The sequence below is a fragment of the Mya arenaria genome, chromosome 9 (assembly GCF_026914265.1).
Source record: "Mya arenaria isolate MELC-2E11 chromosome 9, ASM2691426v1".
NCBI lineage: Eukaryota > Metazoa > Mollusca > Bivalvia > Myida > Myidae > Mya > Mya arenaria.
This window is the reverse complement of record NC_069130.1, coordinates 18,457,037-18,529,125: the sequence shown is the minus strand read 5'-3', so window position 1 is coordinate 18,529,125 and position 72,089 is coordinate 18,457,037. Positions and strand designations below refer to the sequence as shown.

General features: G+C 33.7%; 2 protein-coding genes across 10 annotated transcripts; both read right to left on the bottom strand.

Annotated features, from left to right (window-relative positions):
• Positions 1-32,737: 32,737 nt before the first annotated feature.
• Positions 32,738-39,716, bottom strand: LOC128203166 (eukaryotic translation initiation factor 4 gamma 1-like). Of its 8 annotated transcripts, XM_052904460.1 has the most exons (10): positions 39,258-39,716; positions 38,791-38,910; positions 37,092-37,225; positions 36,565-36,624; positions 35,944-36,090; positions 35,160-35,239; positions 34,609-34,700; positions 34,224-34,328; positions 33,536-33,673; positions 32,738-33,284 (listed from the first exon to the last, which is right to left on the bottom strand). In XM_052904460.1, exons 6-10 carry the CDS (start codon positions 35,197-35,199, stop codon positions 33,252-33,254), a joined length of 408 nt encoding a protein of 135 aa, XP_052760420.1. In that variant the 5' UTR covers positions 35,200-35,239; positions 35,944-36,090; positions 36,565-36,624; positions 37,092-37,225; positions 38,791-38,910; positions 39,258-39,716; the 3' UTR covers positions 32,738-33,251. The 8 variants fall into 8 exon arrangements, 4 of the variants coding, with proteins under 4 accessions (XP_052760420.1, XP_052760419.1, XP_052760422.1 ...); XR_008255882.1 differs by having other exon boundaries at positions 34,609-34,766; positions 38,791-39,716; XR_008255883.1 differs by having other exon boundaries at positions 34,609-34,766; positions 35,952-36,090; positions 38,791-39,716.
• Positions 39,717-48,491: 8,775 nt separating this feature from the next.
• Positions 48,492-61,736, bottom strand: LOC128203678 (uncharacterized). Of its 2 annotated transcripts, XR_008256008.1 has the most exons (8): positions 60,604-61,736; positions 60,243-60,364; positions 59,203-59,330; positions 57,843-57,952; positions 49,864-50,008; positions 49,213-49,402; positions 48,930-49,031; positions 48,492-48,572 (listed from the first exon to the last, which is right to left on the bottom strand). XR_008256008.1 is itself a non-coding variant. In XM_052905199.1 (7 exons), the coding sequence occupies exons 1-7, from the start codon at positions 61,369-61,371 to the stop codon at positions 48,986-48,988; spliced, it is 1,509 nt and encodes a 502-aa protein (XP_052761159.1). In that variant the 5' UTR covers positions 61,372-61,736; the 3' UTR covers positions 48,608-48,985. The 2 variants fall into 2 exon arrangements, 1 of the variants encoding a protein (XP_052761159.1); XM_052905199.1 differs by lacking the exon at positions 48,492-48,572 and having other exon boundaries at positions 48,608-49,031.
• Between the last annotated feature and the right edge of the window lie 10,353 nt (positions 61,737-72,089).

The following is a 72,089-nucleotide window of genomic DNA, read 5'->3' as shown; positions in this document are numbered from 1 at the left end:
AGCAGGTCCCTCAAAATATAAATCAACATTTTAGAAAGTACAAAGTTATTATATTTTAAACGTTTTGTTGCCAAAACTGTTTCAATTTTATGTTTAAAAGCGATTTCAAGTGGTTGATCTTTTCCCGCGTTATTGTGACGTCATTTAAAAAAATGTTTCCGGTAACAGTCGAGTCGTCCTATTTACAAAATGGGTAAGGAAGGAATACTTAAAGGTAATCCGAAATTAAATGAATTATTTTTTAACGTTTCTTGAATAAAATAATGAACTATTGGTGAAAATATAAGGAATGAATTGCGGGTTGATGTCATTATCGGGGATATGAACGCTATTGGGCTGGTCAAAGTACGCGTGGAGTCCTTCGGACTCCACACACTTTGACCAGCCCAATTGCGTTCATACCCCGATAATGTCATCAACCCCGCAATGCATTCCTTAATTTCACCATTTCAAAAGCACGACTGTTTATTATTTATCCGAGGCGGAACAGACGGACATAGCTCCATCACATGTACTATATTTAAAGGAACGCTGAGTTTATAATGCTTCTTTTAATAATTATAAATACAGAATTTAGTCATGTTACGTACATCTATAGCTAGAAGGTGAAAGTGGTCAAGAAGTAAATATTTCAGACCCTCGTCAAAGAGTTAATTGGTTAGAGAACGAATAAGGAAATGTTCTGTATTCTAAAATATGGACACCAGATGTATTTACTTTCGGATTCACACATTAGTTTAAACCAGCCCCTAATGTCACAAAAATGCTTAAGTCAATCTTAATCTAAGACTCATTACCATTACATAATAACTTTATAGGTTAATGCAAATCGTATATGTTTTACTATATTTTAAAGGGCATCCTCTCATAGAATATGCGGAGTTAAATAATGCTGTTAAGAATCCAAAGAAAACTCATTCCACACTAAGAAAAGTAATTGAGTACTAATCTCGGTTTTTTGCTCCAAAATTAGTTTTTCAGTGAAATATCGCCAAAAAAGTGTTTCAACAATTTATATTAGAAAATAAGCTTTATGATGAGTAAAAATATATGCGTTTTTAATTAACATCTGTCGTTAATTGTTAAATGAGTTTAGATTGAGATATGACATAAGTATTTATTATAAGTATGATAGGAAACAAAACAATTTAAGAGTTAATTCATTATTTAATTGTGCTGGGATATTCAATTAATGACGACGATGAATGACATTTTGCAAGAGCGATCAAACATATTACTTTCGTTGCAATGCAATTAAGGGATTTGTAATCCTTTTTTGTGGTTATTATATAATAGTTAATCTTAAAATTAACAACCGCAATAAAACACACTTCATTATTCAATTTTATAGAGTGGAGTTATATCGCTCTTTAATTTTTTACCGTGTGATTGGCAAAAACTACATTGTCTTATAGATTAGGTAATACTATTTGAATACTGTCGACGATTTATTGTCTTTTTTAAATACGTATGTCTATGTGTTACAGTATTCTTCACTTTTGGAAAGCGTACAGAATTATTCCAGTTATTGAAACGGCCGTATTCGAAATTGAACTTCTCATCCCCCTAGTTTCATTAGAGTTATAGTCGCAAAATCAAGCCAAGCTGTTGTTAAGGTGCGTTGTCACAGTACTCAATGAATTCTTTCTTTAGCGATTAGGAATCAAGTTATTTCATTAACTACTCTCCTTGGCACGATAAAACGCAAGCGTTGTGGCTTTGTGTTGACGAGGAATCCTTGGAACCCGTAAAAACACCAATATCCGTTGGTTACTACAAACTAAACCAAACGGACTTTTGCCAAGCCAGGCCTCGAATCCAGGTCGCCTCAGTGAAAAGCGAGTGCACCAATCACTGTGCTAAATTGTCAAGTGACAGCAATCCGCATTTACATAAAGATTTTACACCACTTATGATTTCTCTTTTAATTTCAATGCAAGAAGGTAACACTTCATACATTTCCTTTAAATGCACTCCTACTCCCAAATAAGCATAATCACAAATACGCAATTGTTTAAAACCGAAAAGGATGAATAAATATCGAAAACATGGTTCTTATGAAAAATGCCGTGTTATTTAAAAGAAAAAATTACTGAATACGGTATGGGACAATGGTTGATCACTGCATTTCTTTAATAACCAGCCAGTATATTTTAAATACATGGCTAGAATCTTGTTATCAATCATTAATAATTTTATAAATGCATTATTTAGTGTGTAAAAACGGTAAATCGCTCAAAATTATGTTCGTTTTACATTTATTACACTTTAAATTTCAGTTCAAACCAAGTTTATTTTGATATAAAAGTGTGCTCGTGTTTCTCCTAGGAATGTGCATTCACTTTTAAGACTGAATCCGTTATTTTTTAGAAATCCTCGTTGCAGCAGGCCGGAAGACAGCCAAGTCCATCAAAGAAATAAATAATTGAGATATTATATACCCCTTGCGTTCATTAACTGGACTGAATAACAACTTTAAGGTATGTTTTTTTTTCACTCCGACAAAATATAAATCCTAAATAAAATTATTATCTATAATATAGAGAAGGCATCCTGGACATGTCGTGCTACGTATAAGGTTTTAATGTACCTTAATTTTTAAACGGTCAAGTTTAAACTGGCAACACTAAGACTGATAAATGAAGCATAGACTAGACTACGTAAAATGAATAACTATATCAAATGTGATCTATATGCGTGAAAACATACCTGAGCAAACAGCTAGACCTGCACATACGGCGTACAGAAAAAACAACAACAGCAACTGTGTTCAATGTAGCACTATTTCAGAAGTGATCAACAACTTAAAATTCGTCTTTAGTTGTTTCCATTGGTTGTCAATATCCTTATATTTAATGCGACAGCACCGGATAATTATGCGAAAGAGTTAATTAAACACTATGATAAAACTCAATGATTTTTTTGTCTCGTTAGACATTAAAGTTAAAGAGCTTACTCACATTTGATAGGGATAAGTGTTAAACAATCATCGTGGTAATGGTTCTTTTTCATTAGAAGTTTAAAGGCAATAAATACTTTTTATACATGGTATAATAAGAGCATGAAAATAATCTGATTGCCCCCCCCCCCACGAAAACATACGTTTTTTGCTTTCTATTTTAACTTCAAATATTGATAATTATTTTTTGTTTTTTTGTAAGAGCATTATTTCAATATGCTTTACAATGCTTTATAGAGATTTATCAGTATTTTTTTGTTTGTCACTGTTTGACACAGTGAAAATTTACTATTGATATATTTCACTGATTTGAACTTAAAGCCCGCTCTCAGTTCTAAATCAGACATCAGCATTCACAAGACTGGGACTCAGTTTAATATCGTTATTGTATGCCCCCGTGATTTTTAGTGGTTTTTATTTTGCTTTTTTCCGGACAACCGGAAGGCATATAATAAATATATTGAAATTACAAAAAGCCTTATTAATTACGTATGTGTCCGATGCTGTTAATTCGGGGACATTTATACAAGTACCAAAATCAAGAACTATTTGAAAATTTGGTCGTCGGTACAATACGTATGTGAAAAACTACAGAAACAAGCTCAGGGGCAAAACGTTTAAACATAAACCCGGTTTAATGGCACTTGGTAAACGCCAAAGACATAGATAACAATATCCAAAAATCATAAACAAGAAACATGGAAGAGCAGCACAAAACTCCACAGTACAATGCATGCATTATATATAAAACAAAATTAGGTATGTTTATCAGAGATTTGTTAGGTACCGCCTTGGAATGGTCTGTAAAATGTAAATTTACTGGGGGGTTAAACCAGTTTTCGTGCACAAACCTCACTTTTATCCCAACAATCCTAAATAATGAGAAAAAAAACGTAAAAGGTAAATCTTATCAAAGAATGCATTAACTGGAGGAAAGTTAATAATAAAACAAAATATAGTAAACTTATAGGTAAACCCTAAGTACTTCAATACGTAGAGATCCCAACTCTCTCTGCAGACGGGGTAACACAATTTAGAGCCGGAATGCATTTTTTTTTTCAAATAAACGATGCAGTCATTGTTTGAAACTATAGGCATCACACACGGTCTGCCTTATAAAATAAAAGGTTTAAAACTGTGAAATCATAGAGTTTCATAATAAAAAGCATCATTGAACTAAAATTGGGAACAAATAAAGAAACTATTATTAAAAAGAAAAGCGACATATACTGGCTCATCTCTTCTTCCAAATGAATATCTATGTAAATATATTAAGAAAACAACGTCACGTGCCAAAACACTCAGAGTAAGCCAAATGTTTTAAAGATAACATATATTTGCAAATTTTCATAAAATCAAAGGCCTCAACGCTTAATTAAGGTGCTATATTCAACCCTATATTTTGTTTCAGGATTTCATCTTAAAAAAAAACTAGAAAGCAAGTACTCTTCAAAGTATTCCCTTAATATCCATGGTTTAAATTAAACTCCAAGTAATTTATTAAGCCTATCTGCCCAACTACCTGCTGGAAACATTTTAATTTTACGAATTTTCTTTAAAACATCACCATAAAAAAAGGATGAGCAATACTATTAGCAATCAGCGATTTCAGACTACTGGTGTACTTTGATAAAGGATTTTTATAATGACCATTAACAAATTTGGAAAAAGGTTTCCTTTACTTATAATATCTGAAACCCTGTTTTAAAAGTTGTTCCGTCATAAGTTTACTGCGAAATCTGAATCAAAATTAAATTGTTATAATTATCATAATTATTCGATTGATATTTTTTTTCTTATCGTCGTACGTGCTCTTCGTTTGCTACGCTGTGCTTGATTTAAAATGTATCGCAGTCTAATTGTTCAATTTTTGCAGGCAATATGACAATTTTCCAAGTATAATCCATTTTAAACCACATGTGTGCTTATGTTTTCTTTGTTTTTTTTTCACAAAAAAGCAATTTTAAGTGCTTAAATGCCAATAAACTGAAATTACGTTTTAAGTCAAAATAACATATCTATCATTTACATAGAGTAGTTTTATACTGTTTTTATACGATCAGGTTTGGCCGCCGGGATTTTGTTTGGTCTTGTTTATATGGCAATTAATAAATAGGAATACTACAAACATCAAACCATAAGTATTCTCTATTCGTATGTTTTAGACATACATTAAACCATTAATTTAAGGGGGAATTTTGAAGGTTATGATTTTCTTAAAGTTTAAGCTAAACTCCATAAAAAGAGATATGTTTACGCTCTAAGGGAGGGGGCATACGTGAGAAACGGACTGTTAAACTACGTTACCCTAAGTAGTTACTTTTATGTTGTATCTGTACTATTTCCTCCATGTAAAATGATCGTTTATGAGATAAAAATTGGTACATCATCGTTCTTAAGTTCGATGAAGGTTTTGGAATAATTCATACCGCGCAATTTGGTGTAAGATAAGCGAGTGTGTTATTTACCTTACTTTTAGTTATATTTTGCATTATAACGATTTATGCTGGTAAATTATGAATACCCTTTACCCAATTAATCGCTTTAGTTATACATACATTATATTCTGATTTTAATTCTTATTTGAACCAGTGATAAAACCTACGTAACCATGATTACGTTACTTAGACATAATACTTTCATGTGGAATAATCAAATAAAGTTGCAATCAATTAAATATGAAAACTAAACAATATAAAAATGTATTAGTTAAACATAACTTGTATAAAGGGATAATATATATATATATATATATATATATATATATATATATATATATATATATATATATATATATATATATATATATATATATATATATATATATATATATATATATATCTTCCCTATATATATATAATTCATACTCAATGCAACGTGAAAATTCATGAAAATGCAGTTTACAAACATAAACATCAGTTGATAAAAAAATAGAAAATTAAATTTTGTTAGTTAAATCAGATTTAAAACTTCGCTCATGGAAAAGGCTGGGCATCTATGGAATAGGTCATTAAAAATCCAATTTTGGACTAAATTGCCTTTTTCCTATGGTCAACTTACATGGTCTTAAGAAACTGCTGATACAATGGCTTTTAAAACCATGTGAGAATGTTGAACAAACATATGTCGGCAATGAAACACTTCAAAGCCTACCATGAGTACCTGATACATTCGGAAAGCTGGTTTAATACCCTGATTTTTTCAAGTTTGTAAAAAAATGATCTGCGCCTACATTCTTTTTATCTGGTCTATCAACAAGAATACCTACGGATGGATGGCTTTAATGGGCAAAAATGAGATACTAGTAACCCAAATGTCATGTTTAATTTTCGACCAAGGAAAAAATTGACAACTTTGCAGAAAAGTTTTGAGACCCTGTTATTCTAAGAGAAATATGTTAAATATTAAAAGGCTTGAAGGTGCCAATGTTGAAATATTTCACAAGAATGCATTTCTTTTCATCCTTCATCCTTACAAGAGGCAGGCACTATAAAGCCCATTGTCAGATCCCCTGGATGGTGGTTTGGGCGAGGTATTTAACTTTTTTTTTCAAAAAAAATACACACTACAACTTTGAAATATCAAATTAAGTGGTTGGATAATAGTGCTAAGCAGTATAGAAAACGTGTGGACATGTGGTATGAATGTTTCAAAAGAAGTCATTAAAAGTTTGTGTACTAGGGAAGACGAATATTACAGTGACTCGGAAAAAAGATAACGTGGAAGTGAAGCTTGATAATATGACTGACATCGTATTTGACGATGAATCGGATACAGACTAGAACAAGATGTTGCTATATAACGAGCATATCAGTTAAATTTGCACTCTTATTTAAAATCAATACACTCACACACACATGTATAAAAAACATAGATTTTGGGTGAAAAACCTTTTACTTTTAAAACTTACGCAATAATGTATTTTGGGAAAAAAATATTTACTGATAACAATATTGTAATAGTGTATTTAATATCTTAACATGATTTTTTCTGAGACTGGTTAGTACTTAAGATTTACTGTTACCTTTTTTCGTCTCATAAGAGGGAAATACCGTGTTGTCTGCGTCTACACTCGTAATCCTTTATAAGAACAAATGTTTTCGACGTTTATTTATCCTCTTTGGTTTATTAAAACATGTGTATTGTTTCTGGTAAATCATAATTGGGAGTAAGAGTACATCTTTAAAAGTATTACGAACATTAAATGAAATAAATTGACTTTACTGATTGCAGAATGTTTTTCATAATGTAGATTCCGTGTTTTCTTCATCTTTAATTTAAACTCGATATCCTTAATAAACTCATTGTGTTTTATTTACATTTTTCATCCTTTTTAGAATATTAAAACAATATTATTTATTGTGGTAAATCTTATTTGGGAGTAAGAGTGCATCTTTAACAAATCAGTTGTATTCAAGGACTTTGCACAAGCCATTTACTCTTTTGTTTTCTTTCCTTTTTTATCTTTTGACTTTCTTCTCCATTAAAATAAAATTCATACTTTGATAAAAACATAGATAAGACGCAGTTTGGCATTTAATATTATTTTTGTTATTATATTTATGTAGTTGTGTATTTAGTAATTGTATATTGATATCATTATGATGTTCTTAAAATGCACTTTTTTGTTGAAGGTTTTTCTTTACTAAAATAAATATCGAACCAGAGAAGGCTTTTAAAGATATAGCCCCATGAAGTTACATGTACATTCATTTATCATTTAAGATGCTCTCTATCTTCTAAATTGGACTTACCACAATAAACACAAATGTTGAAATATACCAAAAAGAGTGAATAAATGTCGTAAACATTAGTTCTTATGTAGAATACTGAATTTATTTAAAAAGGTGCATAAAAAACGGAATTTCTACCTTATGAGACGGTTGTAGATCTTAGTATTATTTAAGCACTTACCGGCCATTTAACATTTTTGAGTGTTCAGCCATTAGATATACATTTACAATCTTTTTATCAGTAATTAATAGTTTCTATCAATGCATTATTTAGAAAGTAGTTAAAAGTTTACCATTTAACATGTATGTCTCTATTGATTTTAGATATGAGTGTCACTTTAATGTCTTAACTAAATAAAATTTATGATTCTTTTCTTTGATTAGCAGTAAAACACTGGCGGCTATGGTAAATTTGTATTGATTTGGTAACATGAACTTATTGAGTTCGCTAATAATATATACGCAGTTATTAAAAAATTAAGATATGGCTAGTATTATGTTGCTAGTAAGTTGTTCGTCAAATTGCAGATATCAGGCAATAATGAATATTATATTAAAGACGTTTGCGGACGATGTTTCAGATGTTCATACTACGAGTGCACCTCTACTTTTTAATTTTTCATATTTACCAAATTGCTTGCATATTCCTATTACTTTGGAGATAATTGCCAATAGCATAAGGAAAGGCGTCATCAGATACCCAAAATACTCGATGATACTTTTCCATGTAAATTATTAATAAACAACGTATCGTGAGAGCCGACGATGTCTGCATGCTATTTTTTAAATCATAAGTCATTTTCTACAATTGAAATACCTTTAATGACTTTGTAAACCAAAACGGGTGTATGTTCCATATAACGGATCGTGTTCGGTGTGTTAAGAAGCACAAACAAATATGATATCGTTCCTGTTTAAATTAGTTGTGATAAATAATTCCGTAATCAAAAGTTTCAAAACACGTTTTACAAATTTTGATAAGGTTTGCTTCTTGCCAAAACAGTATCTCAACCCATATACTTTCCAACCACAATTTTGCATTTCTAAATAATATATTATTAATTTGCATTTACTATACGTGCATTTTCTAACATTAATTGTTGCCTTTGTAAATACGAGAAATTCTCATAAACACGTATGCATTAAGCTTGCAGATCAGCACGATTTTGAAAGGTTTGAATATATCAGCAGCACTCTCAAACTATTAAAATATTTTAGGCTTTCAGTTATTCCTTTCTCCACTCGTTTTGCTGGTTCTGTTTCATACTCAGAAAGATTTCGATGCTTTACAAAAATAGTGTTATGTGGATGACATTCGATAGTTGATAGGTAATTTTTGAAATTCCAATCAATTGCATTTCACGTTTTATTCAATATATGAGACATTGGGCCGATTGCTCAGAGCTTCATTTAAAAAAGTGATCAACGACATCGTAGTTAACTCTAAAACACAAAATATTTCATGAGGTGTAAATATATTTAAATAAAACGAGTTAAGCTGAAACTGGATTCTCAAATATTGTTGAGAACACTGATACCACAGGTGTTTCTATGAAACTTTTAGAGCAGTAGCGATTTAAAGTTAACAATGACGACTTTAGCAACATTGTTAACTTTATCAGTTCTGAACAATCGACTTAGTATCTTCAATTAAAACGTCTGATTGATTAAGTTGATTCATATACATTTTTGAAATCCGTAGACTTCAGTTGTAGTTTAACCAGAATATATTTATCTTTTTAGCATTCATAATAGCTTATAATGTTATGATAATTTTCTCAGTAGGGCCTGGATTGAACTCTCTCCCCTGACGATAGAAAGTATATACCATTGATATTTGCCTCAAAAGCTTGTCCGTCTCCGCAGTTTAGTGCATAGTAGATGTACCGTCGATTAGATCAGAACCAGAAACGCTCGTGTTAAACACGCATTTGAGAAAAAAAGAGGCATGAAGAAGTTTAAATATGTACTTGTGTCCTGAAAGTACACTTTAAGTCATCGAACTGCGTAATAACACAACAACATATATAGATGCCATAGTGTGTTTGTATCGTCTTTCCCTGATAATTTTAAGATAGTTTTGCCTGACGTATTTGACGGGACATACTAATATAATTTAGCACAGCATTGATGCAGAATACTAATCTGACTAAGGTTAACAAAGATTGTATAGTGTTATTTAACCGTTCATGGCCAGATATTGAGCTGCCTTAGATGCAATAAAGAAACACAAGCAAACTGTTCAAGACTAAACCATCATAGAACGTTACCCCAATGGCATAGAGGCTACTGCTGTGACCAAGGAGTGTGCACACGCGAAATGTTGGACAGGGCGAACAGGGCACGACCAATGATCGACAACGACCTATTACAACAGTAACTTTTCAGTAGTTTATGCTCGGGTGTATCAACAAATATGTTGGGTTACAAATGGAATATTATTATGTTGATATAAAAACGTGACAGTATGCATTTCATCAACAACATATATACATTTCTGTCTAACTTAGAATTTCCAGGTATACACCTTTTGATCACACTTAAACGACATTCAGGGGACATTTAAAAGCAATCAAATTAGTTGCTTAATACAATCTCATAACAGCTAAGCGAGATAAAAAAGCTTTGCAGCAAATACTGTCAAGCGCTTTTGTAAAAGCTTTCCGTAACATGGACAGTCATATAAAATCATGTCACATTAGAAATAAACTGCGTGTACCCATTACGTTAGCAACAACTAGGTAGTTATTATGTTTTCTGTTTCGATCTGTGCTTCGATCAAAATTCCCATGCGCCATTATTGGAGTCTCCTTGATTGTCTCTATGAAAAATGTCAAGTCATATTAAATATAAGAATGTATGATGTTTCTTTACTTATTATATTTAGATTAATTAGCAAGTTTCAGACGTGTGGCTTTGAATACTAATATGCTGCTTTGAGCTGTAATCGCTTAAGCTTAGTGTAATGAATAAAAAATATTGAACACAAAATAATAACCTGGGCCAGGTCCCGTTCTTATTTTTTTTGTTCGATAACGACAACCTGTCCCGAGTAGAGAGCCGCATCTTGTGAGGTGTCATCCTCTTTATTAAGCGGTTCGTACATGTTGGTCATATAACGATTCCACATTCGAACCTCTTTTTCACTCCCAACGTTAAACAACTTTATCATTTCCATCTTCAGGCAACCTTAAAAAAGAAATATATCACTTCGTTGGCGCATTACATTATTCATGTACTTTTTTCTAAAATCTGCCAATAAAACAAGTAGGTAAAGCTAACATAAACATTAACGTTTACGAGCATCACAATGTACATGACGTGGAATAGATACACGATGACATTTGGAGTTGTAAAAATTAAAAGATGATGACTTCGATACCGATATTTTTGTCCAGCAATTTTGGTATGCTATATATTTATTATGATTGATGACACTTTAAATTCCTTAGACGTCATATTAGTTCTACATAAAAGTATAGTAAAAATACGTTTATTTTCTTGAAAACTGAAAATAGATTATTTTTTCCTCGCAAATGCAGATTTGTATGTAGCAAAGATGATGAAATTGAATACATACCTATTGTGTCTGAACACGAAAATTCCTTCAATATGTGATCGTTTCGGTTTGCATAGTGACATACCTTTAAATGCCATCTGTAAACTTCTACTTTGATAAATTTAATGTACACGCCTTCTTCTATCACTTGTCTCGGCAAAGGTTCTTACAAATATATGTGTCAAAGATTGGGATGTTAGGTACAATATTTATTTGCGCATATCTAAACAAAGGATATATTTATGTTTCTGCCATGAAGTTTTCTGAACAAGTAATTTTTAGGTTTGTGCATACGTTAAGGGTAATTAATAATAGGCACCCTTAATATTTCTAGTATCCAATATTGAGATAAACATGTTATCATTTCAATAAATTCATGTGTAGACATCTTGCTGTCGAATTCACAAAAAGACGACACTATTTGTTTAAACGTGTTAAAAACGGATATCAAAAACAAAACAGGCGTAGACAACTTGACAGTTCTAAGCGGACGTAAAAGCTTTACAACACATGTCTGTAACGGTCATATGGCAAGTTCAATATATTTGTATGCATCTATTGTCAAACCATTGACAGTTAGACCACGCGCTATGCATAATGCACATATTGAGAAACAACGTGTAATGAATCGTAAACATAACGATGTCATAATGTTAAATGTTATTTGAACATGGCAGTGGAAGATTCCAAACTAATTATCAACTTTGGCCTTATTAATGATGTATAACCTTTTGGGCACGGCTTTGATTTTTCAAATAGATCCACTATGTCCCGCCTGAAAACTATGCAAGTTAAGGTTTGTTTTTCATCATTTCAAATAAAAAGAATAATTCCATTTGACATGTATAGTTTATACCATAAATTATATTGAATTAAAACAAACTGATCAGAACGTTTGTACTTGTTAATACTTTTTGAAAAATTTCAGAGTTCTCAGTAATTGCCACTTCTGTCAAATCCCAAAATTGTTCCCCCTTTAGCTATTCGTTTATATCAATTAACATTGTTCTTTCGTAGTTCTTAATACATGTCATATGTTCGATTCCAGGAACGTTTTTGAATGTAACGCAGGTTTCCAAAACTATCACAGAGAAAACAATGAAGACTGATTCTTTGATGAATACATTTTCGTTTTATGCTAAAGATTTCGTGCATACAAAAGTCCACGTCACACGTTGGTAAAACTTGTGCAACATTTGAATAAAAAAGTAAAAAAAGACTTTTAAAACGGATGACAGCCGCATAGCTTATACATCAGTAGGTTTAAATGTGTTCTCGTATATTGAGTAAAACGATTCAGAAACGAACGATGGCTTCATATCAATTGTTGTTTTTCTCATTTTTTTTCTACATCGAATGTTTACATAAAAGGCTACGAAAATGATATTTTGTAAACATTTAATTGCTGAATACATTTTACAAAAAAATAACACAGACACACGCACGCACGCAAGCACGCTCGCACTCACACGCACACACTCACGCCCACATAAAAAAACTCATGCGCACGCATTTACACACCTTCAGAGTGATGTCTCTTTTTTCATGAAAAAATATTTTCGTAATTTTATATAAGTTTCTTTTTGATTAATATTTTTGTGGCTACTCATGTCGTTTTTTTAAAATAAATAATTTAAGATATCAAGTACTCTCCATTTTTGTGTGTGGGTCTCATATTTGTCATGATTAAATGCTATTTGTTCTTCTGTTTTTATTCTTAGCTTCAGGTACATCAAGTATGCATCAAACGACAATATTCTATTGTTACATTTTGCTGAGTGTATGTAAAATTTCATTAATATAATAAGGAAGTTACAAACATTTCTGTGTGGGTTTGTATCAATTGTTGAACAATCTGCACTTATGCTGAGGGACAATAAGTTAAGAGTGCTTATAATAATTATAGTGCTTATACAAAGCATTGTGCTTTATTGTATGAATTACAATTAAATTAATGCAGCAGTTGTCAACTTAAAATCCGTACAAGAAAAAAATAACAAAGGAAAATAACTCTGTAATAAGCTGAAAAAGAGTTATGTGCTTACATAATTGATTTTCACTCAGTGTGCGTTACAATTGTTTGAAGACGTATTACTTTCTACCCGATAGTTTTCCTATTCTGCTGCGGAAATGGTAACGAAGGGCAATACCTCTGTTATTAGCAAAAATACAGTTATCTCATTGTGCTTGACCTCTATGTGAAGTTTCCAGTTGTCATCAAGTTATGTTCCGGACAAGAACAAACTAGCAAAGGGCAATAAGTCAGTAGGAACCTGAATTACAGTGGTTGTTTCATAGATTCTGCACTTCATCAAATTGTGCTTAACAATTATTTGAATGGTTATTTGATTTAATTATTGTACAATATACTCCCTCAGATTATTTTTACCATTGTTTAAAAGTTTTATCATTTTCCATCCTGAGTTTTCAAGTTTTGCTCCACACAAGAAAAAGTAACAAAGGGCAAGTTCTATAATGAGCTAGAATATAATCAATGTTCTTGTACACTGCTGTTCTTCTTATTATGCTTGACCATTGTATTAAGTCTAATTAATGTAGCAAGGTGCATATTTCAGTATTTTATCAGTTTGTGTGTATGGTATGGTTCTATATCGTATATTGTTTTGTATTGTTTGTGTATCGTCGTGTTTAGTGTTGTGCTACGTGGTTATTGTCCTCCGTGCGTTACTGTCCGTCTATGTCCGTCAATGTACGTCTATGTCCGAGTGCGTCAGAGCGTGAATACTGGTTATGCGGTTATGCGAGTTTGTCTAAATTTATAGAGTGATTGATTGGTTCATAATGCCTTTTCCCCCTTTTCCCGCTTCATTGCACACGCCCTTATTTATATATACACATAAATCATTCCGTTCTGAATCATCATCGACGCAAGTCAAGATTTCAATTGTAACAATTGTTACTATATTCTTACTTATTTAATATTCGCTCTTATCTTTGAGCTCAAATATTCATTCATATTTAATTATTATTAAGACGTGCCTGGTAAGTTTATTACTCATAGTTCTTAGAATGTTTTATGTATTTAACCGCGAAGTCTCCCTTGATATATTTACCGATCACTGTCCATTGTCTTTGTATTTTGTGCTATTAATAATATGATTATGTTAGCATATTCTTTTATATGTTTTATTATATGTTTTAGGTTTCGTTCGACTACGTATAAATAAATATTTTCGAACTCCGAAGTTGAGTGGTTTTGTCTTGGCACACCCACACTACAAATGGCTCCCCGATCGAGGTTGGCGTAGTCCAGAGCCAGGCCGTCGTGTCCTCCAGACCAGACGTTGAGGGGATTTTGTCTGCGCTTTGACGCCCAGAAGAGGTCGAGAAGCTCAGCATATCCGCCGGCACCTCCGTATTGGTATACCTCCCCGTCCCTTTCCCCACCCATCCTCCCTGATCGTGCAATATACCCCCCAGTCCTTTCCCCCACCCATCCTCCCTGATCGTGTATTATATTTCGCGAGAGACTCTAATCCTGTTTTATTTACATTTTATCTGTCAAATTTGACAGTTATCAGCTGATCGCGTGTCACGTGACAGAAGAGGAGCACCGCGTATGGATTTATGTGTGTTTTGTCTGTGATATATGTGTTATTTGAAATTGTGGATTGTATTTTTGTATGTGTGCGATTTTTTTCTTTGAACCGTGAGTACCCTTTTTTATACATAACTTTGTACTTTGAAACACCGCATTTTCTGTAGGCAATCTTGGCTTCTTTGAGTGCAACCGAATGCCTTTCGGTCTGACGAACAGTGGCGCTACATTTCAGCGTCTTATGGAGAAATGTATGGGCGATTTAAATCTCAGAGAATGTCTTGTGTTCATTGACGATATCCTTATCTTCTCTGACTCTTTCGAAGAACATTTGTCCCGTCTCGAATCTGTTTTTCAACGTCTCCATTATCATGGTCTTAAACTAAAAGGCTCAAAATGCGAGTTCTTTAAGTCGTCAGTTACCTACTTTGGCCATGTTATCTCGGCCAATGGTATTTCCACTGACCCAGACAAGACATCTGCAATTTCTGATCGGCCCGTCCCTAAGAATGTCCAGGAGTTGCGTAGTTTTTTAGGGACTGCTGGTTTCTACCGTAGGTTTATACAGGGTTACTCTAAGATAGCCCATCCCCTTAACCAACTCCTCGAAGGGCACGGTTCCACCAAGTCCTCTAAGAAGTCTAGGAAATCTAAAAGAAATTCCCCAGCCCCGTGGTTCTGGTCCGACGCCCAGCAACATTCTTTTGATCTTTTAAAGACTAAACTTACTTCTTCTCCCGTCCTAGCTTTCGCTGACTTCAGTAAACCCTTCATCGTCCATACAGACGCGTGTGGGACCGATTTAGGCGCAGTTCTTTTACAGGAGCAGGATGGCGAGGAGAAGGTGATCGCTTATGCGAGCCGAGGTCTTCGGGCAGGGGAGCGGAATTACCCTGCTCATAAGCTAGAATTCCTCGCGCTCAAATGGGCTGTCACCGACAAGTTCCACGACTACTTGTTCGGTAACACCTTCACTGTTTTCACGGACAACAATCCATTGACTTATGTTTTGTCGTCTGCGAAGCTTGACGCGACAGGTCACTGCTGGGTGGCGGCCTTGTCTGCGTACAACTTCGATATTGTTTACAAGTCCGGCAAATCTAATACCGACTGTGACGGTTTGAGTCGTAAGCCACAGATGTTTTATGAAGCTGTCAAAGCTATTTGTCTGGCAGCTACTACTTCTTTTGCTGCTGTTGAGAGTCTTTCTTGCGATAGTGACGCAGTCCTTGGAGATGATATTTTTTCAGATACTGTCCCAGTTAATCCTGTCGATAGGGTGCAGGAGCAGGCCAAGGATGCTGATGTTTCCAGGGTTGTTTCCATCCTGCGGTCCGGTTCTAGGCCGAGGGGGGAGGAGTTATCTCGAGAAGTCCGTTGTCTACTCCGTGACCTTTCATCTCTTTCTCTTGATAATGGTATACTTTACAGAACCGTTAACGTGGATGGTGAGCAGGTCCGTCAGTTAGTTGTTCCTGCTGCTTACAGGTCTGTTGCTTTTCGTGGTATCCACCATGATGTCGGTCATCCTGGCGTCGACAAGACTCTATGGCTCGCCCGCCAACGCTTCTTTTGGCCTGGTATGGAATCCTTTATTAAGGATCATGTTTCCTCCTGTGTATCTTGTGTCTGTAGGAAGACGCCTGTGGTACCGCGCGCAGAACTCGTACCCATCAACACCACACGACCGATGCAGCTTGTATGCATGGATTTCTTGAAGCTCGAGAGGTCCAAGGGTGGGTACGAGGATGTCCTTGTCATAACGGACCACTTCACTCGTTATGCTAAGGCGATTCCGTGTCGCAACCAAAAAGCGACTACCACCGCCAAGGCCCTATATGAGCACTTTATTGTGCATTACAGTTTTCCCGAGCAATTGCATTCTGATCAAGGGCGTAATTTTGAGTCCAAGGTTATTGAGGAGTTATGTACTATTGCGAATGTCCGCAAAACGCGCACTACACCTTTTCACCCTATGGGTAATTCTTCTGCGGAACGTTTCAACCGCACTCTTTTACGTATGCTTGGCACGCTTAACGATGATCTTAAGGCCAACTGGAAAGATTACCTTCCAGCCCTTGTTCAAGCTTACAACGCAACTAAAAGTTCTTCTACAGGTTTCTCCCCACATTTCCTGATGTTCGGCTGGCATCCCCGTTTGTCCGTTGACGCTTTTATGGGCACCAGTCCGGGTAACCTTTCTGACTCTAATTATTCCAGCTATGCCGCAAGGTTACAGAAACGTATGCACTATGCATACAAGGTTGCCAGAGAAGCCGCACAAAAGCGAGCCAGCCAGAACAAGGCCCACTATGACCGTCGTGTTCACGAGAATAAGCTTGTCGTTGGTGATATCGTTTTGGTCAGGAATGTCAACCTCCAGGGAAGGCAGAAGCTCGCCATCCGATGGGAACGTAGCCCCTACGTTATCGTAGACTTTCCGTACGATGGTCAGCCGGTGTAAAAGGTTCGCCTGGAGTCCGGCAACGGACCTGTAAGAACATTACACCGGAACATGCTTCTCCCTTTTCAGTCAATTCCGACTGACGATGAGTCACCTGCACCTCAACCTGTCCCAAAAGCCAGGCCGAGGACCAGAGCAGCCCCTACTGACGAGAAGAATGATGGCGACACTAGCTCGGAAGAGTCAAGTTCCTCCGCTGTCTATATCATCCCTCAGCGTCGAGGTCTCCGTCGTTTCACTCCTTCTCAACCGGCCACACGTGTCAATTCTTTAGCCCCGTCCTCTCCTGTCTATACCCCTCATATTGTCGCTCCACCTACGCCTAGTCCTGTCCTGTCCTTACGTACTCCTGATCCAGTTATTTCTAGACTTAGTCCGAGTCCTGTTACTCCCATACCCGTGCCCAGGCCGCGACGTACTAAACGTCCACCAGATAGGTATGGCGATTGGGCTTATCAGCAAACAGCTGAATTCTTTGTTTGAGACTAAGTAGATTGAGTAGGCTTATGTATGAGTTGTACTGCTCTCATTATAGCATTTCAGGTAGTTTTCACAACAATATTAGTAGTTTTATTATTATAGCGCAGTGTACTATGGTTTTACTCATTATAATATTCATATTGCGTTACAGGCATTTTCATTGCGAAATGACTGCTGCCCTTTGTGACATATATGTATTAACAGTTGTATCTGCTTGAGATATACTCTATTGTATTTGCCACATCCTTTGTCTCATGTTTTATATACAATACTTAAGCCTTTGCTATACATTATGAGATTTTATTCTTCTCGATATATTATTTGAATACACTATCGTTGACACTTAATATTGATATCTATCATAATTCATTTCCTTGAGATAAAGTTATTTACTCTCTTTACCCGGAAGGTATGTTTCCTGAATGTAGGGTACATTCCAACCAGGAGGGGGAGTATGTAGCAAGGTGCATATTTCAGTATTTTATCAGTTTGTGTGTTTGGTATGGTTCTATATCGTATATTGTTTTGTATTGTTTGTGTATCGTCGTGTTTAGTGTTGTGCTACGTGGTTATTGTCCTCCGTGCGTTACTGTCCGTCTATGTCCGCCAATGTCCGTCTATGTCCGAGTGCGTCAGAGCGTGAATACTGGTTATGCGAGTTTGTCTAAATTTATAGAGTGATTGATTGGTTCATAATGCCTTTTCCCCCTTTTCCCGCTTCATTGCACACGCCCTTATTTATATATACACATAAATCATTCCGTTCTGAATCATCATCGACGCAAGTCAAGATTTCAATTGTAACAGTTGTTACTATATTCTTACTTATTTAATATTCGCTCTTATCTTTGAGCTCAAATATTCATTCATATTTAATTATTATTAAGACGTGCCTGGTAAGTTTATTACTCATAGTTCTTAGAATGTTTTATGTATTTAACCGCGAAGTCTCCCTTGATATATTTACCGATCACTGTCCATTGTCTTTGTATTTTGTGCTATTAATAATATGATTATGTTAGCATATTCTTTTATATGTTTTATTATATGTTTTAGGTTTCGTTCGACTACGTATAAATAAATATTTTCGAACTCCGAAGTTGAGTGGTTTTGTCTTTGCACACCCACACTACATTAAATTACATCGAGTAGTTTCCAAACTATGCCCCGGACAAGATAAAAGTAACATAGGCATTAACTCTGTAAATAGCTGAAAAAGATTCATGGTTCTTGTACACTGCATTTCCCGTTATTGTACTTTACCATTTTGTGATGATTTAATATATTCCAAGCAGTAGGTTTCCAGTGATGTTCCAGACAAGAAAAGTAACAAAGGGAAGAGCCTCTGTAGTAAGCTAAAATATAGTTATGTTTCTTGTACAGTGCACGACATCCCGTTGTGCTTTTACATTGAATGTAGGAACAAAGGACAATACGTATGTTATGAGCATAATTAAAGTACGCGTTCTTGAACATTACACTTCTTCTCATTGTGCTTGATAATTTTGTGAAGTCTAATGAAATCCCATCAGGTAGTTTTAAGCGGAGGGCAATACCTCAGTCTGTAATTAACTAAATTGCAGGTATGTTGCTTGGTCATTTCACTTTCTCTCATTGAATTTGACCACTGTGATAAGTCAAATTGAATTACATCCAGTAGATTTCGAATTATGGCCCCGACAAGAGACAAGAAAAATGTAACGAAAAGTAATAACTCTATAATCAGATGAAAAAGAGTTATGGTTCATGTACATTTCCCTTCATCTCATTGTGCTAAACAATTGTTTGAATTTTAATTAAATTCCATCCAGTTGTGTTCAAGTTATGCTCCGAACAAGCAAAAGTAACAAAGCGCAATGTTTCTGTTAAATGCTGGAGGTGTGGTTCTTAAAGAATATACTCTTCCTCATTGTATTTTTACCACTGTATGAAGAGTAATGAAATTCAATCCAGGATAAAAAAGCAACAGACCGACAGACCAACGGACCGACCTCAGGGTGACTTTAATATATTCCCCTCAAACTCCTTTTGTCGGGGATAAAATAACAATTAAATTTAGTACTTAATAGATACTCGATCATTCCTTCATATTATAAATGATATTCGATTATCACTACCAATCACATCAACTCAGACAAAGTTTAAACCGATTCATTCGTTAAAATGATAGCGTTCAGTAAACGGCCAGTGATCCGTTCTGTGCATAAAGAATTATTGACTGGATGAACCGATTTTTTTCATGCTTTTAAATGAATTTTTGTTTGTTCATTTGGTTAAAGATAAGTGTGGTTATGTGCATCTTTGTTTTCTTTGACGAAAAATACTGCATTTTCGGTTGATTCTTGTATATCATGTAAATACACATGACACGATTACGTTTATATTTATAAATGTAATAGTACCAATTATTCAGTAACTCAATAATTCTATGTTTCGGTAACCGGAAAAACGTCCATAAATTAACAATAAACAATTGTAAGAATACTATCAATATATAACATAGTCTGGATAGGATGTACATGCAACACATCAAATAACAAGTGTCGGTTACATTATGTTATTTTTAGTCACCGTGTTGCATGAGATTCGTAAATTTAGTGATTAAATGCCACAATTGTAGTGATTAGTTTTGTAATGTGAAAGATGTGTTCACAGAAAATAGTACATGATTCCTTAAAATTATAGCAAGAAAATACACAATGCCGTTAGAAAACATGTATAGTCTATGTACCAGACAATAGGTATGAATTAATGTATTATATTTTTAAATAATGAAGATACGCACTGAAGGTTATTATTTTCCTTCTCAATAAAATTAAAACAGGTATTATCTGTTATAGCTTTTTGGAGTGAAGTACTTTGAAATGTTCATTCGGTATGCTATAAATCTGGACGTAAATACTGCTTTAAAGAGCACTATTTGGAATTGATTTTTATAGAATACATATAGCTACCCAGTATTTCAATGTTCATCGTATTTCTTGTTGGTCTGAAAATGGGCGCACTTACTAAACATAAATTTGAACGTGCCAAGTATGAAACAACATGATGTTTTCCACAGGTTAACATCAACCCCTTCTCCTTGTCTGGATGTAATAAGTTCAGTCCCAAACTCAAACTAACGTTATAAAGTAGTTTTTTATTGTTTATAGTTTGGCATATTTCTTCTAATGAGTTTACATATCAGATTACTTCTTGAAATATAGACTTGTTTTGTGATAGGCAACATATCCCACCCACTCATACACACAAACATTATATCATTCCACACGTGTACATATAATTTCATTCTTTAAGTTATATGTTAGACATTGATATTTACGAAATTTGGATGACTTTGGACAAGATTTTAATTGCATTTGTACGCCTTACTTGTTTTTGTTTTTAAATTCAAGCATATTATAGTACCTGACGAAGAAACGACTACAAACATGTCTATAGGTTGTACCATTTTGTATTGCCAACATAGGTGATAAACGTTACCTATCTGAATGGATTCGATAACTCTTACACATTCTCTTACCATAACTTATGAAGATTAAGAATACACTGACCCGTCCAGAATGTTAGGACATTTTTTTTAATATTTGAATTAGTGACGTACTTTTTTATAACAACATGGATCATTACTTATATCACTTAAATTAGACCTAGATTTCATAGAGATAAACGGCATGAACTGTATGGAGAACAGTACTCACAATTTATTAAGAAATGCTGTCATGTTTCAAGGATATTGGTTAAAAGGAAAACGCATGATTGAGCATTCAAAAACAAAATGTTAACGACGTACAATAGACGACATTCGTGCAAATGTGAACTAAACTGTATGCAATGATCAATAACAATGAAAAGTCTTAAACTATTTCAGAGATATGCAGGATGACATAAGTTGGTGCCTATTTTTTAATATGTCAAGGTCAAAACCTCTGGTTTAACTGACATAGTTGCCAAGTAAGGTATAATGTGTGATGCAGTTATGTTTGATTATATATACGGTATAACCCTACGAATAAAATGAAAAAACGTTTTTAAGGGAAATGTCCTACATATGACTTTGCAGTCTATTTGAATAGGTCAAGGAACATAACACTTTTCTATTGCCTAATACACATGCGTCGTGTTATACATATACGTACTATGACTACTCCCGTCTTGGATAAGACAATTAAATGTTAATTGCATTCGTGTCATACAAATAATCAATCTCAATGTATTTAGTTGTGCTGGACATCAGCTTGTAAAGATATTTTCAATTTTAAAGATACATATGAATGAGAAATATCATATTTCAGACGGTTGCAGATTAAATCAAATTCATTTATTTAAACGATTAAATAAGGCGATTGTGTAAGAGAAATGGTACATTAATACTTACTTGCTAAACACACAAATGAGTCAACAACAATCATCAGAACCAATCGCTATCGTTTACTGGACAAATCGGTTTACGCTTTGTCATAGTTGAGCCGGTATAAGAATGGTGTTGTATAATCTTGTCCAGATTGATGTCAAAATATGTGATTGCTGATATAAAAAAATCTTTGATGCAAAACCTATATATTTCAACCATTAATAGCTTCTACACTTCCCTTGTGCAACAACTTTTTATATCATTTAATTAAAGTTGAAATCAGAATTGACATTAAAGACACACACCTGGTTATCTGTAATAGAATACCACGAAACCAGCGCTGTCCAAACCACAGATGGCACGAGGGTGTAGTCAAGGTCACCTATCATGTGTTCTTTAAGAGTCTTAGTGTCCTCTGAAAGAGCAAAACATGGTTGTACAAAATAAGAGAATACAGAAGAGAGCAGTAACAACGCAAATATAACACACTCGTCTTGAACTCTGCCTCACAATTAGAAATAATCAGGATTAGTAAAGCTATGTTATATTATTTTAGACTTTTTTCTTTATTTAAGGTATTTAAATTTCAGTATTTCTAACTTTAATGTCTTGGTAAAACTGTTAATAAGTAGTGTTGTTTAAAAAAATGCAGCTTTCATTTCCTATATTGCGTTTGGTGATTGTTACACTAAAAAATATAACATGCTTCCCGTTCAAGCCAAATCGATCAAACATATTCGTGATTGCAAGATGATACCATTCTGTGTGAATGAACAGTCTCTATTAACTGAATGTAAATTTTGGCTCATTTGTACATTAAAATGATTTTTCATTCACAGTGTATTTATTATATTATGGTGATTCTAATTTCTTACAGTTAAGTTTTCTTTGTAAAGCCAACATCTCATAAACAAAGTGAAATCTGACCGTTAACGAATACCCAGGTTTAAGATTTATAAACAAAGATCAAACATAATATTTTGGCATCAGGCATAGTCCGACTTTACCTTCAAGCAAGGGCGAGTTATCTATAGGTCCAGGGTTGGCACATTCATCTCCCTCATTGTCGTTGTCCCTGCTGTCATAACCCATATAGCTCTTCCACTGCTCAAACCACTTCGTAGCTAGAACGTACCTGTATATACATATAACTTTTATTTGATGTGCAACATGACATGATATAAACATCAAGTAAACGGAAAACAATTGTAAAAATGGCAATTCAAAAATCCATGATATTACTTATTTATGTAATTGTAAACTGTTTAAAAGATAAAACTGGCGAGCTTCAGTACAAAAACAAGGTTTTCAAGTTTGCCAATAGTTGGCAAAGCAACAGATTTGTTTCTTAGTATGTGCATTTAAGTAGGAATGACTTGATTCACAAATGTCACGAACTATAATTGTTCTAAAGATTGTGTTTCTATTAAGTCTAATAAAACTATGGATACAGTTTATTTTCATTCACATTATCCTAAGTAAGCCGAAAAGCAATGCAAACATTCGTTCTCAATACGTTTTATTTGCATTATGTTTTGCACCTATAACAAACGCTAAGGTCATCCCAGTGAGCACACCGGAAATTGTCCGGTACAGGCATATGTCGTACATGTGGCATATCGGCATACCGTTGCATGACCGGTATTTAGTAATCAAACATGGCTTTGAAAAGCATGTAGAAGAATAGCTTTTACTCCTATGAAATATATATCTAATCGCCTGCAGACAGATGTCGTGCCGATATCATACAAGGGAAACTAGAGTTAAACCTGTGACAAACAGTGTGTATATTTTACTATATTATGTCCCTTTCAGACAATGTTTCAAAATTCCATAGACTATATATATATATATATATGTTTTACGATTATTATTGCATTATGTTGTTGTATTATTGTTTAATAAAAAAAAAATTATTCTTTATATAACTGCGTAGTAAACTTTTCAAATCCTCGCACCAATCAGCACGACCTTTACTTTGATTTAACACTAAAACATGTTGTTTCATGATTTGTTTTACTTTGAAAGCACAATGATCGCACACATATCATGAAACTATACAGATAATTGTATCATAGGAGAAAGCGGTGATAGCCCGTTAACTTACAAGAAATGGGACAATACTGGGCCATAACCGGCAATTGTTGGACATAGTTTTGCCGGAACAAGACCGGCACCGGGCAGATAGCGTGCCTGCGCATTGACTCTGCATCGGGCCAATGATCAACCCGGAGCCTGTAGCCAGTACCAGCCCGACATTGAGCCGGTACCGGGTCATTGCCATTGCGATGACTGGGATAACGCTTTTCAAATAATTCGTTACAACAACCTGACCTAAACATACTCAAAATTGTTTTATATTTAACAAACCTCGGTTTTAATCCTTATATCCGTATACAATACTTTGATATGTGAAGCATTGTTGCAAAACGTCTTTCCATAATCAAAGATATAATGAAACATACAGGAACCAGTCCAGTAGTCGAACAATAAAACAAAAACAACGTTTACAGGCACAAGGCAACAGCCCGAATGACTTTATATGTACAAACACTAACACCATACACATGTCACATACTTCAAGTTGTTCAGCGTAATGCAAATTTTTACACCAACCATCCGCTCGCCAACCCGTGTTCTATTCAATTTGCAGTTTACAAAATTATAGCCGACATAGTGACATATTATTACCATATTACTCCTTTAATAAGCGGCTTCTGCAGTTTGCTACTGATGAATGATTTCTGCTCTTCGACGTGAAGCACAGTAACGGATTGAGGCGCAGTGTTTCCGGCGCTTCCATCATACGTCACCATAGATTACTTGTCCTATAGCACAAATGATATATTTAATACTTTTGCCAAGCCATTAGGTCAAGTTCTCATTTATGACCATTTTAATATTGAAATTTGATAAACATTGAAGCGATATGTAGCAACCATGTAATTTATATATCCGCTCTTCAATAAGAGTACACTTTTGAGGTTTGAGATTTGAACACTCTATGTGTGGATGTAGGCAGAAATGACATTTGTGATAAACAAACCACTTATGTACGTTACGGTATCAGATACACTGTTTATGTTGGATGTATATTTTCTTAACATTCTAAACAGGCTTTATGTCAACGTTAAATTTAATAACATGTTTTTTAAGCCTGACATTTGTGATAAACAAACCACTTATGTACGTTACGGTATCAGATACACTGTTTATGTTGGATGTATATTTTCTTAACATTCTAAACAGGCTTTATGTCAACGTTAAATTTAATAACATGTTTTTTAAGCCTGATTTTGTATACTTGGTTCGTTCAGTCGTCAGCTTATATAACATAACTACGAAAACAAAATAAGAAAAACTATTTTAAAATGTATCGTTATTTTTTTTTAATAATAGCCGATTTGACAATTACTGTAAAAAGACATAGTGCATGTACCTGCAAATGCACTTGTTCGCGTGTTATAGTTTGCGTTACTTCATCGCTTCCGGTATGAACATCTTCTACTGTGCCTAACACATTTTCCGTCGATATTAGGTTTTGAACGACATCATTCTTATGGAATTCGTACAGTTGACCCATAGGTTTTCTTGAAGCTTCATCAAGAGTTTGTTTGAGGGTAGCTAATTCTGTTCCTAAGCTCTCCTTTGTAACATATAGAGTGCTCTTCGGTTTTTTCTCAAGAATGCAATTTATGTGCTTAAGTTTTATCTGCGCTTCTTCTTTTACATCCAAATATGTTTTTATTTGTTCCGTAAATTTTTCTTCGTTTTTTTACATGGCATTGTGTTATCTCAGATTCAGCTTTTCTTTGCAAGTTATCGAAGTAAGTATCGATACATTTTCTAAAATCACGAACTGCATTTAAATTTTCATCTTTAGCTAAGTTGTTATTCTCTCTTTTAACACTTACAATCTTGTTTAGGCACTGTGCGTCACTTAGTATACTCTCTAATCCATGCATTAGTTTGTCTATATCATCTGTGGTTGGATGAGAAACCTCATTGAGGTCAAACAACTGACTTTCGCATTTCATGTGATTTTGCAATAAACATCGTCCACAAATAACCACCATGTGTTTTTTTTGCAAAACAACGAAGTCCTCTCATTATTGTGTTGTTGGCAGATCTGTTCGTGAATGTCTGCACTTTCAAGCAATGCGACATCAGTATTGCCACGTTGTTCCTTAGCGTCATGGCTAAATGCCATTGTTATTGTACGAGTTTGATAACATAAATTACATATACATCCTAAACAATCAAAAATGATTACAGAATCCACTTATTATACTCAATCCGATTTTAAAACACAAAGATCACAATTTAAATGTAAGTCAATAATGTTTATATTTCCTACTTTCGATTCACTTGCAAAATCCAATATTTTGTGGGCGTATTTGTTTGACCCAGATATGTGTTAAACCTGGTTATCAACGACTAAGCTCAAAGCCTGATCGTTTATACTACTTGTCATGTTGATCATATACCCGTATTTTCACCAAAAAGTACTCACTTTGTGTGATATAAGTTTCATTTTCTATCACAAATAACTTTTATTTACACATATTAACTGATTGTAACATTGTACATACAACCTATACACACTTCTTATCCATTGTTGAATTCAACAGCGTGTATGCAATCGTATTTTTGTCCGTTTATTGTGTATGTCTACCAGACCTAATCTAATATTTGTAACCGAGATTTAAAACGCCTTCTTTATTCAATTTAAAGGGGTTGGATTTCATCTACGCTTTAAACATAGAAGCTCGGTTTCTCTATACCATTTAGAAACTAATTATTTATCAAGCTATAGAGTTACAGGTTGACTTAAATTTGGCCGCTATTTTTATCAGGTGGAACGCGACCATGAGAGTATTTTCGAGTTGATGTCTGAACATTAGTATAAAATTAAAATAGATTATGCCCAATTAGGAACTGTATTTACATTTTAATATTCGAAACAGTTTTGAAACTACGAATATTCAATATATACCACTGACTTCAATATTGTAACGTCTGTCATTCTTTTGTTTTGCGTTCCAGCTACAATAACAACTATTTTCATCAATTCTTCGTTAATGCTATGAATTTTTCCTCTCAAGTGAAAACGTCTACGGGCATATATTTTCCTTTCTCTTGTTTTATTATTTTAAATGAGTCTGAAACGTAATTTTTCGCGAGGAAAACGGCGTCTTTTTTTTGCTGAAAAGGTGTGCTTTTTTAATTTAAATATATTTGTTCAAATTTAAATTAAATGTAGCCTGAAATCCAGAAAGTGTACCTTACCGTGTTCGTTTTTGCGCAATATCAAAACAATGGAACACTTATACCTGTTTATTATTCAATACGTATTGTATTGATATGTTAATCATGACGTTTATCGAAATATATTTTAGTTTGATAAAATGTTCAGCTAAGAAACTTAAAAGAGTCTTGTTTTGTTTATAATTCTGATAAGTTTTCTGTTAGGGTTAAAGTATATTTTTGTTGAAAATAACTATTTCCACTTATTAGACGTGCGCTAATTAACCAAACAATAACTTCAACGGTTGATTTAAGTTTGGCGGCTATATTCATGAGAGGCTTTCTAAATGAAGAAGCTGTTACTTTTTCCGAATTATAATAATTGCTGATGGTGGCTTTATGTTTATATATTCAGCTACTGCAAAAATACCTAACCAAATAGTTCTACTACTTCAATTGTTACCTAACTTGTTTTATAAGCATATATCTGCAGACTAAGCAAAAAACATTGCAAATCCAGATTGTGGCATTTATGTCTTTAACATCAAAACCAAACTTATAATCCTAAAAGAATTCGGTACCGCATGGTTATAAACACAAGCGAATCAAAGTGTGGGGGTGGGTAAGAAGCACCCCCTCCCCCCCCCCCCCCCCCCCCCTCTCGTAAAAACTATCAAGTTTACTTTTTAAGTCAACATCGGAACAGAAAGAAATAAAAACACTTTTAAAAATGCACCATTTGGACAAGAAAGTGTTTAAATTTCGTGATGGTTTATTCATATCCCCCTGCCAATTTGTTTAAATTATTTCAATTTCGGCTCTGAGAGAGGGGCGAATATCAAAAAGTTGTGCTCCTATGTAAAAATAAAAACACTCTTACATCAATTTTTGTGTCCGCCCCTGAGGTTTGTTTTTTTTTTAACTCAGTTTTTTTGTAGCCAATTGGTTATCGATGCATGAAAACCCCATATACAATTAATAAATTCAATTAAGTATGACCAAATGATTGACTAAGTTTGGTATTGAGTATAACCCTTGATCAACTTTTAACGAGGGTCATTTGTCACGCAATGAAGAGTCATTGCTTAACGCTTGGTGATGATTTGCTGGCTCATTTCTTAACGCTAGAAATTGATCCGTAATTCGTTGTTCAACAATATAAATAACACCTGGGGTCAATATTTAACGAGGTCATTATTAAATGTTACACCGGCGTTTACATATAACACACTAAATATTAAACATTGCGTTTGGTATGAAACCTCTTTTTTCTGTTCATATTTCAACGATTGCACTGATTATAAATAAAAACATTACAACGTTTCTATAATCTTCTTGTTAAGGGTTGTTTTAGTTCACACAAACACACACACATGCACGCACGTTTACGCCCACACACATGCACGCACTCCCACACACATGTACGCACGCACGCAACAGACGCACACACACGCACAATAAGATGAAATGTATATTTCAAATGGTCCAAAAAGATGAACTTATTAGTGCAGTAAAATGCTTTTTAATTTTGTAAATCAACGCATTGGTTGTTGTCATGCTTAATTTGTAATTCTGTTTTCCTGACCTAGCCCGCATTCAGCGTCTCTGTCGTGCGTACAAGCAATTACATGAACCCTTTTTAAGTGAAATAATGCCAAACAATTATAAAAGTGGTCTGTCGTCCGAAAACCTACTAATTATTCAAAAAAGATTGTTTTGCAAATATGTGTGTGCGTGAGTTTGTGTGTGTGAGCGAGAGCGCGTGCGTAAGCGTGTGTGCTTACATGCGTGTGTGAGATTGTGCGTGTGTGTGTGTGTGTGTGTGTGTGTGTGGGGGGTGATGGAGTGTGGGTGCTTGCATGCGTGTGCGTGCGTGCGTGCCTTCTTTTGAGTGTACCTGCGTTTGTGTGCGTTTGTGTGCGTGTGTTTGTACGTGAGCTACAACAACTATAAACAAAATGAGCTTATAGAAAATATTTAATGTGTTCATTTATAATCAGCGCACTTCTGATTGAATCATATTTACTTTCGGACTTAAATAGACAAAAGGAATTTTAAATTATTAATTTAAAAAATATAAATAATAGCTATAACATTTTTTTTATCAGAGTTTTATACAAAACTTAACTCTGAAGTGGCATAACCATCTTATTAGCATAAAGAATCTGTCGGTTAACGTCGTGCTAAACGTTTCAGCACAATAAGTCTTGAATACGAAACAGGAGTATGGGTTAGATTATTTGATATTGGGCAAGTCGCTAAGGTATACTTTTCTTGATATCAGGCGATTTATAATACGATTTGGAATAAATATATATAAAAAACAAAAAAATAGAAAGATCAATAAACAGTTGTTGCATATTTTTTAGAAAATCGCACTTTTTTCTTTGAAACACGACGCCGTTTTTCCCGCGAAAAATTGATTGTTTACCTTCAGTGTAAAGAAATCGGTCCTTTTCATCTAGTTCGAGTCAACGAGAAACCCGAGCCAAACGAGTCCGAGTCAACGGGTTTCAGCTGTATGTATGTATATATATATATATATATAATATAAACTGCATTACTCCCGCTGTGTAAATTATGCGTGATGACTTCTTGTAGATGAAAGGCAGCTGTTACGAATTTTAGTCCTTTTTAAAGTATTTTGTGTTTGTTTGACTAAATGACAGGCTTTCAGATACATTTACGATGCTATACTTGAAAATATAACAGAATGTAGGACACTGTTAGTAAACAGTACGAAATAAAACGTATTGCTTTAACACCGATTCCGGACACCGTGCTTTATTGCGTCGTACCCTCTAACACGCAACACTTTTTTCTTGTTCCGACAATTAGATCAACGTGTCATCTGATGCGGATTCCTCATACTTGTCGCTTACTCTGCCAATTAATAATTTCGCAAATTCTGAGAGCAGTTTCCTATAGCCAACATAAAATATAAATCGTTGAAAACAAACACACTCATCCTAAATCACTTCACCTTTGTAATACACTGTCAACCTCGAGTTTTAAAACGCCGTGAAAACTTTCATTTTCAAGGTTTAAAGTACATGTGTAGCCAAGTAGTTTTGCCATCAGTTTGAGTCGCATTATCAATTGTATCGAACACTCTATTAATATATGTTTCGAAGAGTTTAAGCTGTGTATTTCAAAAGAATTTTGTTATTGCGTGTGCAGCCACTCGCGTTCAGCAGTTGCATATTCTGCTTTTACAGCATAACATATTTGGATGGGTGCACTTGGTTATAATTTGTTAGAACATTATAATTTGTAGATATTATTTATAAGTGAGACAATGACCTCATTTACATCGTCAACATCTGGAATTTGAAATAACTCGATGTCTACCCTTTGTATACATTCATATTTCGTCAGTAATTGGTTTGTCCCAAACGCCAGAAGATGGTGACACAATTATCGTTAAAGCTGCACTCTCACAGATATACTATTTTTTATATTTTCTTAGTTTATGTCTTGGAAAGAGCAAATTTTTGCGTAAATATCTGCAAACCAATGATATAAGATTGCTGACAAAAATCAGATCGTAGATTTTCATATTTCCGTTCGAAAATTAATGTTTTATGGCTTAAACAGCTACTTACGGTTTAAGAGCAATGCATAAAAGATAAATATTTGAAAAATCTGTGATCTAATTTTTTGTCAGCAGTCTTATATAACTGGTTTTCATGGATTTTTTCAAATTTCAAGACAAACAATAAAAAAATGGTCAAATCGTTCAATCTGTGAGAGTGCAGCTTTTACGTCAATTTGCATTTTAGAATCTGGAGACAGAGTCATGACAAATAACAAGTGATCAGACGTCAATATCCTACTGTTATCAATGGTTTCTATTAGGTTAAACAATACTTATTGTGTATAAGTATATAAGGCAAATACATCAATTATATACTTGATATAATTATTATAAAGATTTAGGAGATACTTAGAGCTACATTTATACCTCTGTCCTTGACGGCGATTGAAATGACATATGCATATAGTTAGAAGGTAACTAAAATATGATATTTTATTATTCGGTAATTAAGAGGCTTTAATCGTGCGGTTTGCTATATGGTCAAATATTAACAGTTCCATACGATTATTTTATGCAACATACTTAGGACTATGGTCTTGAAGCCTTGCAATACGATCACCAGCAACTATAACACTCGTGACCGAGTGTACAACAGGAGGAAGTAATCGCTTCTAGAACACCAATAATCTATCACTAAAATATCATGTCGTTTCAGCAGGCAAATTTTCACAAACATATACACTGGTTCATCCAGAACATTGCCGTGTAAGTGAAAACCGCAAAATGAACTAAACATGAAACACTTTTATTTTCGATTGTGCTCATTTAACATAGAATAGATAACTGACGTCATCTCACCACGGACGGTCAAACTCTCGAGAAGTGTATACGCCAACAAGTAGAAACTATAACTATACTTGTGAACCCGAAAATATAATGTGCGGTTTACTTTGCTGAGCCTTTGCTAAAGTCGACAAATAAAGAGTTCAGTTCGTTTGTACCACAAAAGTTGTTTGGTTATGGTTTGAATGACTACGTTGTGTCTTAATCTATGTCAGAATTAATTTCCAACTCGTTTCTTGTATAATTGCAACTATCCCCCAGACGAAGTACGTTGCTTAAATTTTGCGAACAAGCATCAAATTGTTTAACAAGACTTTCGCCATGTGACAAACATCATCATTTGATACCTGATACATTATTGTCATCTTAATTAAACGTTTGGTTAACTTCTGCTTGTACGCTGTCTATCCAAATCATGTTTTTTCCTGTGTGCATATCAGTCCATATCAGTCCGTAGGATGCAATTTTAGAACAGGAGATATTTTATCTTCTCAGCATCGTTTATACCTTTACATATCATGAGAGTGTCCTATGTCGGGACAGGATTGAGTTCTATAACGGGAGATAAAATGAATATATGCTATAAATATAACGCAAAAATATCCGTTTTTGGTAAGTACAATCGACATTACGCCGATAAGACCAGACTCAGAATGTCACAAGTTTGCCAAACAAGTACAATTTTAACGTTTTGACCATGTGCTCGCTTATAGGAAGTACGCCGAAGATTACCGAACAAACGAATAAAAAACACACAAGGTATAAAGAACCTAAAGTGTATATCTTCTTCTCTAGATACTATAAAAGATATTTGTAGTCTACATTTTGGACGGGAAATTAATCATTTTCGGGTTTAACACAGAATGCATTCAGAAAAATAGTCTGACTAAGGTTTACGGAGATTTTACAGTGCTATGTTTCTATCATTTGAAGCAGTGAAAATTGGTAGACGCGAAATGAAGCAGACGAAAAAGGCACGATGGATTAAAAACGATGGCCAAACGACCTTTTATTTCAATTAACATTGATCATTTCATTCATGAGTGTTCTCATACTCAGGTGAGCTAAATGAATCATAATATGTGTTGTGTGACAGAATTTATATAATTATACTGATATAAATACGTGCCGATATGTATCTCGGTATAAAAGTATCGAATTTTTATGTCTTATTTATTACAACAATACTGTTATACTTGTCAGCAAGATTTGGTCAACCCGTTATATATTTATATCAATATAACAATTACAAGTTTAGAAAGCATACGAAATTATGTTACAATAGTACAGTAAAAAGTAATCAAATTAAATGCTTAATACAAAACCATGACAACAGCTTTGAAGCTTATACTATGACTCTATTCTATAAAATCTTCCCGGAATAAAGACAGACATTTAAAGTCATGCACTGAACACTGAAACTTGATAGACACACTGTGTTCCAATACCAATATGACGCCACTAGCGTCGAATATCAAGTTGTGTTTTATCACTTTCCGCTTCTGTAGGAGGTCACTAGCACCATATTTGGAGTCTCCTTGATAGTCGCTGCCAAAAGAAAGGTAAAAATAATACATATAAAACAGTAGTTCCACTACTATTATTACTACTACTACTATTAATAATAATAATAATAATAATAATAATAATAATAATAATAATAATAATAATAATAATAATAATAATTCCTTAAACAATCCAACTTATTCACACGCATGAGGGCATGAAACTCTAAGAAAAACATATTTGTACAATCAATCAAATACTCTCTCGCAGTTGATGTTGCAATTTGCCAAGACCTCATAATTCCAAGACTCCTGATGTTGCTTGAATTGTTGAGACAGAAGGGCCTCCTCCTGCCGTTCCTGTGCGAATTCCTTGTGGATCTGGGTGATGGTTTTAGGTATGTTTTCTGAGCATCGAGATATCCACTTGTTCTGTAGGGTCAAGTTTGAACAAAAGTAAGTATGTGGTCATCTTCAATATGTGGAATGACGACAAATAAGTAATTGGAATGAGCTCATATCGTTGGGAACCAATCTATTTATCAATGTGAATAAAAAGGTGTTACAAAATATCAGCTGTGGGCATTTTTTTTAAATAGAAGATACTTTCTTGTTAACAGGTTGTTTTTAATTGCTATGCAATCTGTCTTCAATAACGAGTAAATAGTGAATGTAAACTATAATAATGTCAGACAGAAATTACCAATGTCATGGACGGATCATCTCCTAAATGCTTTAATTTATTTTTTAATTTATTTTTCAAGCCGGGCAGTACAAAACAAATGCGGCACGAATGGATGTCGGGGCTTGCATGTTTGTTTTTCTATGTTAACATTCATTTCATCTTGTTCAAAATATTTGTTATCCTCGAGTGTTGTACTCGTAAATTAAGGGATAGTCACACGGTGTTCACCATTAAGATTTCATTCAGAACGTAGAAAAGGAAAAAAAAACAGAACCATTCATGACTTGTCATACTTACTGATCTATTAACCATAACGGCCTGAAGCATATATCTAACTCTTGCGGAGGTACGTTTATCGTTAGCTATTTTTGACATCTGTTGGAAATACTGATCCATACGGGGCTGTTAAAACAGAAAATATGTGTTGATCTGTGTGACATGAAGCATGTAATAAAATAAGGGGGCATTTTACCTAACACTTTATTACTCATGGAAGTATAGAATATCATTTTCAAGCTTAATGAGGACAAATACAGTAAATAAAATTAAGCACTAATTTGTGATATTTAATGAAATCAATGTCTTTTATATAAACCGCCGTATCACACATGTTGAAGTTGAACTTCTTAATTAATGATAAATCCGTCCAAATACTACACAAATAAAATGTACTGTAACCTACCTTGGCTCTGTCAGTATCCAGTTCTTTTCCATACAGAGTGCAGTAGCCCACACACACACTCATAACTCTCACAGTTTTTATCCCGTAGTAATCTAAACACACAATCATGCATAATTTTTTCAGTCACCATTTTTAACTAGAATAATTCACTGACGAATCTGAAAAAGAAGCAAACAAAAACAGTTTTTAAAAATTCAAAAGTAGTCTTATTATTCGTAAAATTAAATACAAAACCTTTTTGTTCCGGTTAAAGAAAATTGATTATACTTGTAAATTTAGCTTTCTTCGATACATTTGTAGTCTGTTCTGATAATTTCATGGAACTCTCTTTCAAGGGGAATTTTCCTAATAGAATGTTTGTGTTGATACTTTTTTGAAAATATCCAATTGATATCTAAAAAATTATCTTGATTTCTTATTTTAACATTTTTTGTATGCTTCAGATGGTATCTTGTTAAGATCAAGATTTTATTATAATAACATAACTTAAATTATAGTAAAGAATCATTATCTTGAAAAACATATATTATAAGAGGTATTTCATATCTTACCTAATATTTCCGAGAGATCTTTGTTGTGCCTTGGCTTCATTATAAGTTAATTCGTGTTTTAATTCTTCCATTTTACCTTCCTGAAATCGAGCCAAACTATTATTTTAAAAAATAGAATGCGCAGTTAAATGGTTTCCGTTCATGCGTTCGTCATATACAATGTGCGTTTATACATATATGACTTAGCCAATGAGACCGGATCGGAGTTTTTGTTTCGTTGAAGAAAGTTCATAACTCGATAATTATTAATATAAGAGTTATGGACGCCTCTGGTCACGCATGTACCAAAATTTAAATTTACATCTTGAACATATTTTTTCTTTACGTTTTGTTTAGTTTATGTTTTACTATTTTATTTATTTAAATAGTTGAACTACATTTTAAAACGCCTTTGAAATAAGAATTTTACTCTTTGTTACTTGTTGTTAATTGTTGTGGACGAAATCGATGGAAAACCATTTGTCAGGTTTCGTTTCAACACAGCAATAGTTTGAGTTATGGCAAATAATTTTAAACGCAGACAAACATTAAATCGAGCCTAAAGAACAAGCATATATTTCACTCGTGTTTGAAAAGTAAACACATCGCATTGCAGGGTTTTATTTGTCCAAATATATATTTTTAGAGAAACGAGTTTATTTCAGATTTCTGTTAAACTAACTTTGAATGCAACAGCGATTTGTTTCCATTCATCTTTATCTGACAAGTGTTTAATGTGACATTACAATGATATAAAGAACATATGGCTTGAGCCTAACTCTTAATGTCGTCCATATTAACTAACATCTTCACATTTAGCAATTTCCGCGCGTTTGTTGACGAGGTCGGGATTTGACGAGTTGTCTTTTTCGAATTCACGTTGACATCGCGTCAGCAACACGTCTCGAAAAGTAATTATCTCCTTTATTTTTGAGCCGGAATGGACTTTAACCTGAAATAGGATGCTTATATTATTCAGTCAATACATTTTCTACTCCTTTGAATATAATGCTTTGTAAAGGATGGGAGTGGTCCAGTGAGATAGGTGTCCTCTTCTGACCGCAGAAGAAGTAGGCTTGATCTCTGCTACGGTAATATTCCTTACGATTTATAGAAGGATACGTTCTGGTTCCTGCTCAGTAAACATACGCAATACTGATTCCTAACAGCTTTCATCTGTTTTCATTATCGAGTTAAAGTAATAAATGTATAACACATATTTTTTATTTATACATATTCCCACTTTATAATAAAATGTTGACATAATAAATATTTCATAATCATTTTATTTATCAAACTAACTTAATTTACGTTAGCAATGTTCTTATAATGTAGTTGTCTTGCTTTGTTACACATAAGCATAATTCAATTAATGCTTGTGTTTCCCGAAACTTCAATACGAACTGTCGATTGCATTCATGCTTACCATTGAAAGACATCTACACATGTTGGCGTAGACTACACTAAAGTTAGGTTCACTTATGGCCTGAAAGTTAAACATTACAAGGTTATTTCTATAGGATTAAATGTTTTGCCTTTATTCACCTGCAAAATCACACAAAAAAATATAACATTTCAGCTCTAGTTAAGAAAAATACTTAAGAATTCTTACAACATTATAACTGTTATTTTTATGATGAACAGTCTCAGACTTTAACATTCATATCTTCTTTGTCTGAGTTTAGACACTGAATTTCCTTTGGCAAAACGTATCGAAATGGAATTTCCAAATCTTGTTCAACAAAACGTGTAAAAAGAATTGCAAAACCAGATTGTTTGCCACATATACAACCATTATCACCTAACCTTCAACTGATAGCAATTTTGAAATATGGTAACGGTAATAAATGAAACCAATGATTGCGATCAAAAACTGAACACATTTTTACATTAGTCTAAGAGTACAGGAAATTTTATTTGGAAAGTCGTTCGGAAATTGCTAAACAAACGAACCTTCTCAAAGACTAGATCAACGACTCCGTTCTGTTTACTCTCTGAGGGTTTGCATTTGTGACACGAGTACCCTGAAGTTCTGCGGTGTAAGCTTGTTTAGAATGCTTCGTGTCTTCTTGTATAGGAACTACAATCTGAAAGAAATATGTGGGTATTAAGAGTGATGTAAATGCTAATCTAGAAGGTTCGCAATGATTTGATGTCCTTTTTAGTAAGTCAGCCTTATCCTTTGCTTGAAAACGATTTGTGTACATTTGTGCTTTTCTGACAGCGTGTCCCACAAAGCATGATATTTACCCCTTCTACAATGTTTCATCCATATGCGGACAGGGCTTTTTGAAATGAAATATGCACCATCATATAGTAAATTAATCTTTTTGTATACTGTATTTTGGAGTGATATGGCCATAACTATAGGAAACAATAATCATTGTGAAACATACCGGCAGCATGCAGGACTAAGCTTGAAATCAGTCGCACCTGTGAAGTTTCTGTAAGACCAGCCCTTTTTGTATGAAGTGCATACAGAAACCGCTACACTATATTGTAAACAGGCAAAGGATCGTAACTCTGTGAAAAAACACATATCCACTCATGCCGTAAAAGTAAGGATTATAGCACATATATTAGAACCTAAGTCGATGGTTTGTATAACCTCCATTTCATGGTATTGTTCCTCCATTACATTCTTGCTGTTACCGTATTTAAGACGTCCTATTTTCTAGGGCTTTATTGCTTTGTGTAGCTCAACTTCGGCCGTTTTAATGGACTCGTTGTTTTGGCAAGACGGAGGTACAGACTTTTCACTGCTCGAATGGTTAGTTATTCCTCGGAGCTAGGGAACAATTATGTTCCAAACAGAAGTATACATGTCAGTACATGATTTATGTATGTTAGACTGTTAAGTTACTCCGTTTATTTATTTTCAGTAAAATATATGCGTTTAATGGTATGTATGACTAGCCTCGTGTTTTGTTTTTCAAATTTCTAGTATACTATTTGACCAGACGAAGAAACAACTACAAACATGTCCTATGGACACGGTTGTCCCCTTTTGTGTTGCCAACGAAGGCAATTTAGTTATGTTCTCTTTCTAGACGGATTTAATAAAAAAGGCTTATGAAGATTGTAAAAAAAGATAAAAACGTTTTTATCAGATTTGAAATAGTGACGCACTTTTTATACCAGCATGGATTCTTGGGCCTAAACAATATACATTTGGTTTTGGTTACTCGACCCTACCTACGAAACAGACCCCGACCCTACCATCGTATTGTCATTTATTAAAAAGAAGTAAAAAAAAACCTTTTTTTAAGTGTGTGTTTTTTTATGTATTTAAAAACCTTAAAATCTTAATACAGAAGATAACTTTATCATTATTCTCCAATGATGACAATGACATTCCTATATGAAGGCTTATAAAAAACCTACCGTACATGTTTTAAAAAAGGATGCAACTTTGACCAAACCATTTTTTTGGCATTGATATCAACTTTACACATAATTACATGCCTGATTTTGTATAATTGGTTCGTTTAATCGTCAGTTTAGAAAACATAACTAAGAAAACAAAACAAATATTAAAAGGTAATTTAAAAGTGGTTTGTGATATGTCATTTTCCTTTAAAAATCTATAGTTGATTTAAATGAGTGATGATTTGACAATAACTTTAAGAACTCGTAGTGTATGAACATATACCTGCAAATGCTTTTGTTCGCGTGTTATAGTTTGCGTAAGCTCATCGTTTCCGGTATGAACTTCTTCTAGTGTGCCATATACATTTTCCGTCAATATCAGGTTTCGAACGACATCATTTTTCTGGAATTCGTACAGTGGACCAATGAAATTTCTTGAAGCTTCGTTAAGAGTTTGTTCCAGCGTTGATATTTCAGTTCCAAAGGTCTCAGTTGTAACATAATTAGTGCTCTTTAGATTTTTCTGGACTATGAAATCATTTTTCTTTTGTTTCAGCAGCGCTGTGTCCTTTACATCTAAGCATGTCTTAAGTTGTGATGTTAATATGCTTTCATTTTCACATAAATCTGTGTTATCTTATTTTCTACATCATTTTGTAACCTTTTAAAAATACTTGTCTTTTCGAAAGTCCCCTAAACCTTTAAATTCTCTTCTTTTGCTGAATTGGTATTCTCTTTTCTGACACTAACCTTCTGTTCGAGGCATTGTGCGTCACTCAATATTTCCTCTAACTAATGTATGATTTGGTTCAGATGGTCTAAGCTCGGATGCGAAACTTCAGTGAGGTCAACCAACTGTTTTTCGCAGTTCAAGTGTGTTTGCATTAAACATCGTCCACATATCACCACCATGTGCGTTCTGCAAAACAAAGAAGTCTTCTCATTACTGTGCTGCTTGCAGATCTGTTCGTGAATGTCTATATTTTCAAGCGATGCCACCTCTTTATCGGCGCTTTGTTTTGCAATGGTACCCTTATCTATAGAGTGTTGTCTGAATGCCTTTGCCTTTGTATGAGTTTGATAGCATATATCACACACATATCCCTTACAATATTAACAGTATCCAATTATTTTACTCGTTTTTGATCCTGAAACACTTAAAACACAATTTTGATAGCACGCCATAATGTTTACATTTCATACTTTCGATTTCACTGGGAAAACCAATACTTTATGGGCGCGTTTGTTTGACCTAGATATGTGTTAAACCGGATCATCAATGATTAACTTAAAGTGAGGAAGTTTAAGCTTCTTGCCATGTTCATCATATATGCTTTTTTTTTTCTCACCAAATTATCAGCTTTTAAATGATATTTATTTTTCTTTAACAAATGATTTGTTTGTATCGTTTCCATTGAAAACAAAAACGTTTTCGGTAGTGCAAGCTTTAACATCGAATGTGTGCAATTGATAACAGGTGCATTATGAGAGCCGGAGTACGCATTTAAAGGGCTTAATTTAAGTTGCTGCAAAAATATGTTTTCAATTTAAATGCCTTTTAAAGGGGATAAGTATATTAACACAAGTGCTTTCCAAAGTTAATAATTGTTGATAACGAAATTATCATGGAAAACACTGGAGTACTACATGTAATGTACAGTTCTTTATTCTTATTTTGTTTTCAGTCAGCAGATTCATTTCAAGCACGGCTTCCCCAACGAAGACTAGACAGCTGCCATGATGTCAAGAATGCCCTCGTTTATTTTTTTCTCTCTCGAATAAGTAGTAATAGGGGTGTATATGATTCGCTCGGACGGTGTTGGTCGGCTTCAAGGTTCCGGTTGTTACGTGGGAGAACAGATAAATTGCAGTTAAAATAGTATTATTATCTGATAAAAATATGCAGATTCTATTTATTTATTTTTTTTGTAAGGGTAACAAACTTACACGGTTCACTAAATTTCTTTTTTTTAAATATTTTTTAAAGCTTAGCAACACTAAAACATAATATATCTTTAAATCTTCTGAACGATAATTACAAGTAATAATTAACACTGACCTGCTAATGTAAATAGATAACTTGATAAATCTTTATATATCAGTAGATAATTATGCACTAGACACCTACACAAACAATCATTGTTAAGAGTTGGATAATTGCAAATAATAAATTCCTGATAGTAATAAATTACTTTCAAGTAGTTTTTCAAATTTGGAAAACTCCTAACTGATTATGGTTTAGCAATTTCACTACCAGTGTGTGTATAACATGTGAAAAATAAGATCTTGTATGCTTCTTCGGAAGGCAACATTTTGCTTAAAATAAACACTTTAAACAAAGAAACAAAGGGCAGTCTATGCCGCTTAAAGTGCCCCGTCTTCGTTTTATTTCCGGAGCTTGATAAGGTGATTAGTTTCTTCAAATATTTCGACAAACCAGTTTTCAAAAAAATGTTTTTACAATGCTCCGCCAGACGGCCGTTCTGTGAAAAGGTTTGTCGAAGTGTTTGAAGAAACTAAACTCTCAATGAAACTCTGGTAAAAGACGGAAAGCGTGGCTCTGTAAGCGGCGTAGACTGCGCTACGTTGCATTTAAAATTGTGAAAAATTAGTGAAGTTTGTTTATGTTAAGTCTTGAAAAGAAGAAAATTATTGCCTTTCAACGTCGTATTTATGACGCAATTTGTCACGTGGTATACACACACTGACTATGTAAACTTCTTTTGCTTAGAATTCAAGTTATCTGCGGTATTCTGGAGCTTTAACATTGTGTCTAAAACATCCGGTGCTTTTAGGTAACCGGAAGTGGCGCAACCATCGTCGGTATTGGTATTCTGACTAATCGTCAATGAGTCTTCAGGCAATATATTTATATATTGTTTTGTCGTTTTACGAAATTCCTTGACTGAATACTGCCGTTGGGGTTTACGTGGTAGATAATGTATTGGTGATATTTGATGAGTTGCTGAACAATATTTTCAATTCTGGCCAAATGTTTAAAGTAAAATGTACGAATATGCTATGAACGCAAAAATTTGACGTTTGGTACAATAATTGTTTCAAATCAAAATATTTCGAACCAAAACAAAAGTTGCATCAATGCACTTTTGGACGGTTCGTATCCATTTGGAAACCTTTTGTTTATGTTCACTATAATCTCAGGTCTTAAATGGCATTGAGAAGATGACCATCCGAAAATAAATGGAACAGCCTTAAAAGTTATTGCTTTGCGGTACCTACAAACCTTTCCTCCATTTGGCAGTAAATCATCGTTATTTACCAGATGGTTAATATTTTGTGAAACATTTCCTGTGCAAAGCATACATTTATCATGAGTGTTTGTTACTTTGTGTATTGATTTAACTTGGTTACTTTTAACATATGAATACTAAATAATGTCGAAACGCCTCACGAAAATGGGAGTTTGATTTCTTCTTGGATATTTTTAAGTAATATTTTATAAATAAGCGATAGGTTTGAGTATATCTTCGTCTTAGAAATGTATATGCATATTGTATAAATATCGTATCTTTGCGCTTTCATGTGAATCACAACTACCTGCCAAAAGAATCAAACATTGTTAATGGCGATGAAGGTTTGGGTAAGGTTCTTGGCACAGTAAGGGCAATGAAAACTAGGTAAAATTGACCCTGCTGCCTCTAGCCGTTCCATGGTTGTGCATAACATTAACATATTGTTCAGGCAGGTAATACAGTTGTAATAAACTATGTTCTTTGTCTCGTTACGTCTTGTGCCTTTCGTTATGTGCCTGCTAAGCCTTGATATAATAATTAGTTTGTCCTTGTAGTTTCAACTGTAAGTGTCGTTCTTTTAATAAACATTTAACGGCATTCATTTCGTTCAGAACGGTAGGACTCATAACATTGCCTTAATTCTCTTTTCTGATGTGCACATTACATACAGTTAATAAAATACCTTAACGTAGGCTTTGCTTTAATGACATAAATCTACAGAGATACACCCTGCAGTAGAATTGGAGACACTGATCAAACCTATACTATGACAGAAATGAATACCGAGATTGTTTTTTTTTTTCAAAACAAAAATGTAAGGGGCGATATTCAATAACCAACTCAGACTTCATTTACGTTTAAGAGTAAAATCTGAGTGTTATCATTGGACTGTGCAAACTGACGAATAAACTGGATAGACTCCCTGAGGCATATCTAAGGATAGATATAATATTTATACTGAATATTGCCCCATTAGCATAATAGTTAACTTAGATCCCTGTAAAGAAACAGTAACAATATTTAGGCTTACAGTATCCATATGGTCATTCTAAAGACAGCAAAATAGACAGATATAAACTAAAACAAATAGGGACAATATGGTGTATATGTCGATGTTGTTTTTTTATCATGGGCATATATCTGTTGTATCGTTTAAATACAAATATTGCACTGCCAACTGCAATTAAAAAAATATACTGTTTATTAAATCATGGTTTACATAGCCTTATAAGAAAGGGTTGTTGCATGTCATGGCAACCAAATGAAGATATCTATTAATCAACATACGAAACGATTGACACTGCGGGGCATTTTAATCAGCAAAGGTTAAAGGCAAAAGTGTTTACCAAGACAAAGCCTAAAGCAAACATATGTTGCTATGGAAATGCTATCATGAGCCTTCTTTGATTTGAAGTAAAACACTGGCGGTGATGTTGAATTTGTACTGTTTTGGTAAGGGAAATCTATTCATCTGTTTAGGTGCGACATAGTTCGAATATGGCTGAATGAATTCCCATGGTGATGTAGCAACGTCAAACGACATACCGAACTACAAAACTTTACAATGATATATTCGTTTGGTGGATAAAGAGAATCGGGTAGAGATTGGTAAAACCAATTTATTCGAGCACGATTGTGACAAACGCTTGAGTCCTTTTCCTGGGTTTAAAACAGTTCTGGTGCCCATTGTAAGAGGCAAAAGGAAGTTTGCTATGCTTACAATATTTATAAATGGCTCTCACAAAATCATGAGCAGTGCACTTTTGTTTTATCTCGAAGTTGAAGTTTCAAATGATGTAATTAATACTGGCTACCGTCCTGGAAGCAGTCAGGATTCAGCGATGATTATATAAGTTGATATGTAGGTGTTTGGGGGGCGTATTAACAGCGAAATGAAGTCAATAGTCTTTGGACTATATACATAGTTATTAAAAAATAAAGATATGGCTAGTATTCTGTTGCTATTAAGTAGTTCGTCAAATTGCAGATATCCGGCAATAATGAATACTATATTAAAGGCGTTCGCGGACGATGCTGAAGATGTTCATACTACGAGTGCACCTCTCCTTTCTATTTTTTTTCATATTTTACAAAACAGCGGCATCTATACTTTATCTGTATGTATTTTATCTGTATAATTTTAGCATTAAAAGTATCACAAACAAACAAAATCAGTAAGATAACCACATAAATGTATGATCTGAAGTGGGCATAAATATTTTGCAAACTTTGGCAATCATATCCGATTTATTATGCAAAAATCAAATATCAATAGCGTATTGTTTTAAACAGGCATACAACAATTTTACAATAACAACATTAAATAAACAATATGATCCAGACCCCAATAACTTCTCATGTCCCTTATGATAGGAACGCTACTTTTGTAGGGTATTGAGAATCTTAAAAAGGACATTATCTTGATGATTCGTACTAAAAACTATTTTTATTTAAAAACTAATTAAATAATTTGGCTAAATAAAAGAGCATACTAAAGGTTTTTACATTGGAAATTTTATGAGAAAATGAGCTATGTACTAAGTCATATTAAAGCTAACTTATTATGATCATACGATTGTTAAAAAACACACATATATTATCAATTCAAATTATATATGTATGTGTTACCTTAAGATAGCTACAATTATTTACTAATTAAATATTAAGGAAAGAAAATTAACATTCTACATTATACTTCTCAATTGCATTTTTGTAACAAACTTCCATATAAATATGAAAAAAAATATTGCTACGAACGAGGGTAAACGTTTGAGAGAAACCTGGTGGTTTACTTTTTAATCTGACATAATCGATAATGATCTCGATGTTATTTAAAACCAAATATTGTAAGTTTCATGAATGTTAGTAAAATATATAGCCTCTAGCCAGTGAATATTTCACCAAACATTATCCATAAGCAAACTAGAACTAACTTCTATGTAAGCATACATGCTGAACAAGATACAATATTTTATCACAGACTACTTATTATAATATTTGGCCTTATTGCCAAATATTTATGAATCAAAGTATAATACAATAAGGATAACAGGTAAAATAGGTCAGACAGAGTTACAATTATATATGACACCGTGAAATACATACAAGTTTACAACATAATAAAAATGTTACATTGGTATCTTATAGCAAGAACATACTTAATGTATTTTACCATATATATATATTATATATTATCTTTTCTTATAATTAAATACATGGTTTACAAATAAAGCTGTTGAATTCCTAATCTTATTATTACATAACCATAGTTGGTAAATTGTGTGAAATTTGGATATTCCTTATACAAAATAATAACTTGTAAAATTAAAAGCTGCATTCTCACAGATTTACCGTTTCGACAACTTGTTTTATTCTTTGTCTTAGAAAGAGCACATTTTTGCGTAAACATCTGCAAACCTGTGATATAAGACTGCTGTCAAAAGATCAGATCGCATATTTTCATATTTCCGTTCGACAATTAATGTTTTATGGCTAAACGCGTTACCAACGGTTTAAGAAAAATGCATAAAACATCAATAATTGTTGAACTTAAATATGAAAATCTGCGATCTGAGTTTTTGTCAGCAGTATTATATCACTGGATTTTATGCATTTTGACATAATTTGGCCCGTTCCGAGCCAAAAACAATAAAAGAAGTTGTCAAAACGTTCAATCTGTGCATGTGCAGCTTTAATACAATGTGCATACGAGTAGAAAGTCAAAAACGTCCTCAACAATATATATTATTATTATGGACATAACGATAAAATATATCTGTGAAACCTGTCTTCATTCAGCTCGGTATATTATGCTGTTTTAAAGCCGTTGAGCATAATGATATAGAATGAAATTTTAAAACCAATATTTATAATTTTTATGAAAAACAGAAACAAGCACAGTAGTCAAAAGTTTAAACATAAACATAAACACTTAGACTTATGTTTCTAAATGCATTGATTCACTTTTTAATGTTTGACACAAGATTCTAAACCTGTTTCAAAGGCATATCAAAACATATATATTACTGTTCAAATCATAATCAATTATTTTAAACAACGCTCATAAAACTGATTAACATATGGTACCCTTATATCTGGTAACACTGCATCATTGCAAGCGCGCGGAGGAATCTTCTTCAAGCATTAACATAAACAATATCAATACATTTCATTTAGTTCAGCCCCATAACTTTCAAACTGAGATATACGACAAGTATGTGCACAGAAACTTCATTTTATATCGTATATTATATGCAACGACATGCTGAAACAAAACTTCTTCTTTATTTGATCCATGCTTTGCCTTATGAGCAACACACTCTGTTATACTTTTAATTGACAATATATTTGTGAAACATACACAATCATAAGTAAAGTCGATGCAATTCTACCGCCATTCTAATGAACACTCATTATCGAACCAGATGTTCGCATAGGTTATATAAGTATCACTATATTTTAAAATCATCGATTCAAATGCATGTATTGTATTGGTACCAATTTCTAACTCGTTAAATCCAGCTTCATTAAAGATGAACTCTCACTCCCAAATGAGATTTACCACAATTAATAATATTGTTTTAATATTCCAAGAAGGAAGAATTAATGTTTAAAACGATGGTTCTTATGAAGGATACCGAGTTTAGCATAAAACACGGTATTTCTACCTTATGAGACTAAAGAAGACCAGAGTAAATATTTTAACATTCACCAATCATTTAATATTTTTGCTCTTTATGTTTTTAAATACAAGGTTACAATCTTGTCATAAATATTTATTATTCCATAAATGCATTATTTAGTACATTTATAAGTAGTTAAAGGTTTATCAGTCAAATATGATGTTTGTTATACATGTGTATGTTAGAATAAAGAAATAGCTGCATATTATTAAGCGGCACTTTGTGTCATTTAAACTATAAACATAATTTAGATTGGACTTTATTATCTTCACTTTTCGTGCATAAAATATATGTTAGACTTTAAATACATCGATATTGGCATGCGACAAAGCCCTTCTGATTGTGAGACGCTAATTTGCTCCACAAAGGGCAAAATTTCTTTTGACAATATGTAGGAAGGAACAAACCAGAGTTTCAATAGTGTTCATTATTGAAAATCAATGTTCTACATAAGGCTTATAATGGCGTATCATTTTATTTACATTAATATGGTATGAAAGTCGTTCATTTACGGACCTTTAACCAAAAACAATCATATTCATCCAGCTGCAGTAGATCATTTAAATGAAAAAAAGATTATCATTTGCGTACCTAGTTATAATTCAATTATAAATCAAGTCATTTTCTACAATTGAAATACTTGTTAAAGACTTTGTAAACCTGAATGTGTGTTTTTTTACAAATAACGGATCGAGTTTTGTGTATTAAGAAGCGCATACAAATATGATAGCGTTCCTGTTTAAATTAGATGTAATACGTAATTCCGTAATCAAAATTTTTAAAACACGATTTACAAATTTTGAAAAGGTTTGCTTCTCGCCAAAACAGAAACTCAACCCATACACTTTCCAACCATATTTTTTTCATTTCTATATAATTAAGTTATTAACTTGCATATAATACACGTGCATTTGCTGATATTGAATGTTGCCTTTTTAAATACGAGAAATTCTTAAAAACTCGTATGCATTTAGCTTTTAGATCAGCACGAGTTTTGAATTGAATGGTTTGAATGAATCAGCAGCACTCTCAAACTATAAAATTAGCATTTTAGGCTTTCGGTAATTTCTTTCACCAATGCGTTTTGCTGGTTCTGTATCATAATTTCAACTAAGTTGCTCTTCTGGTTAAATTCTGATTGAGTTAACTAATATACATTTTTAAATTCGTAGGATGCAATTGAAGTTTAACCAGAATATGTTATATCTTTTTAGCATTAATAATAGCTTTTAATATTATAAGAATTTCCTCAGTCGGGTCTTAAACTCTTTTTCTGACGATAGAAAGTATATACCATTAATATTTGCCTCAAAAACTTCTCAGTCGCCGCAGTTAAGTGCATAGTAGATGTACCGTCGATTAGGTCAGAAACTCTCGTGTTAAACATTTGAGAAACGAATTGGCATTAAGAGGTTTTACTATGTACTTGTGTCCGGAAAGTACGCTTAAGTTTAACCAACAGCCTAATTAAACGGCAACATGTATAAATGCCGTAGTGTGTATATCGTCTGTCCCAGATAATTTTAAAGATAATTTTGTCTGACTTATTTGACGACACATACTAATATAACTTTATACAGATTTGATGCAGAAAACTAATTTGACTAAGGTAAACAAAGATTGTATAGTGTTTTGTTTCTATCATTTTGCCATGTGATTCATTTTTAACCGCACATGGCCCAATATTGAGCTGCCCTAGATGCAATAAAGAAACACAAGCAAACTGTTGAATACTTATGTGAATAACTAAAGAAACCAGATCAGTAGCAAAAAGATTAAACATAAACCCGGTTTAATGGCACTGGGTAAACGCCAAAGATATAGAACACAACAATACAAACAAAAAACATGGAAGAACAACACAAAACTCCATAAACAGCACAGTGCATACATACAGTATATATATATATATATATATATATATATATATATATATATATATATATATATATATATATATATATATATATATATATGTTAATCGCCTTAGATTAACACTAAAACATCATCAAACGTTACCCCAATGTCATAGAGGCTACTGCTGTGTCCAAGGAGTGTGAACAGGCGAAATGTTGTAGACGAACCTATTACAAGTGGTTTCCCTCAGTAGTTTATACTCGGGTGTTGTGCTACAAATTGTATATTATTATGTTGTTATAAATAAATGACGGTGTGCATCTCATCAATAACATATATACTTTTCTGTCTTACTTAAACAACAAGCACGTTGCACTTGTCAACCAATAACTGTTATGTATATATGTCGATATAACGCTTAGAATTTCCGCATAAACACATTATGATCACACTAAAGGACATTATATGGTATATTTAAAAGCAATAAACTATATTGTTAAAAACAAAAATCAAATCGACTAATTGAAAAGAAGCTTTGAAGCAAATACAGTCAAGCGCTTCTGTAAAAGCTTTCCGATATGTAGACAGTCATTTAAAATCATGTTACATTATGAATAAACTGTGTGTACCAATTACGTCAGCAATAACTAGCATGTTCCTCATATATTCTTTTTGAATCTCCGCTTCATTTTACATCACTGGCGCCATTATTGGAGTCTCTTTGAGTGTCTCTATAAAAATATTAAGTCATATTAAATATAAGTATACGTATGATATTTCTTTATTTTGTATATTTAGAGTATTTAGCCATTTCAGACTTGTGACTGTGACAACTGCTTTGAGTTAAACGTCGTGCTATAATCGCTTAAGCTGAGTGAATTTATTAGATAATAATAAATAAAAAATAATAACCTGGGCCAGGTCCCGTTCTTATTTTTTTGTTCGATAACGACAACCTGTCCCGAGTAGAGACCCGCATCTTGTACGGTGTTATGCTCTTTATTAAGCGGTTCGTACAAGTTGGTCAAATAACGATTCCACAGTCGAACCTCTTTGTCACTCCCAACGTTAAACAGCTTTATCATTTCCATCTTCAGGCAACCTGAAAACAAAATGTATCAATTCTTTGGTGTATTACAATCTTGTTTATGCACCATCTTCTAAAGTCTGCAAACATAACAAATTAGTAAAGCTAACATAAACAATAATGTTCACGAACATTAAATGTACAAGACCTGAAATATTTACTGGATAACATTTGGAGTTGTTAAAACAAGCAAATATGGTGACTGCAATACCGATATTTTTTGTCGAGCAAACTAGATATGCTATATATTTATTATGATTTATGACATTACAAAATCTTAAGACTAAATATTCATTTTGAGTAAAAGAATACTAAAAATATGTTTATTTTCTTGAAGCCTGGAATTTTTTTTATATCAGCAAATGCTTATTTAAATGTAGCGAAGATGATTAAATAAAATACAAACCTATTGTGGCTAAGCACGTAATATCCTTCAATATGTATTTTTGGTAAGCATTGTCACAGAGTTTACTTACCTACCGTGTCTGAACGCGAGAAATCCTTTACTATATGATCATTTTGGCTGGCATAAACACAGAGCTTTAAATCCCATCTGTAAACTTCTACTTTGAAAGATCTACTGTTCACACCCGCTTCTATTACTTGTCTTGGCAAAGTTTCCTACAAATATATATTTCAATACATTATGCATATACACAAGATTCATGTGTAAAATATTGCTTTAGGATTCACACAATATACTGCTCTATTTGTAAAATTAAATAATGACCATGTCTTGTACATGTTGTTCTAAGGTTATTTGGTAAGCGTAGTGGTTAGCGCACTCGCTACTCACCAAGGCGACCCGGATTCGACTCCCGGCATAGGTGCATGTGAGTTTGGTTAGTGGTCACCAAACCGGACAAGTGGATTTTCTCTGGCCACGCCGGTTCCACCATCAACACAAAACCCCCCCAGCACAATATTGTGCCAACGAGAGTGACTTAGTATGACATATCGTAATTTTCTTCACAATCGTTTGAAAACATATAGTGTTTAAACTAAAATAACATATCTGTAACGGCTATATGGCAGGTTGGCAGGTTGGACATATTTGTGTGCATCTATTGTCAAAGCATTGACCACGCTCCAAGTACGCACATTGCACTCTTGTTCTTGATATATTATTTCATCGTTTTCAAGTTAGTATAAGAACAAGTAAAAGTAGGGCAAAAGCATGTTATTAGCAAGAACAGAGTAAGGGATATTGTACTTTGCAACTGCTCTCATAGCGCTTGTCCATTGTATGAAGTCTATTGAAATTCCAACTAGTAGTTTTCAAACGAAAACTCTTGATAAAACAATGCAGAGGGCAATGTCTCTGTAATTAATTGAAATGCAGTTATGGTTTATGAAAATTGCACTTCCTGTCGTTGTGTTTGACCATTGTGTAAAGTCTAGTTAATTTTCATCCAGTAGTTTTGAAACTATGGTTCATAAACACTGCACTTCATCTTATTGTGCCAAACAAATGTTTAAAGGTTAAATTCCATCCGGTTAATATCCATTTATGATCAGGAGAAAAAAGTAACACCTCACAATAACTATGGAATAAGCTTGAGGTATCGTTCTTGTCAAACGCATTTTTTATTGTATTTTACTACTGTATGAACTATAATAAAAAGTCCATCCAGTAGATTTTACGTCATGGTCCGGACAAGAAATATGGCAACAGACCTACCGACCAACCGACCGACCACCGGGTGTCTTTAGTATACTTGTTATATATTCATAGTGTAATGCTATTCATTTACAAACTATCAATCATAGTATTACCATCTCAACTCAGACAAGTGTAAAACGATTAATACGTTAAAATGATAGCGATTTGTTCAGTAAACGGCCAGTGATCCGTTCTGATTGTATATCAAAAGTTATTGAATGGATGAACCGCGGATTCTTTGTTCATGATTTAAAATCTAGGTGACCTTCGATAACATAGTCACATTGTGCGGAATGCAGAACATAATCTCCCTGTTATTGATCCGGATGACTATTCATTCCTTTAGTTGAAGATAAGTGTGGTAATGTGCACCTTTGGTTATTTCGACGAAAAATATTGCACTTTCGGGTGACTCTTTTATTGTAAAACACATGGCACAATTACGTTTATATTTACATGTAATCGTATCAATAAATCAGTAACTCAATAAATCTATGTTTCGGTAACACCTCCATAAATAAACAATAGACAATTGTAAGAATACTATCAATACATAACATAGTCTGAATATGATGTACATGTCATACAATATATAACAGGTATCGGTTACATTAATTTATTACTTGTCACCTTGTTGCATACGTTTCGTAAATTTAGTGCTTGGATCCGAAAATGGTATGATTAGTTTAGTAATGTTAAATATGCATTCAGTAAGAATGGATATTGATTGCTTAAAATCATAGCTCGAAGATACACGAAGCCGCTAGAAAACATGTATAGTCTATAGACATGTACGTATGTATAACTATATGATATTGTTAAATAATGAAGAAACGTACTGAAGGTGATTATTTTCCTTCGGAGTAAAATATAAAAATAGGTTGCTGCTTTATCCATCATAACGTTTTGGAGGGAAGAACTTTGGAATATTCATGCTAGTATGCTATTAAATCTGGACGTTTATAGGTTTTGAAGGGCACTGTATGAAATTAATGTTAATAGAAATTATATAACCGTTGCATGGATGCCCAAAGAAGTTATATTAAAACGAGTCAACAAGGGTTTTGGTAAGGGGAATTGTATTTTGATATGCATTTGTTAAAGGGACATATTTTGATAAAAGAGACAAGGAATTGGCATTCTAAAGACCATTCATTACCACACTATGAACCAACAATTATCATATCATGAACAAATCACTATCGTTGTTCACAATGATTCGTCATCATTGATAACCTATTCTGAATTATTCACACATCATTATTTTATCGTATAAACATCATGATATAATCGTTAAAACAGAGAACTAAAGAAATATAGTTCTCAGCGTTACATCGTATAGCGGAGAACAATTGTCTCAAAATAGCCTGTTAAAAACTGGTTTTGTCAGTTTTGTAGGTGGCGCTATAAAGCGCGGGAAATGACGTAGTTAGGCGGGTAAAGGGGGCTTTGGTCATTTCTACCGAGACTGCTGTTCGGGCAACATCAAACTTGAAGTCGTTGTTTTGTTTTCGTCGAAAGTATTTTACTTACAATGGACGGCTCTGATGTAAATGACTTGATAGAAGCCAGGCTGACACAGCATAAGAACGATATGCTAGAGCAGATAGGGAAAATGTTTAAGCTAAGTACCACTTCTCATTCACAAGAATTGTCGAAAATCAGTAGGATCATTTCTACGGAAACTCCAAAGTTCAAACGCAAATCGAACGAGGAGCAATATAAGATTAATGGAAAGGTTTTAAGGACGCTAGGAAATGCAGTTAACACAGAGGATCAGATAGAGTCAAAAACTTTCATCAAAGAAGGTATTATATCTCTTTACCGATATCTTGAATTTTAGGTTTACAGTTAAACGATCTAATAACATGCTCAAAATACTCGTGGAAATCATGAGCTAAACAGCTTGACACGTTATAGTAATAAGTACATGGCAGTGAGAGGTTTAGGATTGTGTAAAATACAAATACAAAGTAAGACATTAAACGTACATTTAGTAATATTATTGAAGTGTTTATTTATAATTGAAACAGAAATTACAGGGCACGTGTTTAATAAGGATTATAGTTTTATTATCGTATAATCTAATAGGCGCATTATCTTTGGAACAGATAAAGAAAGTACACTCATATTTATTTTCTTTAGCCATGGAGATGCTATCGCACCGTCAAAAATTGGTGATGCTAGCTGATTCGAGCGAGCTTAGTTGGCGCGTAGTTCATGAGTACGAGTCTAACCCGTTGGCAGAGGATTCGGAGGACGAAAAGAGGAGCATGAAGGCCGAATCTCGCGCGTCCCGGAAGTTTAAGACAGAGAGGGGCCGTAAGACACGTGGGCGTTTTCATCCCTTTAAACGAGGTGCCGGAAGAGCAGTTCAAAGGGCTCAAACTGTGAGCATACCTTCAGCAACATCAACGAAGCCTGGGTTGTGCTTCAACTGTCGGAAGGCCGGTCATTGGAGGCTAGAGTGTCCTAGCAGTTCTAACAATAAGATGAGTATTGGTTATTGTTGTTTTAGTAGTGTAGAAATGCAGCAGTTCGAGGAAGCTGCAGATACACAACAGCTCGAAGAAGCTGTCGATATAAAACCGCTCGAGGTAACGGTGGACTACTCACAGTTTGAGAAGGCACGAGAAGTCAGAGAAGTAAGTTCTCAAAAGATTGACACTCACTCCGCGGAATCACCTGCTGGTAGGCTTAAAACACATGTTTCGAAATGGCGAGAGGTTTCTGATAATTCTTACATAATAAATGTCATAGAGCAAGGCTACCAATTGCCATTCAAAACCCTACATAAAGAGGCGAAATTAAAAAAACAATAAGTCTGCACTTGAAAACAAAGATTTTGTAAGCAAAGAAATACAATGTTTGTTAGACAAGGGGTGGTGTTTAAGACGAACGAAAAACCTATGGTCGTAAACCCACTGACTGAAGCGTATGGGAAGTCAGGAAAACCCAGGTTAGTGCTAGACTGTAGACATATAAACCCTCATTTACATTTGTTTAGAGTCAAGTTCGAGGACATAAATGTAGCATATGAGCTTTTCAAACCTGGAACATATGTGTACACGTACGACCTCAAAAGTGCCTACCATCACATTGACATATTCGAACCACATAGGTCGTTTTGGGGGTTCGCCTGGGAAATTAATGGTAAAACGGAATATTTTGCATATGGTTCCTTGCCATTTGGTGTATCCGTTGCTGGTCACATATTCACTAAGGTCTTACGGGTCGTAGTAAATTTTCTGAGGTCAAAAGGACACAAGGTCATTATGTTTCTAGATGACGGCATCGGCGGAAAGGAAACATTCTCAGAAGCTCTAGAATCGAGCCATTATGTTGAGCAATCTCTGATTGATTTTGGTTTCTTGTTGGCAAACGAAAAATGTAATTGGCTGCCTAGTCTTAAGGCAGAGTGGCTCGGATATTTTATCAACTTTGATATAAACAGATTTTTTATACAGACGCATAGGATTGAAAAACTAGAACATATTTTACGAAAGGTACTGGAAATTGTCTTAAAAAATAAATGTAGTGTGATACAGGCCAGGTTATTAGCTTCAGTTATTGGTCAAATAATTTCTTTGCAATTTGTTGTTGGCAAGAAAGTTCGTATGATTACCAGGTTCATGTACAATTGTTTAGTCACCAGGGCAAGCTGAAATTCGCCAGTATTGGTGTCACAAAAAGCCATTGAAGAGCTTATATTTTGGAAGGATAACGTGCGTATCCTTAATGATTCTGGACGAAGTTTGACGTCTGTAACTGTATCTCAGTTTGCAGTATTTTGTGATGCTAGCGCTGATGGATACGGCGGTAAAATAGAGAGAACGGGTTTTGATGATAAAGGACTCCCGGAAGTGGGCCCATTGCGTCCGGAAGTAGGCGGACATTCCCATGTAAATGGTATTTTAGAAACAGAAGTTAGTCTTAGAACGCAGACTGCATCTAGTAGGTTTTCATTGGGCGCGAGCAATATTATGTCATTGGGTGGTGAGGGAATATCTGCTCCCCCGGAAGTTGGCAGTAAGTTGGTCGGGGTTACTAAACAGAAGTGTCATAAGACATATACTTGTAATCAAACTACAGAAGTTGGAGGTAAGTCACCCCTGGTAGTGGGTAGAAAGTCGTCCCCGGAAGTGGGTCGTAAGTCGCCCCCGGAAGTGGGCAAAATGTTGCCCCGGGAAGTAGTCAATATGTCGTTTCCGGAAGTAGGCAGTAAGTCGCCCCCGGAAGTAAGAAGTAAGTCGCCCCCGGAAGTGGGCAGTAAGTCGCCCCCGGAAGTGGGCAGTCAGTCGCCCCCGGAAGTGGGCAGTAAGTTGCTCCCGGAAGCGAGCAGTGCGTCATGTCTAGAAGTAGGGCATTTTGCAGTTGGTAATGCTGAGTTGTCCCTTGTAGAGAAAAAATCTTCACTCCAGGAAAAGGGTAATATATTTTTTTTCAAAAAGAGATTAAGCTACACGGTCATAAAACTAGAACAAAGGGTAGATCACTCCCGGAAGAGAGCGGACTAAGTAAACAAGAATCTGAAAGGTTTGATTTTTCAAAAGCTTTGGCTTTGAATGATTCAGTTGTTGTCGGTACGTGGTCAGAAACAGAACGGCAAAAAAGTTCTACATGGAGAGAAATTGAGGCTGTCAGACGGGTAATGGTAAGTCAAGTGGACATAATAAGGGATAAAACTGTAAAAGTTTATTCAGATAATAAGATCGTACAGTCTATTTTGCAAAATGGTAGCAAAAAAGAGGATTTACATTTAATCGCATCTGATATTTTCCATTTTTGTGAGAAAAATTATGTTTCGATAGAACCAGAATGGATTCCAAGGAATGATAATTGTCAAGCAGATTTTTTAAGCAGATGTGGAGACTGTGACGACTGGTTTTTATCAAAAACGTGGTTCTGTTATTTTGACAATCTTTGGGGAAAATACGAAGTAGATAGATTTGCTTCTTCCTACAATAAACAATGTAAGCGATTCAATTCAAGATGGTGGGTTCCTGGAACGGAAGGTATTGATGCCTTCAGTCAATCTTGGAAAGGATCTAACAATTGGCTTGTGCCTCCACCAAGGGAGGGAAGGGAGGTTTTGATAGCTAAAGGTCGCACAATTGCTTGTCCACATATCATGTTACAACGTTATATGAATTTGGCAGGACTTGATGAAACTTCAGATGAATTTTTATTCAAACCCGTCTTAAAATCAAAGGCCTCTTTTCGATTAATAACTAAAAACAAAAAGATCAGTTACACTACGGCCAAGGAATGTATTGTTTCAAAATTATCATTGGTAGCACCAAATCTCAAGCTGGGTACGCATACTTTACGAGCTAGCGGTGCTACATCCGCAGCAAACGCGGATGGTATATCTGATAGATGTATAAAGAGGCACGGTAGATGGAAAACTGACCAGGCAAAGGACGGTTATATAAATGATTCATTAGACAAGAAATTATTGATAACAAAATCATTAAAGTTATGAAATGGTAATAATATGTTATGAAGGATCACGAAAATATAAAAAAAACTCTTCTAAATTTGCTAATAGATCTATAAACTAGTCTCGTCAGCATAAACGGTGTTTGTTTTGGTAAGGGTAAGTTGAGACATATAGTTCTCAGCGTTACATCGTATAGCGGAGAACAATTGTCTCAAAATAGCCTGTTAAAAACTGGTTTGGTCAGTTTTGTAGGTGGCGCTATAAAGCGCGGGAAATGACGTAGTTAGGCGGGTAAAGGGGGCTTTGGTCATTTCTACCGAGACTGCTGTTCGGGCAACATCAAACTTGAATTATATTTTCGTGATGAACATGTTATTTGGTGAAAATTATATTATTTCACAATATAACCGCAATGATATTGTATGTACAATTAAATAATATTTTTGAATTTGTATAATGGAGCATGTTGAGATATATTCGTTGTCTCATATTTGGAGGGTTAGTCTGAGAAACACTAAACGTGTTTCGAGCATTGTTACGAATACAGGTTTCCTCGCACATTTAAAAAAGATAAGCGAGGTTTTTCCTGGACGGCCAGTATCCCAGAGAATAATATTCGATCTTATCTTTTTACATACGTTACTGATTCAGAAACATATGTTTTTTCGATAGGATTGGGACATGCTCAGTTTGGGGGTGATATATGTATACTTATGTACATGTTATAACATTATAACGTTATGTATGAAAACACGTAAAAATGATAGTTTTATATACACGCAAAGAAGTTAATAATAGTTGTAGTATACTCTTGTGTTTGGATTTTTGTTGTTGCCACCCCCTTGTATCTGTTGTTGCCACAAATAAACTAGTCTCGTCAGCATAAACGGTGTTTGTTTTGGTAAGGGTGAGTTGAGACCAAGTATTTATATGCACTTGAAACATTTTGTTTTAAACTTCTTTAAAATATGTTCTTTTCTAAAAAAAATCGTAACAACTTGTTTTAGAAACCTTTAAGAAATATTTTTTGCCAAACATCTCGTATTTTGAGATAAATGTACAGTTTATGAGATTTTGAGGTGTTTATAAACATAGAGGTAAAATGTTTCTGAACTATTCGATATCGTTAATGAACAGATCGTGTTTTTGATGAGTCGAAGTTAAGCGGGTATGCATAGTGTTCAACAATCCTATCAAGATGATGCAAAGTATGCGACTGATGATATTAAAGAAAATACACTTTGCTGCAAAACCTATATTCAGCCATAAATAGTGTCTGCACTGTAGTGCAAAAACACGTTATGCCATTTAAGTAAGTTCAAAACAGATACGAATTTATGGACACACACCTGGTTATCTGTAATTGAATACCACGAAACCAGCGTTGTCCAAGCCTCAGAAGGCAAGAGGATGTAGTCAAGGTCATCTATCAAGTCCTTTCTAAGAGTCTTAGTGTCCTCTGAAAGAGCAAAACATGGTTGTACAAAATTAAGAGAATATAGAAAAGAACAGTAACAACGCCAATATAACACATTCGTCTGGAATTCTGCCTCATAATTAGAAATAATCAAGTTCATCAAGCGTCTATAAAACGACATAGTTACTCATTTTATGTAACTCTACAATTCCAAATGGCCCAGTACCAACTATTGCTCTATTCCGGTCTATTCAATGAAACACCTTAACACAAGTACATAAATTTCCATACAATATTAACTGTGCTGATGATGCATTTTAATAAGGAGCAAACCCAATTCTTCTACTAAACGTATACATGTTAACAAACATCATATGACGAATCGATTTTAAAATGTATACATATATATAATTAAGTACTTAATCATTTAATTGTCTACTTTTATGGTTATGTAAGCTAGATTCATTAAAAATAAATATGGTTTCCCCTATGATATTTTTACATTGCATTAAATCATGATCTGCATAGAATGTTCTAGAATCTTTTTATCTATTTCATGTATAGAAGTTTTGGCAATTACAAGATAAATACAGTCTTGAGAGAAAGTTATTTAAGAATTTGTTTAGTGATGAAAGATTTCTAATTATTATGTGAGGATTACATTTCAACAGTTTGTGGGAATTATACTGTATTTATGAGTATACATTGTGCTGATATAGTGTTTTAATTGTTCATGTGGATTTAAATCTGATGGCATAATTAGAAATACCAGAATCAGTAAGGATATGTTATGTTTTGTTGGACTTAAAACATTTTTCTATACTCTAAGTACTTAAATTTTAGTAATTTTCACTTTTATGTTTAGTAAAACGGTTAATAAATAGTGTTTTGTAAAGTTTATTGCTGCTTTATTTTCCTATGTAACGTTTGGTTATTATTACACTATAATACATCTATGCTTCCTTTTCAATACAAATCAATCAAACATTTCCGGAATTGTGTGATGCTACCATTGCCTGTGAATAAACAGTCTCTATTAACTGACCTCATTCTTTGGGTGTATTTGTGCATTAAAAGGATTTCTCCTTCAGGATGTATTCGTAATAGTATACAATGAATTTTGTACAGCAAAGCCTTCTTTGCATACCCAACATTTCATTGACAAAAACATTGCGAATATGTATATGTGTCATTAACATTGTAAAGTGAAATCCGGCCATAAAAGCCAAGGTTAAAGATTTATAAACCAAGACCAAACATAATATGTTGCATCAGGCAATATCCGACTGTACCTTCAAACAAGGGCGAGTTGTCAATAGGTCCAGGGTTGGAACTTTCCTCTCCCACATTGTAGTTGTCCCAACTCTCATAGCCCACATAGCTCTTCCACTGCTTAAACCACTTCTCATCTAGTACGTTCCTGTAAACACATACAAAATTTTCTTGATGAGCAAAATAACATGTTATCAATATCAGTAAACAGAAAATAATAATAATAACAGCAGTTAAAACATCGATATTATTACTCATTTATATGAATAAATACTTCTTAAAAGACAGAAACTGGCGAGCTTTGGTATGTGGCTTTCTGTAAAACTGCAATACGCCGAAAACAATATTTCAAGTTTGCCGTTCTGAATGTTTGGCAAAGCAAGATATTGGATTCTTAATACTTGCATTTTAGCAACAGGTAGTGGAGTGTTTCTGCATTTTTCTTTGTTTGATTGTATTACAAATGACACGAACTATAATAGTTATATAGATAAGCTCGAAGTTCATTTAAGCCAAATAAAACTATTGATACGGTCTGTTTGGTTGTTATGCATCCGAAAAGCAATGCAAACATTCGTCTCAATACGTATTATCTACGCAACGTTTTTCATTCATAACAAACGCTCATAACACTTTTCATGTGATAAGCAATAGCTTCCTCGGCAAAAACTAATTCCAAATTGCTTCATGTTAGACAAACCTCGACTTTAATCTTTATCGTAAGTAAAACTTTGATTTGTGAAATATTGTTGCAAAACACCTTTCCTTAATCAATACTACACTGACAACTAAAATGACCAGCCCAGTAGTCGAAACTATAGTATAAGCATCGTTTAGAAGCACAAGGCAAGTGCTCGAATGTAAAAGATATAGAGACACAAACGTATAAACACCACATATACAAAATACAAACACCACATGCAGGTCACACACGTTGTTCAAATTGTTTAGCGTTCACCATTAACGTTAACACAATCCAGCCGCTCGTCAGACAGTTCGCTATTTAGCATGCATTAAAATCAATTTGTAGAAGAAATACTGATTATTGACTTATTTTTACCAAGTGTCTCCTTTAATAAGCGGCCTTTCTAGTTGGTTTCTGATGAATGATTTTTGCTCTTCGATTGGGGGCACAGTGACGGATTTAGGCGCAGTCTTTCCCGCGCTTCCATCAAACGTGTCCTTTGAAACAAATGCTATATTTAATAATATTACAAAGACTTTAGGTCACGTTCTAATTAATGACTATTTAAATTTTGAAATTTGATAAACATTGGAGTATTATGTAGCCACCATGTATCATATCCAATCCGCTTTTTAAAGAGACTACAATGTAAAGGTTTGAGATTTGAACGCTCTATGTGTAAAAACATGTGTGATAAAAATAGCAGTTTTGTCAATAACTGTAAAAAGACGTTTACCTGTAACTGCACTTGTTCGTGTCTTATAGTTTGCGTTACTTCATCGCTTCCGGTATGAACATTTTCTACTGTGCCTAACACATTTTCCGTCGATATCAGGTTTTGAACGACATCATTCTTATGGAATTCGTACAGTGGACCCATAGGTTTTCTTGAAGCTTCATCAAGAGTTTTTTTGAGGATAGCTATATCTATTCCTAAGCTCTCCTTTGTAACATAAATAGTGCTCTTCTGTTTTTTCTCAAGAATGTTATTTATGTGCTTAAGTTTTATCTGCGCTTCTTCTTTAACATCCAAACATGTTTTAATTTGTTCCGTAAATACGTCTTCGTTTTTTACATGACATTGTGTTATCTCATATTCAGCTTTTCTTTGCAAGTTATCGAAATAAATGTCGATTTGTTTTCTAAAATCACGAATTGCTTTTAAATTATCTTCTTTAGCTAAGTTGTTATTCTCTCTTTTAACACTTACATCCTTGTTTAGGAACTGTGCGTCACTAAGAATACTCTCTAATCCATGCATTAGTTTGTTTATATCATCTGTGGTTGGATGAGAAACCTCATTGAGGTCAACCAACTGACTTTCGCATTTCATGTGATTTTGCAATAAACATCGTCCACAAATAACCACCATGTGTTTTCTGCAAAACATTGAAGTCCTTTCATTATTGTGTTGTTGGCAGATCTGTTCGTGAATGTCTGCATTTTCAAGCAATGCTACATCAGTATTGCCACGTTGTTTTTTAGCGTCATATCTGGATGCCATTGTTATTGTACGAGTATGATAACATAAATCACATATATATCCTAAACAATCGAAAACGATTACAGAATCCACTTATTATACTCAATCCGATTTTAAAACACAAAGATCACAATTTAAATGTAAGTCAATAATGTTTATATTTCCTACTTTCGATTCACTTGCAAAATCCAATAGTTTGTGTGCGTATTTGTTTGACCTAGATATGTGTTAAACCTGGTTATCAACGACTAAGCTCAAAGCCTGAACGTTTATACTACTTGTCATGTTGATCATATACCCGTATTTTCACCAAAAAGTACTCACTTTGTGTGATATTAGTTTCATTTTCTATCACAAATAACTTTTATTTACACACATTAACTGATCGTAACATACAACCTATTCACACTTCTTATCCATTGTTAAATTCAACTGCGTGTATGCAATCGTATTTTTGTCCGTTTATTGTGTATGTCTACCAGACCTTATCTAATATTTGTAACTGAGATTTTAAATGGGTTGGATTTCATCTACGCTTTAAACATAGAAGCTCGGTTTCTCTATACCATTCAGAAACTGACTTGTTCATCAAGCTATAGAGTTACAAGTTGACTTAAATTTGGCCGCTATTTTTATCAGGTGGAACGCGAAATAAATTTATAAATTTAAATTACATGTATCCTGAAATCCGGAAAGTGTACCTTACCGAGTTAGTTTTTGCGCAATATCAAAACAATGGAACACCTATACCTGTTTATTATTCAATACGTATTGTATTAATATGTTAGCATGACGTTTATCGAAATATATTTTAGTTTGATAAAATGTTCAGCTAAGAAACTTTAAAGAGTCTTGTTTTGTTTATAACTCTGATAAGTTTTATGTTAGGGTTATAGTATATTTTTTGTTGTGGAAAATAATTAATTCCACTTAAGATGTGCGCTAATTAACCAAACAATAACTTTAACGGTTGATTTAAGTTTAGCGGCTATATTCATGAGAGGCTTTCTTAATGAAAAAGCTGTTACTTTTTCCGAATTATAATAATTGCTGATGGTGGCTTTATGTTTATATATTCAGCTACTGCAAAAATACCTAAACAAATAGTTCTACTACTTTAATTGTTACCTACTTGTTTTATAAGCATATATCTGCAGAGATTATGATCTAGACTAAGCAAAAACCATTGCAAATCCAGAGTGTGGCATTCATGTGTTTAACATCAAAATAAAAGTTACAATCCAAAATGAATTCGGTACCGCATGGTTATAAACACAAGCAAATTAAAGCGGGGGGGGGGGAGGGGGAGGTAAGAAGCACCCCCCCCCCTTTCCCTCTCGTAAAAACATTCAAGTTTATTTTTTAAGTCAACATCGATACAAAAAGCAATAAAAAACACTTTAATGCACCATTTTGGAAAAGAAAGTGTTCAAATTTCGTGGTAGTTTATCCACATCCCCCTGCCATTTTTTTATTATTTGAATTTCGGCTCTGTGGGAGGGGCGAATGCCAAAATATTGTGCTCCTATGTAATAAAAACACTCTTACATCAATTCCTGTGTCCGCCCCTGAGGTTTGTTTTTTTTAACTCAGGTTTTTGTAGCCAATTGATTATCGATGTATGAAAACCCCATATACAATTAATAAATTCAATTAAGTATGACCAAATGATTGACTAAGTTTGGTATTGAGTATAACCCTTGATCAACTTTCTACGAGGGCCATTTGTCACGCAATGAAGAGTCAGTACTTAACGCTTGGTGATGGTTGACGGGATATTTTCTTAACGTTAGAAATTGATCCGTCAATCGTCGCTCAACAGTAAAAATAACACCTGGGGTCAATATTTAACGAAGTCATTATTAAATGTTACACCGGCATTAACATATAACACACTAAATATTAAGCATTGCGTTTTGTTTGAAACCTCTTTTTTCTGTTCATATTTCAACAATTGCACTGATTATAAATAAAAACATTACATCGTTTCTATAATCATCTTGTTAAGGGTTGTTTTAGTTCACACAAACGCACACACATGCACGCACGTTTACGCCCACACATATGCACGCACTCCCACACACATGTACGCACGCACGCACGCAACACACCCACACACGCACAATAGATGAAATGTATATTTCAAATGGTCCAAAAAGATGAACTTATTAGTGCAGTAAAATGCTTTTAAATTTTGTAAATGAACGAATTGGTTGTTGTCATGCTTAATTTGTTATTCTGTTTTCCTGGCCTTATCCCGCATTCAATGTCTCTGTTGTGCGTACAAGCAATTACATGAACCTTCTTTAAGTAAAATAATGCCAAACAATGATACAAGTGGTCTATCGTCCGAACACCTGCTAATAATTCAAAAATATTTGTTTTGCAAATATGTGTGTGCGTTTGCTTGCGTGCGTGAGTTCGTGTGTGTGAGAGAGAGCGTGTGTGCTAACATGCGTGTGTGAGTTTGTGCATGTGTGTGTGCGTGTGGGTGTGGGTCCTTGCATGCGCGTGCGTGCGTGCCTTCTTTTCAGTGTACCTGCGTTTGTGTGCGTGTGTTTGTACGTGAGCTATAACAACAATAAACAAAATGAGCATATAGAAACTATTTAATGTGTTCATTTGTAACCAGTGCAATTATGATTGAATCATATATACTATTACGACTTTAACATAAAAAGGAATGTTGAATTATTAATTTAACAAAAATAAACAATAGCTATTTTATCAGAGTTTTATTCAAAACTAAACTCTCTGAAGACAATCTTATTAGCATGAACAGCCTTTCGATTAACTTCGTGCAAAACGTTTCAATACAATAAGTATTGAATACGAAACAGGAGTATGGGTTAGATAACTTGATATTGCGCAAGCCGTTAACGTACACTTTTCTTGATATCAGCTAAACAAGAAGTACAAATTGCAGCACACTATTTTAAAAGAAAGTTTGCTTAAAATTGATCTCTTTTAAAACAACTATTTAGCATACAGGGATAGGCCTAGTTGCATATCAGTTTAACTTAGTTGCGATACAAATTGAATATTCAGAGACTTGTTACGATTATTGTAGTACAGTTATGAAATATAATGTTTGAATACTGTGTACACGGACCGTATTTATTAAGCATCTTAGTGACAATAAGCGCAAAATTTTCTTTTTCGAATTTGAATTTTGAGAAAAGGAACAATGTTTGTAAACAAAAAAAGAAAATAAGCAAAAAATTGGTGGTCTAAACAACATATGCATATGAATAACTCTGATGAAAAGTAGAGGGTATTAAAAATCGTTGTTAAAAATTACGAAATTTTCACTAAGTTGTAAATATTCACTACAATCCTTTATGACTACGAGCCAAACTCGATTTAGTCCTTGGAATTATTTATTTTTAACTAAACAAGTAAGCATGCACTGCTATGCCACTTTTAAAAGTATCCTGCTTCTTTTTAATAGTTGCATATAACCAAAGAATTGTTAACGATAAAAAAACATTCATTTGGACCAAAAGTTAGTTTTCCCCGTAATGCATCTAAAACACTTACTTGACTCTCAAAATACAGAAAAAACAACATTGAAGAATTTTTTGGGGGGTTTTAGATGGGTGCGAACCCACGCCGGTAAAGTAACAAAAAAAGAAAACCGACTATGCCACAAGGACTTATAGAACAGGGAATGATATTTTGACCTTTTAACAACACATTGATAACATCACGTGAATAATTTAATCAACAAATCACGCAACACCGAATCGCTGAACCCGTTAGCAACACTATTGCAAATTGTGGTCTTTAAAGAAATATGTGAGCAAGTATCAACAATTGCTTTCGCTGTCAGTATCTTAGTCTGAACACGACTAATGTCACACTGTATTTCGTAATAAAGAAGTGTATGTTACAAACCATGAACAAGTCCCTTTAAGGCTCATTAATCAAGGCATACGGGCACCAAATTAGAGACAAAACACAGTATTTTGGTTGAGAAAACCTCCTAGGAACGGTGAGTTTAAACTATGTAAGAACTCACTGGAGATTTTAACCAGTTTGCCGGAAATTGTGAACTTGCACAAATATGTAATGATACATGCAGAATTAAACTTTAAAGCCTTTACAGTGACGTTCAATAAGTGAGAGAACGCCAAAAAGGATATTCAAACTTGTCTAGGCTTACTGACCTGAGCCCTTTGTTAATCGAATGACAAAATAACTGGCATCGAGGGTGATTTGAATCGGCCAATCGGGCAATGCCTTAAAAGCCTTGTCCAAGGGATGTTTGGCATGACAATCCCCTGTTGTGCATCTCCTGCTTATTGTACTGATGTCACAGTAGGAGCCAATTTCCTGTTTATTTGTTTATTGGCTCAGGGCCATTTAGGGTCCATTTCTTAAATAAAACCTCCAAAACTGCACAGCAGGATATTAAGATCAGAGATCTGATAAGACAATTAGATAATTAGATTAAGATCAATAGACAGTGGTTGTGTACAATACACGTTTTTTGTTGTTTTTTGTAATTTTTTTTGTATTATTTTTGGTTGGGGGGGGGGGGCACTAAAAGTAGGATTTAACTAGGCCTTTTAAGGCAAAATTAATTAGTTTTATGGAACGAATTGGATTGAATGTAGTTAAATAAATTACCATTGTGATGTAATCGTGAGGCATTTACACAGACACTTGTATATGTGTTTGATGGATAATAATAAATGGGTTTATTAGTTTATATAATGAATCAACTTTTCTTAGCTCTTTAGTCAAGCTCCAGTCCGTTTCTTAGGTAGAAACCAGTACTGGGGTGTACTGTCAAGAGCAAACGGTTCGCCTTGCGTGAGTGGCGAACACCTGAATATATATGTATCAAAAGCTAAGATGTGACAAGTATACTGGATACCCCATGTGTATAAATATAAATTTTGATAATGTCCATCAAATATCAAACAGATAAAACAACAAAAAATGAACACCTTATTGAAATCGTTTGCTAGAGACGTTCATACCACGAGTTGGCATAATCTTACTGTATCTGTTGTGTTGTATTCATATATATAAAGAAATGCTTACATTGGGTCTTGCTTCGGAAACAGGTTTCATCCTCATCGTTTTGGCGTCGTCGGATACTCCCTGTACACGATGGCACTTCACTTTTTAAAGTATTATTAATTTGCGTAACGTGGGTGTCGACGATGACAGCATGTTGCTTATTTAATTGTTCTTTTAACGAAAACACTGTTCTGTGGTAACATCTTTTAATAAAGTATATTAATGATAAGTGTGAAACTGTGAATGGATTGTTTTAAATTTATATAAGTTAACGTACAGTGGACGATCTGTGAGATTTATGTGGATTGGGACACAACCGCATTGTGCCGTGCAGATTTCAACAGGCGTTGTCCAGGCTGCATTTATACGCTTTGAGATGGTGTTTATATCACTGTGAATTGGTAATCGCATTTTATCATTCCCCGTTCTATAATTGTCTATATTTATTTTCTATAAATGTTTTAATGAATGATAAATAATTGACACTGAACCGATCAACTTTAATTTGCGCTTGCACTACCGCTATATATATTTGTAAGTTCCATTGATTTTCAGCCTTGACTCAGTACACATACTGAAAAAAAATGGTCCACGTATCTTATTCGTAGCAAAATTAATTTTTGCATTAAAGTCAGAATACGCCAGAAAAATTAATACCGTTCACAAAAGTCGATTATATAGTTCAAATAGTTTGTTTGCAGATCGAAAAAAAGAATAAGCCATGTATTTATTTAAGGTAATATAGTTTTACTAAATGCGTACATTGTAAAGTGCACATGAACTATTTTAATACGACAAGTTAATACATATTTGACGATGGTGTCTGTGGTAAACATAAATACAGTTAAGGGAAGCCCTCGCATATTTCAGAAAAGACAACACACCTCGCCATTTTGACCCAATCAACATATAAACGCGCATATCATATGGCACAGCACAATATACATTTTAGTTTTTTTTTCCAAAGAACTGCGAACTTAAAGGGTTTTTGTTTGACCAGTGGTCACTTACGCTGGTGTTGTGGAACAATACAAAACTTGTTTGAACACTTGCACCAAGATAATATCATAAATTTATATTTATTTTCATCAATCGATGGGTAATGTGATTTAAACTTAGAAAAGTACCAACGTCACAAAGATACCAAACATGCAAATGTAGTTGGTATTGTAGTTGTAGATATCATGGTTAAAATCAGCAGCAGCTATACGTAATCCGTATATGTTTAATCATAAAGGTATCACAAACTTTTACACTCAACATAAAAAGCACAATTATAGTCTGTACATCTAGTAAGATAACCACATACATGATGGATATAAAGATTCAAAATGAAGTACTCATGTAGGAGACAAAACAAAACACAACAAAAATAAAATGATGACAAAAATTAATAATTGTAATCATTTACTTTCACGGATATAGCGTAAGTCTCATGCATACAATACAACAACTATACATAATAACTATACAATATATAACACCGGTCCTAATTTCTCGAAGTTGCTTAAGTCTCTTATAACAGGATCAATTTACGCTCATTATTTTTAATGATTTGTGTAATGTTCTTATTTTGTATATCTTTTTTATAATTTTGATCTTTTTAAAAAAGAACATTCACATGATGATTATCCCGATTAACTTGTTTTTGTTTATTAAGATAAATAAAGCATAGTGGTGGCTAGATAAAAAAGATACCTTTAACGATTAAGATGTTGCTTGAGGCCTGTACCAATGCCATCAGTTTTTATGTTTGTTTTTAAACCATTTATTTTGGAAACTTGTTTACAAAAAAAACATTATTTTATCAATTCAAAGCATGTTTTTCATGTTTTGAAATATCAACCAATACAATTTTGTTGTCGGTACTTAGGTAAATAAACAGGTCTTTGAACCATATTTATCATTACTTAATTTTGCTTGAACCAGATTTCTCAATAACAAACATTTTGCCAAGTTCCTCAATAAAAAGTAAATATTTGTTGTAACGTAAGTTTTTTGGTCAAAATCCGTCTGTATTCAATAGGAACATATCAATATTGATACGGACGAGAGTGTGGACAAGGTTTTTGAACATTTGACCTGGTGGTCTTCGTTTTAATCGGACATGATCGACATTGACATCGATAGTATTTAATTAGGCACATTTTTGTTGAATTACAGTTAGTAGAATATATGTCCTCTTGTGTATGTATATTTAACCTAGGGACCTACCTTTTGCCCAACATAATCAATGTGAAAACAAGTCCTAAATTGCAGGTAAACATGCACGCTGTCAAAGGTATATGCACATAAAATTGTTTTACGATATATGCCATCCTAGTCAATTACATAACTGCATCTACCATTTCAACAGCCATAACAGGTGTAACATTTTGCAATAAAATTTATCATAAAATATTAGAAAGATATGTAATAATTCGAAAATTAAATGCAAGTTAAACAAATACAGCTGTTCAAACAATTCATTATGAAACCGAATTGTTTGAAAGTTGAATATTCACATTACAACGTACGTATGCACTTTCTCCTGTAACTGAAATCAATGTACACAGTAGCAGAAAATGAAATTCGTCGTATAAAATACTCTAATTATATGGACAATTTTAATTGTTTTAATTGATCCTATTACGCCTTCTCTTATTAACCATACGAGTAACGCATAAACTCTAAAATGTTTCCAACCTCTTATTTTACAACTTCAGTAATTTCTATCTTTAAATTATGAAACAATTAGATATTTAAGAATCTTGGTTTCTATTAAGTATTATAGTATTGTCTTTAAGCTGTTGAATATACCGATTTTAAACAGGTTTTGATTACAAATATTGAGTTGTTCCAATATAAATTTGAGCCCATTCATATACACAATATTTCAAATATTTGACACCCACGATTCAAAACATTTAGTGTCAAAGTACAGAAGCAAACAATATCAACCTTAACATTTCTATCATACTACATACTTACAATAATGGTCAAATATTTTATATAACTCATAGTAAACATAACATGCATGGAAAATATCTATATATGAGCTAACACAGCATCACTACAAGCGCTCAGAGCTACTTTCGGATAACTCTAACAACAATGCACACGAACAATTTCAATACATTGCATATACTTCAGCCGCTCGTCAAAGAGAAGACAAGTTTTCGAAGACTGTCTTTGACCTAGACTGCATTGGAACTAATGTTCTGTCCAAGGATTGTAAACATGGAAAATGTTGCATATAAATGAGGCACGGCGAACGACCAGCGATGAACAACGAAACATTACTAAAAGTGTACCTTAAGCATTTCATACTCGTGTGTTCTAATATTTCGGTGAGGAATACTGTTATATGCTGATGTTAGTACGTATATATAAATATCACCATTACAATTTCTATATTTTCAAAATGTTTACACTATGTTTATATTATGGCTCGCTTCTGTAAAATATTTCCAATATATAGACAAAATGTGTGCATCTTATTTGTTAGCAAACACTAACGTATAATTTCATGTTGTTTTTTCTCCACGCTTCGGTTCGAAGACACTGACACCATTTTCGGAAACCCTTCAATTGTCTCTATAAAAATAAAAATGTTAAAAACAATACATATAAAACAAATATATCATTTTACATTGAGATTATTTAACAATTACAGACTTGCGTTTGTGAATGATAGCGTGCTGTGTTGAGTTAAAATTTGGGCTGTTCTTGCTAAATCTGAACACAGTATTTTAATTCAAAGCTCTGTAGTTCAGTATAATTATATGAAATAGACATCATCGCCATCGATATGATAATCGTCATTGTCATGATCACCATTACCACCATAAACAAACATTAATAGTAATAATAATAATAATAATAATAATAATAATAATAATAATAATAATAATAATAATAAATAATAATAATAATGATAATATTTATATCTCAAATTCCATTCCTTAAAGATGCACTCTTACTCCTAAATACCATTTACAACAATTAATAAAATTGTTTTTATATTCCAAAAAGGATGAAAAAAATTCGAAAAAATGGTTCTTATAAAGGATACCGAGTTTGATTTTAAAGAAATGAGCATAAAACACGGTATTTCTACCTTATGTGACTATAGTAGGCCACAGTAAATATTTTAGCATTCACCAATCACTTCATATTTTTGCGCTTTATGCTATGAAATTCACTGTTACAATATTGTTATCAGTAATTAATATTTTTCATAACTGCATTATTAAGAAAGAAGTTTTATCAGTCAAAATTGATGCTTGTAATACATACGTGTGTATTAATTTTGAATAAAAGTGTCACATTAAATGAACTGCCTTCTATCAATCGATGAACGATGACCTTTGGAAATGTTCGGATCGCATAACAAATAAACATGATAATTATTTATCTTTTTACTGATTGTGTATTGTCAGCAGGTCCGGTACAATTTGCTTTAGCATTTTATGGTGATAATTAAAGAAGTCCAACTTCAACACAAATATTTATTTATTTATTTATTTATTTATTATTTATTTATTTATTTATTTATTTATTTATTTATTTATTTATTTATTTATTTATTATTTATTTATTTATTTATTTATTTATTTATTTATTTATTTATTTATTTATTTATTTATTTATTTATTTATTTATTTATTCATTTATTCATTTATTTATTTATTTATTTATGAAACATTTAACATTTTAGAAAGTGTTAATTTATTATATTTAAAATGTATTGTTGCCATCAGTTTCAATTTTACGTTTAAAAGTGATTTCAAGTCGTTGATCTCTTCCCGCGTTATTGTGACGTCATTTGAATAAATGTTTCCGGCCGGCTACATTCTGGTTGTTCTATTTACATATTGGGCATGAAAGGGTTGTTGAAAGGTTTTCTTAAATGTAATGAATAATTTTTATAACAATTATTGAATAAAATTATGAACTAGTGGTGTAATTTAAGGAATGAATTAATATCCTTTGGACTAAACACACTTTGACCAGACCAATTGCGTTCATACCCCGATTAATAATATATGTCATGTGTTCCCGTTTCGGATAGAAAAATCCGACCCGAGGGCACCTGCGTTGCCAGGTAACGAGGCTTGCCGAGTTACCGGCTACGCAGCGTGCCCGAGGGTCGGATTTTTCTATCCGGAACGGACACACATGATAGATATTTTTTTCTAGCATACCTTTAATTACATTTTTTTGGAAGAAAATACATAAGAAAGCGCGTTTTTGTACATTTCACCCAAAAGCGCGTGCGATGATGTTTACTGACGTCATGACGCGCAGTAATTTGTATTCACCGCATACGTCAATAAGTTCCTTCGATATCACGTCTTTAAAGGGTTATTTTGTTTTTAAGGAATATTTTTGTAAAGTTGATGTTAATCGAACCCATCTATTGAAATCTCATAACTATGGTTACATTCAGTGTTTAATAAAAGAAAATGAAAGTATTACGTCACAGTGCGTGACTCATCTGGCATGGGGGGATGACAGATGGAGTTTTCCAGCACGGCTGAATTCACCGGAAATGCCTATCCGGTGTGCTAGAAAATGACATCAAGACCGCAATCCATTCCTTCAATAATAATAATAATAATAATAATCATCAACTACTTCTACTACTACTACTACTACTACTACTACTACTACTACTACTACTACTACTACTACTACTACTACTACTACTACTACTACTACTACTA

Bases quoted from the DNA above. Each gene is read 5' to 3' on its own strand.
- LOC128203678 (XM_052905199.1), bottom strand. From the start codon at position 61,371: ATGGCATCCAGATATGACGCTAAAAAACAACGTGGCAATACTGATGTA. The intron at 50,009-57,842 runs GTGTGTGTCCAT...ATATATTTGTAG, and splicing joins ATTCAATTACAGATAACCAG to GAAACTTTGCCAAGACAAGT. The intron at 49,403-49,863 runs GTAAGTAAACTC...TTTTGTTTTCAG, and splicing joins CTCGCGTTCAGACACGGTAG to GTTGCCTGAAGATGGAAATG.
- LOC128203166 (XM_052904459.1), bottom strand. From the start codon at position 35,199: ATGAAGCCAAGGCACAACAAAGATCTCTCGGAAATATTAG. The intron at 34,701-35,159 runs GTAAGATATGAA...TTGTGTGTTTAG, and splicing joins AGATCTCTCGGAAATATTAG to ATTACTACGGGATAAAAACT. The intron at 34,329-34,608 runs GTAGGTTACAGT...CTGTTTTAACAG, and splicing joins TGGATACTGACAGAGCCAAG to CCCCGTATGGATCAGTATTT.